The 59,480-nt window shown below is 46.1% G+C and overlaps 2 protein-coding genes across 2 annotated transcripts; one reads left to right on the forward strand and one right to left on the reverse strand.

The window, feature by feature from the left end:
• The first annotated feature begins 10,380 nt into the window (after positions 1-10,380).
• Positions 10,381-20,315, forward strand: Ucma (upper zone of growth plate and cartilage matrix associated). The gene is made up of 5 exons (XM_015993485.3): positions 10,381-10,875; positions 11,251-11,316; positions 11,407-11,505; positions 15,375-15,473; positions 19,794-20,315. The coding sequence occupies exons 1-5, from the start codon at positions 10,818-10,820 to the stop codon at positions 19,889-19,891; spliced, it is 420 nt and encodes a 139-aa protein (XP_015848971.1). The 5' UTR covers positions 10,381-10,817; the 3' UTR covers positions 19,892-20,315.
• Positions 20,316-26,098: 5,783 nt separating this feature from the next.
• Mcm10 (minichromosome maintenance 10 replication initiation factor) lies at positions 26,099-55,014 on the reverse strand. The gene is made up of 20 exons (XM_076572757.1): positions 54,441-55,014; positions 50,897-50,986; positions 48,385-48,711; positions 46,610-46,714; positions 46,364-46,498; positions 45,281-45,515; positions 43,998-44,163; positions 43,061-43,228; positions 40,141-40,257; positions 39,737-39,933; positions 37,695-37,795; positions 36,978-37,085; positions 36,771-36,888; positions 34,744-34,972; positions 32,637-32,781; positions 31,637-31,749; positions 29,847-29,960; positions 28,915-29,060; positions 28,202-28,244; positions 26,099-27,812 (listed from the first exon to the last, which is right to left on the reverse strand). Exons 2-20 carry the CDS (start codon positions 50,901-50,903, stop codon positions 27,729-27,731), a joined length of 2,658 nt encoding a protein of 885 aa, XP_076428872.1. The 5' UTR covers positions 50,904-50,986; positions 54,441-55,014; the 3' UTR covers positions 26,099-27,728.
• Positions 55,015-59,480: the final 4,466 nt, after the last annotated feature.

The raw sequence follows: 59,480 nt of genomic DNA on the forward strand, positions 1-59,480 counted from the left end.
ATCTGTTTTGTCTTGGCTTCCTTTCTGTTTTCACTCACGAATAGCAAGGAAGTGGCTGTCCAAGGTCTCAAGATGTCTGAACATCGTGAGACATGGGATCTGATGAATTATCATAATTTGAGAAGTTTTGAAAGCCCTGCAGTTCTTGCCACTTGACCTCTTGGGGAAGACTGGAGAGAAGTGAGTGCTGGCAGGGCAGAGAGGCAGCCGCTGGCGGGCCAGGCTCTGGGCTTGCTGGGGGAAGCTGGGAGAGAAGCAGCAGCAGCAGCAGAGGCGGTTGGGATACAACTGGGAAGTCACAGAGCACACTCTTTCCAAGTAAGACGCCCTTTGACCTCTAATAGGAGAAAAGAATCAGAAGGCATCAGGGGTCAGGGCCACCATTTTCCATTCTCCTTGGTTCTCTAGGTCCACTATGACCTCACCACACGGAGCCTCTACACAAGGCTGGCCTTCAAAGCCATGCCCAGGAGGAGAAGAGTGGGTTCTGTGTTTCTTTTCCCTTGGCATGGCTCAGCCAGGCCCAGGCTTCCTCCTTGCTAGATCTAGCCGAAGCACAGCCTAAGCTCAGAGCATAAGCCACACATTCACGGATTCCTGGAAGGCTAGGGGCCAGGCAGGAGGCCGATGTTTCTTACCCACAGACCTGATTTATGGGCTCCCCTGGGGCTCTGGCAACAGTCCTTTTCTGTCTGGTCCCCATGAATTCCATCATGAGATCAGAAAGCCTGTGTCTGAGGGAGGGATAGAGAGATGGAGGAAGGAAGGGAGAGAGGGGGAACATTTCTCAGAAATGCATGTTCTGCTCTCAAGTGGGTACAGCACAGCGTGGCCATGTGGCGCCGTATTTTGATTCCAGTTTTCCATTTTCATGGCTAAAGGTGCTCTCAACTTGCTTGTGTGTGAGTCTTCATAAAGAGATGAGATGTTGATGGGGCTGGGAGTAGAATTTCAGGATGAGAATCAAGAAGAGATAGGAAACACATAGGTCAAGTTCAGGAGACTTGGGAGCAATAAGACACTCTGAATTCAGAGGAAAATTAAAAATACTTCCCGGGCCTAGGACAAAATTTACCATCTAGAATCAAGCCCCTCTGTGGGCACAAGCAGTTTTCTGGAGGGCTGGACCAAGTATCAGCCTTCGGGTCCTGGACTATGGTGATGTGAGGCCTGAGAAACTGTGCTTGAGGGCACTGTGGCAGGACTCAGGCAAGCAGCTTTTGCTCAGCTGGTAAGGACTAAGGGTGAATAGGGCCTTCTGCGTGCTAATAGATACTCAACTGCAGGGCTATGTCCTCAGCCCTTCTAAATTATTTTGAGACAGAGTCTTGTTAAGTTGCCCAGCTGGCCCTGATTTAGGAGCCTCCTTCCCTGACCTCCCATGAGTAGCCAGAGTGACAGGAACTACCGTGACAGCATGCCAAAGTGTCTTGATGTCTGAATAACTGTGTAGCCATAATAGTGCTGACGTCCTGGGATGGTTAGTTTGATTGTCTACTTGACACAACCTAGAGACACCTGGAAGACAGTCTCAGTGAGGGACTGTCTGGATCAGGTTATCCTGTGGGCATGTTTGTTTGTAGGGGGGTTTGAGACAGGGTTTCTCTGTGTAGTCATGGCTATCCTGGAACTCACTCTAGACCATGCCGTCCCTGAACTCACAGAGATTCTCCTGCCTCTGCCTTCCGAGTGCTGGGATCAAAGGTGTGCACCGTCACCACCTAGCATGTGGGTAATTACCTTGGTCAGGTCGTCCTGTGGGCATCTTTGTGGGTGATTATCTTGATTGCCTTAACTGGTGCAGAAAGACCTCATCTGAACATAAGCAGCGCCATTAGCAGGTTTGGGGCCCAGGACTGTGTAAGAGTAGAGGGAACAAGCTGAGCGATAGCGTGCGTCTTTGTTTCTCTCTGCTCTTGACTGTTGAGGTGACCGGCTGTTTCAGGCTCTTGCCACTGTGACTTCCCTAAAATAATGGATTATAAACTGGAACTATAAGCTAAGATAAACCTTTCTCCCCTAAATTGCTTTCTGTCAGGATATTTTATCACAATAATAGAAATGAAAGGAGGACCTTCTGTGAGGAAAGGTGCTAAATAGATGCTCCGTGATGCTGTGGGCCAGCACTTAGGGAAATGGATGGCTTTTACAGAAAAAGGCACGAGGTAGGATTTAGAAATGTCCCGACTCACGGAGCTCTTATGTTCCACATCCACCTGTGTCAACACAGTCAGCTCCAGGAGGGCTTCAAATAAATTGATTTAAAAAATTACAACCTGTCTTTACTACAATTTGAGTCTAATAAGCAGGTGTTCACATTTGTATTAAGATGCTTCCTTTCTGTAACTCCTACAGCTGGAGAATGGAGGAAATATGGTCATCTCTTCCCAGACAGGGCTCAATTCTAGAAACTCCTTGGTTCCAAGTATCACAAATTCCTCTTGTGATACAACCCTTACTTCACCTCTTTAAATGGAGGTTATAATTAGTCCATTAAGAATGAAGGAAAATGAGGCTGGGTGTCGTGGCGCACACCTTTAATCCCAGCATTGATGGAGGTAGAGGCAGGTGGATTGCTGTGAGTCCAAGGCCAGCCTGGTCTACAGAGTGAGTTCCAGGACAGCCAGGGCTATATAGTGAGGCCCTGTCTAAAGAAAAAGAATAAAGGAAATGAAAGTACACCATGAATTGTTGACATTAAAAACAGACAAGACTTTGTATGTTTATACTAGGTGACATTATAGGTGGGCCAGGACATGTAGGCATCTATTTTGCATGGACACACTCCCCTAAGGTCATTTCTACATGACATATGAGCTATGCCCAATGTCCTCGGAGGGTCAGATGAAATACTGAGTCAATGCTATTGTCAAAGCTAAAATGAATCCAACCATTTTAGTCTTTGTTCAAGGCTATGGTAACGTGAGTGGGCCTGAACCAACTGCACCAGAACCATAAGCTAGGCAATACCATTTTACCAAGACTGGGGGACAGGAGTGTTGGGTCTTTCCAAGTCTATGTTGCAGAAAGATGGATCTCAGAGACCTCTAGAAGTCACACATATAGTTAGCCTTCTGAATCCAGAGTGTTACATTTATAATTTCTTCAAAAATATTTTTTCTTTCAAAAATTTTTATTTTATGTGCATTAGTGTTTTTCCTGCATGCATGTTTATATACCACCATATTTGTGCTTGGCTCCTGAGGAATCCAGAAGAGGTCATCAAATTCCCTGCAACTGGAGTTACAGACATTTGTGAACCACTATATAGGTCCATACGAGGTGCTAGGAATCAAACTCAGGTCCTGTGGATGAGCAGTAAGTACTCTTAATCACTGAGCTATCACTCCAGCCTTGCAAAAATATATTTTAAAAAAATTGCAGGTGAACTGAGTGTGATGGTGCATTCCACCAATCCCAGCACGTGTGAGGCAGGGGCAGGCAGAGCTCTATGAGTTCAAGACTAGCCTGGTCTACATAGTGAGTTCCAAGCCAGCCAGAACTACATGAGACCCTGTCTCAGGAGAGAGAGAGAGAGAGAGAGAGAGAGAGAGAGAGAGAGAGAGAGAGAGAGAGAGAGAGAGAGGCGTGTGCATGCATGGTAGAGGGCTGGAGAGATGGCTCCCAGTTAAGATTGCTCTTTCAGAGGACCTTGGTTCAATTTCTAGCATCTGCATATTTGCTCACAATTGTCAGTGACTCCAGTCCCAGGGAATCTGATACCTTTTTCTGGCCTCTGTGAGCACTATACACATAGGATGTACAGACCTACCTGCAGGCAAAACACCCGTGCACATAAAATAATAACAAATTGCAGGAAACTGAGCAACTATTCCCTTGCCAATATAATATAACAATTGCTTACATGCCATTTACATTGTACTGGAGATTATAAGTAATCTAGAGATGACCAGAAGTATATGGGAGCCCGGCATCATGATGCAGGTCCATAATCCCAGCATTTGGGAAGCTAAGACTATGGGATTATGAGTTCAAGGCCAGCCTGGACTACTGAGTGAGTTCAAGGTCAGTTTGATCTATGTAGCAAGACAATGTTTCAAAAACCAAGCAAAATGAAGTGCATAGAAAATGTGCATTGGTAGTATGCATGTATGATGCCACTGTCATATAAGGGCCCTGAGCCCTTTTGCTATCCACAGGGAAGCCTGGAACTCACTCCCCTCAGTCAGGGAGGATTTATCTTCTAAAGTGAATGCTCCATGAAAAGGTAAGCTGGGGGCCTCAAAGCAGAAAAAGATTTATTTAAAGTTTGGCTAAACTGAAGGAATGTTAAGGGCATCTTGATGGCTTTCTGTGCAGTCCTTCCTAAGTACATCCCAAATTCACCCTTGCTGTTTGAGAAGGACATTAGCCACAGGAACATATGGATGTGGAATGTTCAGGTCCCTGAATGAGTTCCTTCTCATGAACAGGCCATTGAGATGAACACATGAATGTTCCCTTTCAATGCTCTTAGGCAAGGGTATTTTCACTGAGTGATTCAATAAACATTTACGAGGCAGCTAGGCTGTGCCAGGTGTTATGGTAGGCATGAGCCAGGTGGAAATTCCCCTCAAAGGGACCTCAAAGCACCAAAGGAGACAGATGAATAAGGCAGATGAATAAATGAAAACTTTAGATATGAGAGTCCTTCAAAATATTAAACATAAACTTGTCCTGGGATCCAGACATCCATTCCCAAGAGAAATGAAAGCATATGCCTGCACAAACACCCATACACAAAAGTTCACTGTAGCACTATTCAGAGTGAGCAAATGGTAGAAATAACGTATTGATCTAATGGACAAACATACCCTACCCTATTCAGTATTAGTCATCTAAGAAGTGAAGTTCTAATTCATACCACACCATGAGTAAACCTGGAAAACATTTTGCTAAGTGAAAAAAGCCAGGCACAGAAGACCACGTGTTGTATGATTCTATTCAGTGGAAATGTCTGGTGTCTAAACTGGGCAAATCCATAGTCATAGAGCATGAATAAGAAGTTGCTTTGGGGTTGAGGAAAATGGGGAAATGGTCACTAATGACATAGGAGTTCCTTTTAAAGGACTGAAGTTAAGTTGATGATGGTGAAGGTCGCCCCATTTTGTGAATAGGCTGAAAGCTGTTGCGCTGTGCACTTTAAATGGGTGAATTATATGGCCCACAAATTCCATCTCGAAAACCTTGTCACAATGGGGGCTGCAGAGAGGGCTCAGTGGTTAAGAACACTTGCTGCTTAACCATGAGGACTGGAGTTCAGATGCCAGCACCAACACTGGGCAGCTCACAAATGCCTGCAACCTACAGGCGTGGTGGCTCACACCTTTAATTCCAGCACTAAGGAGTCAGAGGCAGGTGGATCTCTTATGAGTTTGAGGCCAGGTTGGTCTACATAGCGAGTTCCAGGTCAGCCAAGGCTACATAGTGAGACATTGTTTCAATAAAACTAAAAAGCAAACAGAAATTCTACATGTCTGTAACTCCAGCTCTTAGGAATCTCATGGCCTATTCGAACTCTGCAGGCACCACACGTACCTGTGCATACACTCACACAGACATGTTCACATCCACACAAAATCCTCCCATGTGGAGTCCTAGAGCCGGGTGTGGTATGAGGGACTCAAAGGGACGGGGCGGCTGAGAAGGTGAAGCTTGAAGCTTGAATGTCAAGGTTTCACAGCTCTTGAGAACAAAGGACACATGTTAGAAATGAGCTCATGGATGTTTTCTTTTCTTTTTTTTTTTTTTTTTCAAGACAAGGTTTCTCTGTTCAACAGCTGTGGCTGCAGACAGGTAGGTCACAGAAACCCAGATGGATGTTTTATTTTCATATTCTCGTGCAAAAATATTTTCCTTGATTGACTTAATAAACATTCATTTTTATTTATTTATTTGTTTGTTTGTTTGTTTTTATTTTTTTGGTTTTTTGAGACAGGGTTTCTCTGTGTAGCTTTGGAGACTGTCCTGGAACTCACTCTGTAGCCCAGGCCGGCCTTGAACTCACAGAGCTCTGCCTGCCTCTGCTTCCCAAGTGCTGGGATTAAAGGCGTGTGCCACCAGTGCCTGGCTATTAATAAACATTTATGAAGCAACTACTTTGAGCTAGTTATTATGTTAGGGATGAATGGGGTGTACATCTTCTGTAGCTAGAGTTATCTCTCCGGGTCCTGCCAAGCCCTGGCAGTCCAACAGCCCACTTATAAAATAAACACACAGATGCTTATATTATTTGAACTGTTTGGCCTAATGGTGCTGTGGGATGGTCTGTATGTCAAATCTGTTGCTCTGATTGGTCAATAAATAAAACACTGATTGGCCAGTGGCCAGGTAGGAAGTAGGTGGGACAAGGAGAGAGGAGAATTCTGGGAAGCAGAAGGCTGAGGCAGAGAGACACTGCCAGCTGCCGCCATGACCAGCAACATGTGAAGATGCCGGTAAGCCACCAGCCACGTGGCAAGGTATAGATTTATGGAAATGGATTAATTTAAGCTATAAGAACAGTTAGTAAGAAGCCTGCCACAGCCATACAGTTTGTGTGCAATATAAGTCTCTGTATTTACTTGGTTGGGTCTGAGCGGCTGTGGGACTGGCGGGTGACAAAGATTTGTCCTGACTGTGGGCAAGGCAGGAAAACTCTAGCTACATAATGGCTCAGGCTTCTTGCTAGCTGTTCTTGTATCTTAAATTAACCCATTTCTATTAGTCTATAAGTTGCCACGTGACTTGTGGCTTACTGGTACCTTATATCTCGCTTGTCATGGTGGGGGCTGGCAGCGATTTTCTGCTCAGCCTTCCTGTTCCCACAATTCTCTTTTCTCCTAGTCCCACCTATACTTCCTGCCTGGCTACTGGCCAATCAGTGTTTTATTTATTAACCAACCAGAGCAACACATTTAACATACAGAACATCCCACAGCAATCTTCCTTCAGAAAGACCGCGTGGCTCTAACAGAGATACATGCAGCCCTATCAGAATGGGAAGCATTGCCACAGATCCAGAAACAGTTACTCCTGAGGACATGCAGGTGCTCCAGTGGTCCCAGAATATAGGAGTTTGTGAAGATAGACAGTGCTTGGGCATGGAGAGAAGTTTGATTTATATGCGCACACACACACACACACACACACACACACACAGGAGAGGCTGACAATTAGGCACACAAACCTCAGGGCCAGGCTGCTTGGGCTCAATTCCATCTCTGGCTTTACTGAGCTTTATGGCCTGAGCAAGTCACTTTACCTCCTTATCCTCCAGTGCCCTCCTCTGTGATACAGACTGACAAGGGAATTGGCACTGAGGTCCTTGCAATGAGGCCTGGCAGGCTCTGAGCATCGGTCACATGCATTGACATCGTATGATAATGAATCACTGACAAGTGACCAGAGGGCAACTCAAGGTCACCCTCCCCAGGCTGTGCAGGATGAAGGGATTAGAGTGAAGTGATGAGAGGTGGAGGAAGCTGCTGCAGTCATCCATGGCAGATGATATCCGAGATCAGGAGCAGCAGGGATGGCAGGGAGAGAAGTTTGGATAGACTTCAGAAGAATAAACACTAGAATGTGGTGACTAACAGGCTAAGGGCAGGAGGGGTTGAGGTGTGCCTTTAGGTGGCTTCTGAGTTTCTGATTTGGATAACTGGATGGATGGATGGATGGATGGATGGATGGATGGATGGATGGATGAATGGTGGGATCGTTCATGGAGATGGAGAAAATAGAAAAAAGAGAAATGCAAACATCATGTCACTGGCCAAATCTAGTACATGGTACTTACGGGATCCAAACCAAGCCTTTATCAATTACTATTACCATTTATGTTATTATTATTGTACATTATTTGTGCACAGTAATGTCATGTGAACTTTTCACATATGTATATTCTTGGATCCTATTCACCCCTGCTTTCCTTCTCTTGTCCCTTCCTACCTCCCAATAGTTCCTCCTTACCTCCAATATAAGCTGTGTTACATGAAAGATACACGTTATATAACATTGTCTATACAATCTGTGTTCCACCTATGAGCCTCAGACTCACAGAGATCTGCCTGCCCGATTCCCTAGGGCCAAGATTAAAGGTGTGTGCCACCACTCCTAGCCTGAGTCTGGTTTGTTTTATATAACATGGTGATCTCCAGTTTCATCCATTTTCCTGCAGATGATGTAATTTCATTTTTCCTTATAGCTAAATAAACCCCCATTGTGTGTATCTCCCTTCTTCCCAGTCTCCTTCCCTTTCTTCCCCCTCCCTCCCTCTCCCTCTGTGTGTGAGGTAAGCGTACTTGTTAGTGTATACACATACATGTGCAGAGGCATGAGGTTGACACCAGGTGTATTTCCTTGATTACTCTCTACCTGTAACATGAATCTTAAAAGGTCTCATAATAAAAAACCCAGAGCCAGATATTGGGGTGAAAGCTGAAAGATCAGAGAAGCAGAACAGCCAGCCACTAGTTCTTACCTGTAGGAAACCCTCAGTCTAAAGAGAGTGAGTTCCTGTTTCCTCATGCCTTATGTACCTTTCTGTGTCCTGCCATATTACTTCCTGGGATTAAAGGTGTGTGTCACCACTGCCTGGTTCTGTTTCTCTCTTGTAGCCCAGTGTGGCCTTGAACTCACAGAGATCCAGATGGATCTCTGCCTCCCTAGTAACAGGATTACAGGTGTGTGCCACCACTGCCTGACTTCTATGTCTAATTTAGTGGCTGGCTCTGTCCTCTGATCCCCAGGTAAGTTTTATTGGAGTATACAATATATGACCACATCCACCTTTATTTTTTTGAGACTGTTTCCCTGAGCTCATTGGCTCTGCCAGGCTGGATGGTCCATGAGCTTCTGTGACCTGCCTGTCTCTGCACGCTTCAAGCATTCCTTCCCCTGCCTTTTTATACAGGCTCTGGGGAGCCAGACCCAGGGCCTTGTGCTCGCATGGCAGACATTTTATGAGCTGAACCATCTCCCCAAACCATCTTCTTTATCTATTCAATATCTGTTGACAGGCGACTAGGCTGATTTCATAACTTGGCTGTTGCGACACACTCATAGCGTCACTATGAATGCAGGCATGTGGCTGTCTTTTTTGTACACTGGTGGTGTTGCCGTCAGGAATTTACACAAGTGTCAAACTAAGTCCTCTGCTTTCAGACCCTGAACTTTTCTCATTTGCTCCCCTTCCAGTCGCTAGAGTGGTGGCCCTTTCTTGAGGTGACACGGATTGTTAGACTACAGGGTGAAACATCATGAGTCAGCCAGCTCGGCCGTGCGCCCAGCCTGGTGGGCAGCCCTGGCGTAGAAGGAGGACTGAAGACTATGACAAGCTGTGTGCCAATGGTTTGGGACAGAAAGTTCCGAGGGAACTGGGAGATCATGGGAAGTGGCTAGGGACCATTCCGTGGACCATCTCAGCACGGCTGGTACAAATCTAAGGCCAACAGCATAGAAATGTGAGATTCACACTCAATCCTCACTCGAGGGCTCTAGTGCTCTGCTCAGAGGCTCCGATCTCTGGCCATTTTCTCCCAGCCTGGTCTAAGAGAGCAGCGTGTGTGTGTGTGTGTGTGTGTGTGTGTGTGTGTGTGTGTGTGTGTGTGTGTATTACTCTCTAAGTCCTTCGGCGTAGACAATGGCTATACAAAGCCCCAGAGTGGGAATAAGCGACTTTGGGGAAGCGGTAAAGTTTACCCCAAAGTGACTGGCTGGTGACTAGCAAGGGGCTTGGGAGAAAGTCAGTGCTGAGCAGAAGCCTGCAGTTGAACGGGATGGCTTTCCATGGGCATGGGTAGATAGGGATGTCACGGTGGCCACAGGTGTTTCCCACATCTACCGTTTCACTCGGATTCCTGTCAACGTGGCTCTGCCCCGTGGCCCATTCCTGGGACGACGTGCTAGTACAACCGGTCACCTGGAGATCAGAAGACTGTGCCCACCTCTAGTCCTCGGCAAGTGCAGCAGGCACTCTTAAATGCTGAGCTGTCTCTCCAGCCCAGTTATAAAGAAGTATGACTATTTTGCTATTGTTGTCTTCTGCAACCTTGGTAAGCCTAGAGTTCCATGTTTTAAAACTGTTTATAACTAATTCATTAAATTTGCAGTCCTGGGGATTCAGCTTAGGACCTTACATATGCCAGGAAAACTCCCTACCACTGAACTGTATCCCTAGGCCAAGGGATCCATGCTTCGCTGGACAATAATCACCCCAGGGAACAGTGGATCAAGAGAGGAAGGCCTGTAGGCATCATCAGAAAGGCCCACATGTCTCAGAGAGCATCACCAGACATCAGGGTATAGTGCAGATATTAGGGGCCATCCTTGTCTGACATTTGAATGCAAATGATCTCTCAGTAATTCCCTCTTTCTCTGGCCCCACATGTTACAGCCCTGGTTACCAGGATCCTACCCTCCTTCAAGCAAATGCAAAGAACTCATTCTAACATGCCATTGGCCTCCCCCACCCTGACTCGGGCTGAGGATTCTTCAAAGCACCTCCTTGGGCATGGATGGGTGTTGGAAAGGACACTTCCAATCTGTCCCTGCCAGGGCCCCCACCAACTACAAGCTCTGCTTCTGTGGAGGTTTTGCCAGGCGCCAAAAACATCTCCAGTGCTCTGGCCAGGAGCAGCCAATGGAAAGCACAGCCAGGACCCCTCCCTCTCTCCTCCAGTGGCACCCCAGCTTCCTGCCGCCGGTTTCTCTCTCTTTTGCCTGTCTGCCTGACTCAGAAGTGAGGACTCACGGGGCAGCAGCTTCAGCAGTACTAGGGGCTCCAAGGCACCTCATCTTATCTTCTGCCCCGTGGTCTCTGGAGGGGTGCGACAGAGATGTCCTGGAGACCAGTCATCCTCCTGTCATTGCTCATGGCCATGGTGCTCCTGTGTAGTGAGTATGGGAGGGCGGAAAGGGTGGGCTGCATTAGCTACACAGTAAGACCTTCTTTATATAGGTCAGTTGGCTCAGGTGCCATAGGTAGGAAGGAGTGTGTTTGTTAAGTGTTTATTAAGGTAGCTATTCTTGGTGTGTGTGTGTGTGTGTGTGTGTGTGTGTGTGTGTGTGTGTAAGATAATATAACACAGAGAAAAATAGCAAAGATAACAAATAGGAAACGAGTCAGCTCATATGGTAGATTCTCATAAAGATTGGCTATATGACTGGTATGTTGAGGGGCAGAGGGCCCCACATCTACTGCACCCAGAATTATTGAAGCCCCACTGGGGGCTCTGATGCTGCAGCCTGTCCCTGTACCCTATCCCACAGTGCTACAAGAGGGGACCAGCGCTTCTGTGGGGAGCAGACCAGCAGCCGGAGAAGAGGCACCAGAAGGTGAGTCCAGGGGACATCCCTACACGTGGGACAGGTGGCTCCTGCTCCCCCACTCCATGCTGGTTGTGAAGAGTACTTTTCTGGTTTCAGGTGTGAAAGAGAAGAAGATTTTCATGCAAGAATCTGATGCTTCGAATTTCCTCAAGAGGCGTGGCAAGAGGTCTCCCAAATCCCAAGATGAAGTCAATGGTAAGGAAGCCGGATGGTCTCCCTCCCACAATAGAATGCCAAAGCCCTCGGATATTAGGGTGAACTAGAGCTCTAAATGAGCAGTCATACCATATTTGGGGCCAGTGAGATGGCCCAATGGGCGAAGGTGACCCAAATTCAGTCCCTGGAACCCACATAGTAGAAGGAGACAATTGACTCCTACAAGTTGGCTTCTGACCTCCACATGCACACTGCGGTATACATGTGTTCCTAACACATGAAATAAAAATGTAGACATGGTATCATATTTCACTGGTTGTGGGTCACAGGTTGGATCACTGTGGCATTGAGATAAGGAACAGTAAAAACTATGCCACATCAAGATGTGGCACTGAGATGTATTCAGAAAGTGAAAAAAACTTAGAGGGAATGTCTGCTAGGTCTAAAAGGAATAGGCCACTTCAGTGTGCTTTAAGGAGCAGTGGCATGGTGCACTCAGGACAACAATGTGGCACTCAGGGGACCAGTACTAGGGACCGAAGTGCTCAGAAGTATAGGCAGTCTGTTGCTGAGTGGCTGCAGCCACGTCCTCCCTCTGATTCCAATTTCCTTACCTATAGACCCAGGAAAGAGGCAGGGGGCAATGTATCAAGGGAGGGAGCCGGTGGGTTTTTGTTTTGCTTTTCTTCAGTTTAATTTTCTGTGAATTTTGGAGTCTCCGGGACCTGAAGACTCTGGTTCTTGACCTTCCGACCCAGGAGGCCTTGGACTTTCCTTTCCCTGAACTGATTCTTCCAAGCCTCTGAGCTCGGACTGTCCTGGCTGAGTCTACAGCATGATTCTTTCCTTGTGTGTGGGGATGAATGAACTCTTTGTGTCCCTTACCACAGTCAGCAAGGTGACTTCTTGTTCAGTAAAAACAGCAGGCTTATTTTCAAATGATGGGGAAGAACGGAGATAGACATGCTTGCAGATCATTCTTTTTTTTTTTTTTTAATTGGAGAAATCAAACCAACCGCAGTAGGAAAATTGCCAGACTGCACAAACGTTCAAATCTGAAGCAGGCCAATGCCAAGCAACATTGAAAGTCTGGGTTGGAGGTGCAGTCCCTGATTGCAATCGGAGAAGCAGCCTCTGGCAGACTTTGCGGGAGGAAACAGGTTTGGACAGGGAATTATCTTCTGCCCTGTGAAACTGAGTCGGAATAATGAGAGGTAGGATTAAGCCTGAGGTCTCTCACCTTAGACGGAGGCTCAGGCAGGCAGGCAGTGGGGGGGGGGGCAGCATATCCAAGTGAATCCCCAGGACTTCACAGAAGTACATCAGCAGTCACTGGGACCAGCTGCTGTGGACAGGTAGAGGAGCATCACCTTGGAGTAACCTGAACTTGGAGCTGCTTTAGAATAAGAATAGGATGGATGTGTATTTGTGTGTGTGTGTGTGTGTGTGTGTGTGTGTGTGTGTGTGTGTGTGTGTATACATGCATGTGGAGACCAGAATTTCAGGTGTCGTTTCTAAGTTGCCATCCACTTTTCATTTTGAGGCAGGGTCTCTCAGGGGCCTGGAACTTGTCAGCTAGCCTAATCTGGCTGGCCAGCAAGTCCCTTGGACAGCTATTCCACTTCCATCCCAGCTCTGGGATTACACGTGCATGGCACCATGCCCAGTTACTTTTAAAAGATGTATACAATGTGTATGTGGGCACATCCTATAAAACACTGTTTTGGTAGAGAATGAGATCATTCTTTGTTGTCGTTACATCAGATGTCCGATTTTTGGATGGCTTCTTTTACAAAGCTGCTTCTTCAGGAATGGGGAGTCACTCAGAATGTCCTGCCCAAACCTGAGCGCTCCTGTGGCAGCTCTCTGATATCTGGAGCCACATCAGAGCTGCCAGTGAGTCAGAAGGGAGACACTGCTCTGTAAGTGTCCAGGCTGCTGTGTGGCCTCCACTAGGTCAGCGGACCTCTCTGAGCCTGAATCACCTCCTGAGGAATCTGTAGGATGTGGAGATGGACTGGACTGTGGACCGTTTCTGTCAGGATAAAGTTTTCTGCTACTGTAAATAAAGGCAACTTTAGGAAGAAACAAAGGATTTCCTTCAGAAATCTGTACTATGGCAAATACACAGATAGCCTGGATTTAATGAGTTAATTAGTATTCACATGTTTACTTATCAGTATAAGCTTCTTGCTTCCAGGAGGGATTTGAGGTTTTCTTCCCTTTATCCCCCTTATTTCTTTTTCCTTCTTTCCTCCCCCAACAAAACACAACAAACAAAAATCCCATTCATTGATTCACCCTGGGTTGTGTGAATGAGCGCATGTGCATACCACAGTGTGTGTAGAGGTCAGAGGACAGTTTATGGGCACTGATTCTCCTCTTCCACCATGTAGATTCTGGGGTTCACATTCAGGTTGTCAGGCTTGGTGGTAAGTACCCTGTTGCTGAGCCGTCTTCCTGCCTCCCTCTTCTCCCCACCCCACCCCCCAGTACTAGGTATTGACTTCAAGGCCTTGTGTGTGGTAGGCAAGTCCAACACTCTGTGCCGTGGAGCTGATGAGCACTGCCCTTGTCTTAGCTCGTCTGCTTCTCTTTCTCCTCTTGCATGTCAGTGTCGGGGGGCAACAAGCTCTATAGTCCAGTCTGTGATGTGAGGGGACCCTTGAGAATGGGAGGCAATCTGAGGGGCCCACTCTTCCTGAAGTGCCCATGACCCCTAGGCCTTCAGTGTGCTTTCCGGTTGAAGGACACATTATAAGAACCTTTAAAGAGCTTTACATATCATCTTCCAGAGCATCACAGCTCTCGGACCTTCATTCTAGAAGCCACCATGCTTGGTGAAAACTTGCTTGAATATTACTGTTATTTTGCAATGTTGGGAATTGAACCTTAGGACTTGCACACTCTCAGCAAGTGCTCTACCATGGAGTCACACTCCCTAGCTTGCTGACACGTGATTTCACACCCTTCTTAACGGCACAATGGGGTTGTCCCTCCTAAGAAGTAGCAGAATGGCGTCTTTTCTGCTTTTACTTTTTAAGTGACGTGTATGCATTTACTTTGGGTGTGTCTGTGCCTTTTGTATGTGGCAAGTGCATACCTGCTAAGTGCACAAGCAGATGTCAGAGAACAACCAGTGGGAGTCAGTTCTCTCCTACCATACGGGTCCTAGCGATTGGATCATGTCATCAGGCTTGGTGACATGCACTTTCACCCACTGCGGCATCTGGCCAGCCCCTCTTATCTACCCTTTTAATCTCAGTGCTAACCCCGCATCCTTGCTGAGACAGAAGGTATTCACCCATGTGAGATGAACTTTTAAAACTTTTATTTTTACCTGATGTATATGTGTTTTGCCAGCATGTATATATTATGTACACAGCATGCATTCCAGTGCCCATGGAGGCCAGAATAAGGGCACTGGATTCCCTGATTGTGAGCTGCCGTGTGGGTGCTCAAAATCAAACCCAGGTTCCCTGGAAGAGCAGCCAGTGCTCTTAACTGAGGAGCCATCTCTCCAGCCCCGAAGTTAACTTTCAATCCAATTAACCTTTAGAGAGTTCATTTCCCATCATGGGAGTTCAAATTTCTAAGTGGCCTGGTACTTGGATCACACCACTAACTTTGTGACCAGAGCCAAAGCACTTTCCCCTTATCGGCCTCCGTCTTCTTCTCTGCAAAATGGAGTGACTGGATAGGGTGGTCTCTCAGGCCCTTCGTGTTTTAAAGTCCAGGTGAGGCACAAACCACTTCAGCAAAGTCCTTGATCATCCTCTTCACATCAGCAGATCCAGTTTCTTGGGTACAGTGTGGTGTTTGCCATCACTCACGCACGGGCACAGTGTGGTGCCGCTCACACACGTGCCCTGCTTGCTCCTTTCTCAAGAGTAACTCTGTTTTCACAGCGGAAAACAGACAGAAGCTGCGGGATGATGAGCTGCGGAGAGAGTATTATGAGGAACAAAGGAACGAGTTTGAGAACTTCGTGGAGGAACAAAGAGATGGTAAGAGCTCTCCAGCAGCATCCTTGGGGGAGGAGAGCATAGTGAGGAAAGCCAGCCCGGGCTTGCCCTCCCCCCCCCATGTTTCCCTGCTGTTGACTGGAGGAGGGAGGTAAGGCAGGGGATCCAGTTTCAGTACCTATCCATGGTAGATGTGAAGAGAACAAGTCAAAAAAAAAATGGCTATGCAGGCTTGGAAAGTTGTGGAAGAGGACAAAGGACATGTAGGGTTGGGGACACGCTGGCTTGGGGACAGAGGAGGCCAGGGAGTTATTGGCTGACTGTATGGAAATAAAACTACCCCCATGAGCACCCCAAACTGTGACTTGGCTCCTACAGGGTTGATGGGTGGATGTCAAAGTCATGATCATGAGTTCCTTAGAAATCAATGAACCAATTCCAGGTGCTACTTTATCCAGTAAAATCAAGACCACTTACTTACCTGTTCACTACAATCAGTGTTCTCTTTTTCTTTCTTTTTTACATTTTCACGTGTGTGTGCTCATGCATGCATATATGGAGGTCTGTGGTTGATGTTAGGGATCATTCTCAATCGCTCTTCCACCCCATTCACTGAAGCAGGGCCTCTCAATCAAACCCAGAGCTTGCCAATATGGCTAGTCTCATTATCCAGCTCTCTTTGGAGATGCTGTCTCCACCTTCTGAGGCTGGGGCCACTGTGCCCACTCAGCATTCTACATGGATTTTGATTCTCTGGTCTTCACACTTGTAGGTGGCAAGATCATTATCCACTAAGTGATCTCCCCAGCCCATAACAACATTCTGGTTCAGAGAACAGACGACAGAGAAAAGCGCTGGTTCTTTTTACCCTGCCTTGTACCCGACTTCTAATATCTTTATTCCGTCTTGGCTTCTCAATCACCCAATAGCAACATGGATTCTGGAAGACTCCCCTCCCCCCAATGGGTTTCTGTGCCTTCACTCATCTGTCGGAGGTGGTCTTTTTACTAAGTTTTTGCTCTTGTCAATAGAGGAGAAAAGATGCAGAGAGCCCAGAGTCTCTGACAAGGCAATGGGCACACCCTTTTCCTACACACGGGGCTCCTATCTGCCATCAGGACATGCTCACACCAGGCCTCAGTGGAGGAGGTGTGGGTGGGGATAGGATCTCCGGAAGGTTCTGTCAGAACCACAGCTGGCTAGTGGTCTCAAGTGTCACCCATAACAAACATCCATAGGAACACTTAAGTGAGAGAAGGCTGGGAGATGGGAGAAAGGGAGACGGGGGAGAATGAGGATATGGACATTTCTCTTTGGGTCTTTTCCAGTTTCAAGCCTGACACGCTCCCACACAGTCTCTCGGAACCTCCTGGTGCACAAGCTTGGGTACAAAGCCTTCACTCAGGTTTTGTCAGCTTTCTGTTCTCCTGGCTTCTGGGCTCTGATGGCTGAGGCGGTCCTTCCTCTAAGGGCGTAGTGAAAAGATTATGCTGCTGGGGACCGAGGGCTGAAGCTGTGCCCGCTCCCCTGCAGGTGGCACCTAGCGAAGCCCTGCAAGCGGGTGCTGGGCTCAAATCCTAGGAAATCAAACTCTCTTGGGAACATAGTGTAAAGAACTCAGATTGTCACCGCAGGAGCAAATGCTTCTGTTAGAGATTTGTTGATCTTGGTGAGCAGCTGAGGAGAGCCGTCTTGTTTTTAAAATCCGAGGGTTTGGAATCCAAATTTCCTTCAGTGTAATTTTTACTCACACTGTTCCTAATAACACTCGACACAGTGCCATTTTAAATGTTTCAGGCCTTTGCTAGGCCTGGTGATGCTGCTATGGAATCCCAGCACTTGGTGGATTGAAGCAGCTTTGAAGCCAGCCTGGGCTACATAGAGAAACGGTCTCCAAAAACAAAAACAAACAAACAAAAACATAAATCAAGCAAAATGTATCATTTTCAGATTTCTAGCATATGGATGGAATAACACTACTTTTTCTCTCTGGTGATGAGATGGGATGTGGGGCTTCGGAGGATGCTAGGACTGTGGTCCTTGAGTCCCACCTGAACAGAGAGGACCAGCAGGGCAGAGGGTGTTGGGGACTGTCACTACAGCAGCTGCTGGCATTGAGCATTTGTATGACAATCCCTGCAACATTCCTCTGAAGACAGGACTTACCATTTTCATTTTACAGTTGGAAAGAGTGAGACTTGGAAAAGGCGCACAGCCACACCACGGTGATGTGCTAGGAGACGCCCTAGGAAGGGAGGTCAGGTTTGCCAGCCAGCAGCATCTGCTCTTCTCCATCACAGTCATGGAGGCCTTGGGGGATCTTCCCGCTGGCCCACAACGATGAAGACATGAGCAGGGAGAAAGAGAGACCTAAATGGTCTCTCCAGAGCTTAGTAAAGAAAGGGGAAAGAGAGTCAGCCTAGCTCACCACAGAATCAATTTTTTTTTTTTTTTTTTTTTTTTTTTTTGCTTTTCGAGACAGGGTTTCTCTGTGTAGCTTTGCACCTTTCCTGGATCTCGCTCTGTAGACCAGGCTGGCCTTGAACTTACAAAGATCTGCCTGCCTCTGCCTCCCAAATGCTGGTATTAAAGGCATGGGCCACCACCGCCCGGCTGCTATATATGTGATTTTTAAGGACTCCAGGTAGTGAAAAATAACAAATATTGAAAGCTATAAACTAGATGTAACAATTGGCAGGCAATACGATACCCTTTTTAAAATTATTAATTAAATTTATTCATTTTTTTTCTATCCCAACTGCGGTTTCTCCTCCCTTTCCCCCAGCCCCCTCACCCGCCAATCCACTCCTCCTGTTTCTATTCAGAAAGGGGCAGGGCCTCCCAAGGGTGTCAGCAAAGCATGGCATATCAAGCTGAGGTAGGACTGAGCTCCTCCCCTTGTATTAAGGCTGGACAAGCGACCCCATACGAGGAATAGGTTCCTGGAAGCCAGCCAAAGCGTTAGGGCCAGGCTCTGTTCCCACTGCTAGGAGTCCCACGAGTAGACCAAGCTACACAACTGTTCCACATATGTAGAGGGCCTGGGTCAGCCCCATGTCACCTGCAGCTTTTTTCCTGCGCCCCATGCCGATCTGCTTCCCGTTAGCAGTTTTGTTTATTTGTTTGTTTGTTTTTCGAGACAGGGTTTCTCCGTGTAGCTTTGGAGCCTGCCCTGGAACTCACTTTGTAGACCAGGCTGGCCTCGAACTCACAGAGATCCACCTGACTCTGCCTCCTGTGTGCTGGGATTAAAGGCGTGCGCCACCACTGCCTGGCTCAGTTAGCAGTTTTATGTTAAGCCACTGTAAGTTTGAGCTCTCCCAAGTGAGCTGCTTCCTAAAACGGACACCTGGTCAACAAAGAGATGCTTAATCAGCATCCATGTCAAAGTCATACCTGGAAGAGGAATTGCTCCACTGAGCTTGAAAAATGTCTGGAAGGCTAAAACCCCCCACCAGGGCTGGGCTCTGTATGTACCTGGTCATTCCAGGTACCAAATACAAAAGGGGATTTCAGGGCGAAGGGGAACATCTTGTAGGCCCACACAGAAATGAGACATCCTCAGTAGCCTTGGTTTCTGACACTTGCATCATCTGTCCCTTTTCCAGCTAGTTTTGACAACAAAATGTTAGTTTTGAAGCTTAGAAAATATAGAACATGTCAGGCATGGTGGCACATATCTGTAATTCCAGCACTCAGGAAGTTGATGCCGGAGGATCATGAATTCTAGGTCGGCCTAAGCTGCATAATATGATTTTTATCTCAAAAAAGCAAAAAAACAAACAAACAAGCAAAAACCCACCCAATTTATAGAGAGAAAGTACCATGATCCACCACATTATGCTGTCAATAATTCCCATGTTTGTCTTTATACTGTCATTTCTTTGTGTGCATGTGCAAGTAGAGGTGAGAAAACTATTTGTGGGAGTTGGTTCTCTCCTTTCACGTGGGTTTTAGGGTGGGACTCAGGTTGTTCGGCTTAACAGCAAGCACCACCCCAGACAAACCATCTCACTGGCCCTCATACATGAGTTTTCCAAGGTGTGGTTTGTCCACATGAGGCCGTTTATGTTCCTTGTTAGTTTGGTGTCTAGTCGTCTGTTTAAGTGACTAAGACTCTTTCCCTCATTGGTAGTAAAGGTAAGGCAGCTTGGGTGTCGACCGGCTCCAACCTCGACCTTTACCCTCTTGCCTGTGTACACATGCTCATCGGCCCCTTCCAGCTCTGATCCTGGGAGTCTCCTGGGCACACAGGAACACTTAGCTCAATGTCCCCTCAGCACGTGCTGTGGGCCGATCAACCATTGCAGCTGGGTTGGGTGTCCTCTAGACCGCACAATGACCTTTGTCCTTCTTCCTCAGAGCAGGAAGAGAGGACCAGGGAGGCGGTGGAGCAGTGGCGACAGTGGCATTATGACGGCCTGTACCCTCCCTACCTCTACAACCGCCATCCCATCTGACCTCCCATCGGACCTGGACCTGAAGCAACTGGGGAAAGGGGGCATGAGACACGCCCCCACCTCCCCGCCTGACCTGCCCCCCACCTTCCCGCCCGCCCCGCCTCCCGCCCACTGCCTCTCTCCTACAGACAGGCCCACAGGGTGACCCTGGGGCTGCTCAGGCCAGCAGCTCCTGGGAACACACGTCCTTTATTCCGATGTCTCACAATGCCCGGCTTTTGCGTCTTTGTGGATGATTTTTTTTTTTTTTTGAGGTGAGCAACCACCTGTATTTTTTTCCCATGATCAAATCTACATGTTGTCTCCTTGCTTAGCCACCGGCCACACAATCAGAATGCCCATCTGATAGGACAGCTAAAGGATTGCAGCAGAAAGACTCTAAGTCTGCTTACGGCCTATTAATAAAAGTGCTGAATCAACCTTGCGTATCACCCTCACCAGACTCCAAGGGGGGCGTGTGATTGTCACGCTAAGCACATGCTCTACCACTGAGCTACATCCCTCCCACCTGCCCTAACTTTGAGTGCTGAGACCCTGTGGACAGGCAGAAGGGAGGAACCACCCTCTTTTCTAGTACCTGGTGTTTTCCTTTCAAAACGAGGCGAGTCCAGCTTGGAATACAAGTCCCTTCACAGCAAAAGCTAAACTCACGTCCAGCTCACAGTGGCATGACACTCTTCTGTCCTACCCTGGGTATTCATCTCTTTCCTCAGTTCTCTTTCCTATGGGGTATTTGTGAGGGCCTCTTTTGTGGAAGCTTCAATACAGTGGTCATGGTGCAGGTTGGTCCAGTTTCCACACGAGGAAGTTTCTCTGTGGGGTAACAGGTACTTAGAGAACTTTCTGTGCTTTTAAGTTTTTCCTCCATAACTGTTTTATATTGAAACCAATGGCGTTCTTGGGGTGTGTGGCTAGCGTCGGTGTCCCTATTCCTTATTCAGAAAAGGGGTGAAATGTGGGCCTGGTGATACCAGCAATTTGAAAACATTCACAGGTAAGTCTCAGGGAAAGGGGCCTTAAATATACACTGTTGCTGGAGCCATCTTACCCTCACCCATCAGACCTCACCAGGTTATCAGTGCACACCCACCTGATTTGCGTATTCCTACCCACAAAGCTTCTGGGTGAGGCCCAGCCCCAACAGAAAAGGCTGTTCAGGAACCTGTTGGCCATAGTTTGACTCTGGACTATCCACAAAAGCCTGGTGTTAAATGGTTGGCATTCCATTTTGTGCTACTGGAAGGTGGTGGAAACTTCTACAAGTGGGCCCAGAAGGAGGTGTTCTGGGACAAACACCTTAAGGGGATTGCGTATCGTGATGATTTTCCATTCTCTCTTGCTGCTGACCATGAACTGAGTGCCAGATGTTCCCACCATAATGACAGCCCGCATGCAAAGCTCCAGGGCCAGTCAACCATGGGTTGGAGCTTCCCGACCAAGAAGAACCCAATTCCTTTCTCTTTTATATACTGCGTGTCCCCCAAGTATTTGTTATAGGGATGGAAAGCTAACAGCTTTTGCTCTACATTGTCCTCTGGACATGCCATGTAACTGGGGGAAACTGGTATAAGCCAAAGGCTTGGCAGGTACCTCAATATTTGATAGCTATCTTTACTTATTACCTGAGGATGCTGAGGTTACGTGGGAGGAATGGGCATCAATGTTGAGATAAACATCAACAGAAAGGATTTGGCTGGTTGCCATCCGTCAGCCCAGTCTCATCCAAACTGGAGACTGCGCTCAGGTCTGAGCAGAGCAAAGTTCAGAGATGTTCCTGATAAGATAAGGTAAGATACTTACATAGATTCCACCTGCTTCCCGACCCATCCCAAAGGGACAGAATAAGTGCCCAAACCGTTTTTATTTTTAATTCCTAAGTTTGTTCTCTTGGGGGTGGCTCCTGTACATCCCTGATCCGCTTAGCTTGATCCGCCTCCATTCATACCTTCCGGGGTACCAAACATGAAGGGTGGTGAACCTTTCTAATGGGGCTAACGTGTGGGCTGTGATACAAGCTTAGCCTGGTATGAGTTCAGGTGGCTGGATTACATGTTGTTGGGCTAATGATAGAAGGAGACTGGCCTGGGGTTACTTTTGGTTGGCCAGAACCTAAATAACAACATAGGCCTTTAGGGCAGTACTTTTTTTTTTTTTTTCTTTTTTGGTTTTTGGAGTTCTCCATGTAGTTTTGGTTCCTGTTCTGGATCTCACTCTGTAGACCAGGCTGGCCTTGAACTCAGAGATCCACCAGGCTCTGCCTCCCGAGTGCTGGGATTAAAGATAGGTGGGCACCATGGCCGCCTGCAGTGAGATCCTTACTCTTTGATGGGTAATTAAAAAGATAAGGCGCTTCCCAAATTGATTGACAGTTGTCTCTTGGTGTCTGAGAAGACCAGGTCCCAGACTTACCCATATCTAAAGATGCTCATTTCTCACATAAACTGCGTATGCAGTAGCATTTGCACATACCCACCCACCCCCATCCTCTTGTACGTTCCAGTTCGTCTCTACATTATGTAAAGGTAATACAATGCAAATGGTATTATTCTCAAACTATTATTTTGAGAACAATGACAAAAACATCTGAAGTCAGTGCAGATGCAATCTTTTTCATCTATGGTTGTTGAGCTGGTGAATGCACCCCCCCCCCCCCACACACACACATCTGCATGTAACAGAAGAAAGGCAAAGCATGGCCCGCTCTCCTCTCCAGGGAAACAGGGGTCCTAATCTGATTGACCCTGTCTATTTGACCCACTTTCCTTCACACCTTCTGGTTGGCACCCCCTCCCACAGGCTAGTGGACAGGTTGGTAACAGCTGGCTGCGTTCCTATCCAGGGCCATACCACACAGCAGCGGCATGGAATGCCAGCACCAAGCAGATGTCCAAAAGTCAGATTTGGGAGACCAGCCAGCTAAAAAAAGAAGTAACTAAAACAAACCTCTAAGCAGTCTGCCCTTGCCTCTTCAATGGCTGCACTTGGCATGAGCTCTAGATAAAGAGTTCTGGCAGCAGAGGCTGGGGAGAAATTCTTTTACCTCATTCACCCCTGTCCCCAACAAGGGCTCCATTATGCTTAGGTTTCCACATTCAGCCTAGAGCTCCGTCACTAAAAGCCAAGCACTGTCATTCTTGGTGAGAACGGATGCCAAAGGTAACAGGACCAGGAATCTGAGCGACCGAATTTCACAGACAACTAGCAACAGGGTAATTTGTCCTTTTTTGGCCTTGTCAAGTGTGGCTTCTGGGCCAGGCTTTTCCTCTTTTCTGAACTTTCATCACGATCCCTCATTCTGAAGAGGAGGTTGAGAACAAATGTGTCAAAAATGCCTTACTAATTTCTATTCATTAGCTTCACATTTTATTTACAAATATTGGGAGGTGGGGGCCCAGCTGGGAGGTAGACTGGGAAAGCACATGCTTACCACGTTCACGGTCCTGGACTCAATTCCCAGCACCACCCAAAACAAACTAAGACAGTGACCAAAGACACTGTGTGCCTCAGGGGTGATTTTATTTACTCAGGCTTCCTGGGAAGAGGCTGGCGGTGATTTTCCAACACCCCACAGCGAGTCTTGTATTTTCCGCATAGTGGTCACGTGCTTCCCCAATTGGCCGAGTTACTTGATTTCTAATTAATTTTCCAACAGTGGTGTTCTAATGCTTTGGTAAGATCTTCATAATTTGGGCTGGTGAGATGGCTCAGAGATGGGGGGCAAGACTGATGATGTGTGAGTTCGATCCCCGAGACCCACGTGGCAGAGAGAACCAACTTTTGCCAAGTTGTCCTCTGACCTCATGCACATCAGCTCTGTCTATCACTTGCTATATAATAGTCTTTAACTCTGCTTTTTTACATACTCGATGAATTCACACATTCAAAAAAAAAAATGTGGCTAGTGCAGATCATTCTCTAGACCAGAAATTCTCAACCTGTGGGTTGTGACCCATCTGATAAACCTCTATCTTCAAAACTATTTACATTATGATTCACAACAGCAGCAAAATCAGTTACGAAGTAGCAATGAAATAATTTTATAACTGGGGTCACCACAACACAAGGAACTGTATTAAAGGGTTGCAGCATTAGGAAGGTTGAGAACCACTGATTTAGACCATACACAACAATCTTCAGAGTCCTTCATGATTAAAGCAAACACTTGTATTCGGAATATAGAAAGGATTTTTCTAACTCAGCCCAATGATACACACAAACAGTTGGCTAGTGAACAGCACACTACAAGGTGATGAACAGTACTGGTGATAACGATTAAGACCGCAATGAGATGCCCCTACACACTGATCAGAACAGCTAAACTTACATAAGACTGACAAGGGGCTGAGGAGATGGATCGACAGTTAGGAGCACTTGCTGTTCTTCCAGGAGGTGAGTGAGTTTGGTTGCCAGGACTCATACAGGGCAGCCACAACAGCCCGTAACTCCAGTGCCAGGGGATCTGATGCCCTCTTCTGGCCTCTATGGATACTTGCATATACACAGAACATGTATGTGTATACACACACACACACACACACACACACACACACACACACACACACACACAAATTTAAAAAAGGCTGACATCAGGTGTTGGTAAGGCTGTGGAGCAAATGGAAAATTGAATTCCCGTACATTTACTAGATGGTGTGTATGAAGGTACAACCACTCTAGAGTAAGGCGGGCAGTGTCTTAGAAAGCTACCACACATAAATTTACGACACAACCTAGAGAGTCCATTTCTAGACTTTATCTAAGACTCAGGATGTATACACAGAATAGAGTGGAGATTTGTAGCAGCTTTAGTCACAGACCCAAAGCGGAAATGATTCAACCAAAATGTCCAGCAACAGGTGACTAAAAAAAAACCGACAGACAGGCAGGCACACCCATACAGTGGGCTTCTTAGCAATAACTATGACACATGAAGCAACATGGATGAATCCCACAACCATGCCACATGACATGCCAGCCGTTGCAGTATTCTATGTCATACTATTTGTCTTAAACTCCAGGAAAAGACAGGAAAATGGGTTCTTTCCTCTGGGCAGGGTCTGGGTTGAGCTTTGACTAAAAAGTGGCTTAAGGACAACTTCCTAGTGATTGTACTTTTAATTTTAAAGTTTTCAAGTTTTTCTACAAATTGCTTCCAATTTTAGCCAACTGACCTTTCGTTTCTTTTCCAAATATTGGCAAAGGTAGAATTTCACTTTTTGGACTCCCCACAGTTCTGGAGAGACTCAGCGTTTCTAAGCTCTCTCTACCACAGAGTAAAGCTGGCGTTCGGCTGAGTAGATGTCTTGATGGCTGTCAGTGACATACTCCTTGTTTGGAAACAGGATTTTGTTTTTTAAAAAGTTATTATTTTCTAAACAGAAACAAAGAAAAAACAAAAACAGACTTGTGTGCGTGCTTAAAAAAAAAAGGATTTTATTTATTCTTATTTTACATGTAGGAGTGTTTTCCCTGCATGTAAGTGTACTATTACAGAGGCCAGAAAGTGGGGTAAGGGGGAGTTGGATTTCTTGGAACCGGAGTTACAGTTACTAGTTACCATGTGGGTACTGGATGTGAACCCAGCTCCTCTAGAAGGGCACTGACTGTTCTTAACTGCTGAGCCATGGATCCATCTCCTGTGCCCATTAATAAATACCTTGAGACATTATTTAGCCAACTGCTGCTTACTTTGCTAAATATCAGCGACCCTGAAGCCTCTGGTGTTTCAGCTTTTCTTCATTCAGGGATGTTCATTCAGAAGGTCACTATCTGCTATTCTTCAAGATTGTTATCTAAAAGACTTCAACTTTCCTCTCCTTGTTTGGAAACAGAATTTTATTTTTTAAAAAAGTTACTATTTTCTAAACAGAAACAAAGAAAAAACAAAAACAAAACAAACAACAAAAAAATCATTGTGGTGGTGCACACCTTTAATCACAGCACTTAGGAAGGAGAGACAGGTGGATCTCTCTGAGTTGGAGGCCAGTCTGGTCTACAGAGTAAGTTCCAGGACAGCTACACAGAGAAACCTTGTCTCAAAAAACCAAGAACCAAGCCAAAACAAACCATCATGAAGATACATTCAGATCAGCCAGGTTTTCTATAAAGGATGTAACCAGTTTCTGCTAATTGCTAAGCGTTTACCCTATTCTAACTGCCCAATGATACAGTAAGGCACCGATAACATCAGGAAAAAAGAGAAACACAAAGTGAGTTTGTATGAAAGTATTTAATAGTTGGTAAAAGCACTAAAAAGCAGGATTAAAAGACTAATTCCATTAATGAATATTTTCAAGGCTCATAAGTACCCCTCCTTACCCCTGAATATTCTGGGAAACCACACACACAATGCACACAAATTAAAGCCTTTCAATATTCAGTATAGTGGGAAGTGGTTCCACTGTGTTTCCAATTATCTAAAATTTAAACGTTTCAAAACAAAGGTATGTAGACTCAGGTCCCCATGAAGCTTTGTAAACATGGAAACATTTTAAAGACAGCACGCAGGTGAAGACTCCAGTCATGCCCCGTTCAGATGAGAACACATGTCCCACATAGTAAAGGAGGAGCAATCCACTGTTCAAGTTCTAAGTAGCCATGCCACTGACTTCAGATTCATCTCTGTTCTAAATATCAGTTTTAAGTACCTTTTGGTTTAATGAATAAACACTTTGGTTCAACAAATAAACACTTTATTTTTCTTTGTTAAATTAGAAACCAAAGTCCAAACCCTCCTGTAGTACAGCACTCCTAAGAGGATGGTGGTCAGACCTCCCTCAAGGCCTTCTGCCCAGACAGAGCAGAACACCGCGGTGTGGAATCCGGAGTATGCGACTGAATCTGGCTCTTTAAAGTCTCATCCATCTGTCTCCATACCTACTTTCCATAGGATTATACTCTTGACATGATGTTATCAGACTCCAGGGTAACGATCCTTCTGGCTTATTCTACCGGTAGACAGCATCAGCATTCATCCAGGCCGAAAACTATTTGAAAAATAGGCTGTCAAGCCAGCCTGATCTCAAGAACTATGTTTCCTGGGGTAAACTACAGGCTTTGACCTCTAAGGTTCTTGACATACACAATAAAGTTACCTTCAACCCCCAAAGCCCATGGGGTCTGTCTGGCACAGTTAGTTTCCAGTCATGCTTTACAGCTTCTCGGTTGTATGTCTGCTTTACTTTACATCAACCCACCGTTAGGGATTTCTATCTGCGTCCCCCAGCACTGTCAGCCGAGCACTTCCCTCTGTATCAACGCAGTGACTTGATGTCCAAGACAAAGCTGAGGTAGCTGGAACTCAAGGAAAGAGTGTGGCTCTGATGTCAGCACATCCAGACTCCGCAAGGACAGTTATCACCCAGAACCCGAGTGCTGGGGCATTACATGGACATGCAGCCCACGCTTCATTTTACATACAAGGAAACCAAGCCTAGTAGTCGGGAGACAGCCATCCTAAATTCGTTCTTTCGTCTTTCGTTTTTGAACTTGACTGTGATTCAGGAAAAAAATGTATTCTCTGCCTCCAACAAGGAGACCCAGAAGCTCAGCTCTCTGGTCACCTTTCAGTTTCGGGGCAAAAATCTGTGTGGCTTGCTGTAAGGCAGGCACTGACGTGTGAACGGGAAAGACCACGGTATCCTGATTTCCCACGTGCATGGTGATGTCAACCATGTGTCAAACCAGCACACAGGGAAGGAAGTGAGTAAGCAGTGTGCTCACCAAGCACTTCTTTCTCACAGTGTCAACCAGGAAGAAGGGCCACACACACAGAGCCAATCTCCTGCTTTCTCAGAGCCACCAGGAGGAAGGCCGGGTGTGAGAAACCATCTGCAGAGGGTTATTTAAGGCTGTTCAGAAACTTGGCATGCTCTTCGCCTCTCGGCAACAGGGTTTCTCCCCCTATCTTTGGACCAGTCTTCTCCTGGAAAAGAGAGAGTGCATGAATGAGAAATGGCTTACCTTTATTTCCCCGGGCCACCAACTCAACTATGAACTAGAGTGCAGGTGGTACAGCTACAGGTCTAGAGTGTCCCCGGGCCACTGTCATAGCTAGTGGGACCTAGTGCGATTCTCCGATCACTGGGATGAGGCCCTGAAGGAACAGGACGCGGCGTTCTTTTTAGTTCTGAACGATGAGGTAAAGAAGCCTCCTTTGACATCTTCTCCTCACCACAGGTCCAAAACCAAGGCCGTAGGCTAAGCAGGCAGAAACTGAAGAACTGTGAACCAGACAGAGTAAAGCCTCCCTCTTTTCAAGTTGATTATCCGGGTCGTTTTGTTTCAGCAATGAAACCACATTACCACACATACCTTTAGCATTCCGTCCCGCTCCCACTTGTAAAGGCCACAGTTGCTGAAACAGAAGAAAAAGGCTTTACTCAGTAGTAAGGGATTAAGGGACTCCCAACCCCACACACATCAAGACAATGGGGCGGGGGTGTCACTTCGGGAAAAAGCTGGTCCTTTATTCAAGGGAGCTGGTCAAGGAGGTACTCATGTTCTACACCTCATCTACGGTTATGCTCCGCAGCTACAAAGAATAAGCCTCCCATGACCAGAGAAATGGCCTTCAACTCCTCTGTAGTCTGGAGACTTCAGAAATGAAATTCCAGATGCCAGCAGAACAGGGCAATACACAGCCAGCCCAGTGAGGACCACAAGCTAGGCACTAATTTACGTTTACTGGAGAAGAATGTTCTAGGTCAAGAACGGACAACAGAGAAGCAGGGGTGGGGGTGGGGGTGGGCACCATTCTTAGAAGTGCTGTCTGCTGACTGAAAAGCTCCAGTTCTTCCATCCATGGGCTGTACACACGCTCACCCCAATGAACATCCACCAGCCCACCACTACCATGCACACCCTTCACCTGGGGTAGGCCTTAGCTCTTAGGGGTCCCAGGTAACAATCCCAGCCCAAGGGTTAACAGGAGCTATAGGAAGGCATGGGGGTGACGATCTCATGTTCCAGGGACCATAAAGGAAATACCACACTGACAGAGAACCCCATGCAATTAATTCTCATACCTGCAGTGCTTATTTGGGAGCCTGTCAAGGGAGATGGTCCTGTTTCCACAAGGACATTTGAAAAACCTCTTCACGCCATCGTGCCAATGGAGGTCATGCTGTTCGCTGATGCAGGTCTCCAGAGGCTTGAAGTGGGTGTAGGTACACTGCGCAGACCAACACAAAGCACACGTCCAGTGAGGGCTTTGAAGGAGGGACCCGCAGCTGCTCTCAGGGTCCTCCACACTCGGTCACTGCTGGGACTTGACCAACTAATCTTCAATGATGGTTTTTTTTTGGAGACAGGGTTCTGTGGCCCCGACTGGTCTTAAAGTCATGCTCATGGAGAGCCTATTTCCACCTCCCAAATGCTGGGACTGGAGGCACCGAGTCACCACACCAGGCTCAAGTGGGTTTCTTGATTCTCTCTCTTACACCGCCTTTCCTAATGTCTGCCCCATTCCCAGTGAAGCAGAAGCCTGGACTAGCGCTCACTGACCCTGAGACGGTAGGAAGGCTGAGCTGTGCATGTCTCCATTGCCAGCATTTGGGAGGCCGAGGCGGAAGGGCTACAAAGCTCAAGGACAGCGGGACACAGTCAGTTCCAGGGCAGCCTGGGTTACATAGTGAGACTCAAAAATTTTTTTCTATAAATTTTTTTTTTTTAAAGTTTGGCTAAGTTCCCAGAGACAGCAATCTCTGATGATCAATACATCAATACTTGACGAACAGCAACAGGAACAACTTGGTCCTGGTGGCCACAAAGCAGAATCTCCCTGCAAATGCTCCACTGCACAGCTCTGCACAGCTCCCAGTCAGGCGGGGAGCCTGAACCTTGTCTATCTTGTGCTGTTTACTTTCCCTCCTAAGTAAACGACATTACAAGACATGGCCTCACCCCCAAATTCCCTTATAAAAAGGGGCCCACAGTCCGAGCCCTGCCTTGCACGCACCGTCTTGCATGTCACCACTCGGCATTTCACTTCTCTGATGCTTCTCATTTTTTCTTCCATTTGTTCTTTCTTCACCAGTGGCTCAAAATAGGAGTTCTGTGCCTCGGCCTCGGCCTGAGAAGAAAACCCACAGCAGTAACTGCACCAAGTCCAATGAGCTCAGAAGAGTCCAACAATGGTTCCAGTGATTTAGTTCAATAACCATCAAAACAGAACTGGAGACCGACAAAGTGTCAGAACCCTTCCCAGAGTAAACCAACCGCAAGCCAAAGAACATAATATGTGAAAAAGAGTCCTTCAAACAGGGAACAACAGGATAAAAAGATCTACAGGCATTTGGTTCCCAAGACTAGCACTGTCATTCACAGACTGCTCCAACAGACTCCACCGAGGAAGTGCACATGGCCCCATGAATGAACCTCCACCTGCTGGGTACCAGCCTCTACAAGTGCTCAGGGCACAAGAACAGCCCAGGCCATTAGAACAGGAGGGGTGAGGGTGGGGAGGTGTTTCTGAAGAGTGACGGCGCAGCTGTGGAGTTGGGGTGGCTGCACAGTACCTTTGGGGAGCACACAGGGAGTTCAGCCTGGGTCTTTGGCTTTGCCACCTTTTCTGAGTTCTAGTCCAGTGGAAAGACTTTTACAACTTTGTTGTTAGGTATCAATCAATTAGAAGAACAGATAATTAGGAATAGTGGCACTCCCCGGGGACATTCCTTGTCCTACACAGATACGGCATGCTCTAGGGGACATGTGAGTGGAAACCTGACTATAACATATAGAACAGAACTGTTTTCTACACAACTTGACATACTTGTGCATGGTTGACATACACTTGACTATTCCAAGAACGTGACTAGGCAGCTCCTGTGTGTACTGAAGAAAGACTGTACTTTGTTCGCAGGATAACTCACTCTTGTTCTGCTGAGGCCTTATTTCTAGACTGTCTCATTTACACTTACAGATTCAAGCCTCCGACTACTACATTATTTCTCCTAGGTTAAGCTATAGCCAAGCATTTAAAGGACGAAATATGTATTGTCAGAAATACTTTCCTGTACTCCCTCATATTAGTTCACATATTATAATGATATCTCTGAAACTCTAAGTATAGACAATTTATATTATTCATGAATTTTAATAAGGATGCTTGTTATTACAATACTTGTTATTAAAGGGGATTGGGAGTGATGGGGTTAACTGTTGGCTGGATGCACCTGAGATGTCAATATAAAAATGTCTGAATGGGAAAAAATTCCTCTCATAATGCAGAGAAGAAATTAGCAAGTAGTAAACAACATTATTTCAACATAACATAGTCACACGATATGTAAACATTTGTATGATGTGGCAGTCAGTCTACTTAATAAAATATCAGTTGTTACTCTTCATGGCAAGGACAAAATGTTACTTGAGGGTGCTGGGCAGATAGCTTAGTGGGTAAGAACACCCACTTTGGAAAGCTGACCAGTTGAGTTGGATCCTTGGAAATCACATGAAAAACTGACTGCAGGAGCATGCATCTGTAACCCTAGCACTACTAAGAGACAAGAGAGATGCCCAGAAATTTGTGGACTAGCTAGCATACAGCACAGCAGTTGAGTTGTCCTCTGATGTGTGTGCGCACGCGCGCACACACACACACACACACACACACTCCATCTGAAATATTCCTGCTTCTCAAAGCAAACCACACAGCCATATAGGTACTTCTTTACCTGTGTAGAGAAGCAGAAAGTCCGACCAGCACCTTGCTTTGAAGGACACTGATCTGATCCCTTGGGCGCTTACCTCTTTCAGGATGTCTGTGTGCTTGGACTTTGCTTTTAGAATTCTCTGGAATTCCTCTGACTCTAAGTAGGCAAGTTGCTCTCTCCTTTTCTTCCTGGCAGGCTCTAACTCATCTGCAGAAGAACAGCATTGGCTATTGCTGAGAAAGAAGACTGAGGGCACCAGCGTGCTTCACCCACTAGCTCCCTTCTCCTCTTCCTACGCCTTCCAGGCTCCTCAGCCCCGACATCAGGACCCCACCTGTAACCGGCAGGGGTGACTTCAAGAGTGAACAGAAAGCTGGGCATGAGGGCCTGTAATCCCATTATTGGCCAAGGTAAGGCAGGAGGATTGCCAAGTTTGAAGACAACCTGGGCTACATAATGAGACTTTGCTGAAAAAACAAAAACATTGCCTAGCAAGCGCAAGGCCCTGGGTTTGGTCTTCAGCTCTGGGGGGGGGGGGGGGGGGGGGAAGAAAAAAGAAAAAAAAAAAAAAAAAAAGACAAGCAACAAAAAACTAAGTGGAGGGGTAGAGCCTGGAGCATGAGGTGGAGCAGGCCTGACAGCAAGGACAGAAGCTCCTCACTTCTGATTATGATGATAGAAAAGAGTAAAAATCGGAATGAGAAGTCAATTTTCAATGACATTTAGCATTTATTTTAACAATAAAAACAAAAAATTAAAACAGGAATTCCATTCCTTTCAAAAATCTTTATGCTAATATAAAATACATAAAGATGCAGTGAATAATCCTTTCCCCATGTGCTCAAACTGTCCATAATTCCATTCCAAGCTAATGCGATTATACAAGAATGACCTGCTGAGCCAGGCAGGTGATCTGTGACTGTAAACCCAGGCCTCAGGACATTGGAGCAAGAAGATAGAGTTGGAGTGAGCGCACCTCGAACTATTTAGAGACCAACTCAAAACCAACAGTGTCAGGGCACTAGCAACGCTTAGAACACTTCCTTTACCAACAGGAAGTGTCTTCCCCACTACTGACGGTGAAGCTGCAATACCTTCAGGAGAAACCGTGTTGTTCTTCTCTGCACGCTCCTTCACTTCCAGTACATCTTGGGGGTCCATTTGCTTCCTTACAATACTGTTTGGATCCGCTTTTGCAAGAATCTGGCCTTTTGCCCTTAATTTGGCAATGGCAGCTGACTAGAAGGAAAAGGGTTGAGATGAGACAGGCACCGGTAGCCTCATTGCCTTGTCCTCTAGCAGGAACTTGGCTGGTGATGGCCGGGGGGGGGGGGGGGGGGGGGGGGGGGGGGGGGGGAAGCTTGATGATCTATCTGGGTTGCATCCTGGGAACCCACATGGTGGGCGGAGAGAGTCTCTCCCACAAGTTGTCCTCTGACCACATGATGGCGTGGCACGTACACACACACATACATTAAAAAGACTACACACAATCAAATTTGACAGAATAGAAATAGGTCTATAAATAGCTAGCAGAGAACTAGGTCTATAAATCATGTTTCACAGAAATAAGCACCATGAAATAGCAGAAGCATGTTTAGGGCCCTTTTAGATATTGTTGGAAAGTCTGTCCTAATCTCAAGCCAAAAATTCATTTAGCAACTTTTAAAATTAAATGTTCTAACACAATACATTTTAGAGATGTATTAATTTGATACTTATATGCTGAAGAATGATAGGAGGAAAATATTAAATGTCTTTGTTTGCTATAATTAAACCACTGTGTTTCTGTAAGAGTAGAAGATTGTGCATACAGCAAAACCACTGCACATTATAATATAAAGCAGTATGGAACCTGAGCCAAGGTGTTTTGGACAGTGTTCACTGGTGCTGTGTGCTGTGACGGCATGTAGGGTGGACAAAGTGTGCATGAGGTGGGTTCAGAAGCAAGCCTGTGGAAGTGTCTCCATCAACATGGGCAAGGATTACCAGGAGCAGCCTGGATTCATTACATGTCGGATTCTGAACTAATTTTCTGACATTGTGTGCTCATAACCTTTTATCAGTAATAAAATTTTCACGACTCATAACTTTAGTCACAAGAGCCCCCAAACAGAGCTGCAGCCCCGGGTTAAGACCAGCTAGACCTTGCTGGGCGGTGGTGGCGCACGCCTTTAATCCCAGTACTTGGGAGGCAGAGCCAGGCGGATCTCTGTGAGTTCGAGGCTAGCCTGGGCTACCAAGTGAGTCCCAGGAAAGGCACAAAGCTACACAGAGAAACCCTGTCTCGAAAAACAAAAAAAAAAAAAAACAAAAAAAAAAGCTAGACCTTTCACTGTTATTTTGAAGTCTTATCTCACTAATTACAGGAAGTTTTTGTCTAATGCTGCTGTCTCAAGCTGTAGACAGTGTCTTCCTGAAGGCTGCTTCCTCTAGACTGACAAGAAACTGCATTGAGATAATGGCTCGCACTTTCTTGGATTAGATTAATGGCATTATGTTGACATCATTATCATTGCAAATTACTGGTGATTGGTACACGGCTGCAAAGGGACCATCTTTCCTGGACATTAGCATAGGGCCTGTCACAGAATGCAAACAAAGCCAAGCGATGAAAACAGAAGCCAGGAAAAACTAACAAACAACCAAAAACAGAACAAACCAGCCCTTGGGTGTTTATAGTGTATGTGTGTGCTTGTGTGCACGTGTACGAGCTTGCAGAGGCCAGAAACTGACACCAGTGTTTTTCTTCCTTGATTACTCACCTTATTTATTTAGATTTTAGGTATTTGTGTGTCTGAGCACCTGCTTGTCTGTGTGTGCCCCACGTGTGTACAGGTGCCCTGGAGGCAGAGGAGGGTGTTCGATCCCCTGGACTGCAGTTATAGCTGTGTGAGCTGTCTGATGTAAGTGCTAGGAACCCAACGTGGGTCCTCGACAAGAGCATCCAAGTGCTTTGACCAGTGACCCACCTCTCCAGGCTCACCCTCCTTATCATTCGAGACAAGATCTTTCCCTGGGCCCAGAGCCCCCCACTTGCCAGAACGGCTGGCCAGCCCGGATCCACCTGTGTGCACTTCTCTCCTCCCCAGGTTACGCGCGGCCCCCATGCCCAGCTTTTCACACGAGTGCTGGGGATCCCGCTCAGGTCCTCCGGCACAGCAAGCACTTCACTGGGCTGCCTCCCAGCACCCCACTTACCTTTTTAGCTTCTGCCGCTGCACTCAGTTTTGGTTTGGGTGGTGGAGATTCATCAAAAAAGAGGACATCATCCCCTTCTGAGATGCCTCTACCAAGCTTGGGCATCCGGGGGGCTGTGGTTCTTTCCAACCTTGGGAACTCGGCTCCAATCCGAGGAGACTGGGCAGCAGACTGTCGAGACGAACATGGCACTGCTGGGCTCTGGACTTCACTTGAGCTTTGAAGGAATCTTAAAAGGAACACGAAGTAACTAAATGTGGGGCTGGGTATGTGGCTAGACAAATGATGCTCCAGGCCCTGGGCTCCATCCCACAACCCAAACCCCAAGTAAATAAATGTAAGTAAATATACACCCAGGGCTCAAAAAACTTCAAGTCTAGAACTCTGTCTTATCTAGGTCTGGGATACCCTCAATAAGCAAGTGACGACAACTAGCTGTTGGTAAACAATTTCCTCTCTTTGGTTAAAATTCAAATTAGCAATTAACATCAACAGCAGCTTCGCTCACTCTTGACTAACTGAACACACTGTAGCTGTTCTCTCACTTCCTAACTGATAACTATTTTACCAACTGGCTTTGCAGGAGACGCTGTCTACAGCACACACCTATAACTGCAATGTGGAGGTATCTCTGTGTGTGGTTAGCTCTAAGACCCCCCAGGACCTCACTGAATTTCCCTGCTTTTCAGTTTACCCTACAGGAAGGGAATATCCTTCACAAGGGAGGAGGGATGAGATGGTGTAATGGCACAGGCATGAAATGACTAAAATTCCTAATAGACATGTATGAAACTTACAAAGAATAAAAAAAAAAAAAATTTAACAAAAATAGCACTGCAACACAGTGATTTCTCTGTGTAGCTTTGGAGCCTATCCTGGAACTCACTCTGTAGACCAGGCTGGCTTCGAACTCACAGAGATTTGCCTGCCTCTGCCTCCTGAGTGCTGGACCACCATCATCCGGCTACAGTGATTCTTTTATATAGATTTAACATATTAGGAAAAACATTTAAGCCAGGTGTGGTAGTACAGGGAGGTAGAGCCAGGAGGATTGAGTTCAAAGCCAACTCGGGCTACTACGTAGGGCCTTGAACAGACAATTCTGACCTAGCTTCATCAGTATCAGGATCACAGGTATGCACCACCCTGTCTGACTTAGAATCAACCTTCTAATAATGAACTAGCTATACTTTATTTAAGACAATTTCCATGTGAGAACATTCTACACACACATGAAATATCCACCCAGCCCTGATCAATTATAGCACAGACACAAAATTAAATGTTAAGTTTCAGGAGATGCAAAAAGCACAAGAAACATTCTTTTAGTAAAGTAAAAGAATTTCATATTTCATAGTTGTTTGCAGCACCCACAAGACAGTCCCTTACCTGCTCAAGAAGGTGACTTCCTACAGGGTCACCCTGTTGCTCGAACTTGTAGCCCCCCCTGCCTCTACCCTCAAGGGCTGGAATTATAGGCATGTGCTACAATGCCGACACTTTCATAAAATTGCTTTTCCTTATTTATGTATGTATGTGTGCATGCATGCATGCCCACCATGGTGTACACACAGGAGGTCAGAGGACCACCTGTGGGAGCTGGTTCTATACTCTTACTGTGCTGGCCTGGGGATGGAACGCAGCTTGTATGGCTTGGTGGCAATCATGCTTACCTGTTGAACCACCTTGCCAGCCTGACACCTTTGAAAAAACAAAGTCTGGGGCTTTAACTTCAGAACCACCACACCCAAACTTCATTTTGTAGATAAAATACTGAGGTCAAGGTCTGTGTTCAGAAAGCCTCTTCACACCTTCCTTCTTCCGCCTTCCCAGGGTCATACTAACTGTTCTCCTCAGTACCAGCAGGCTCTGGGAGCAGTAGTGTAAGTTAGCAGCAGACAACTGAATGCCATTTCAGTTATAATGTAGCCAACCCAAATTGGCAGTCACATTAAAAAAACATTAGAATGTTCTGAGGATTCCTGGGATGAGCTATCCAAGCAGGGAGTGGAATCTATTCCTCTTACCGTTTCTGTATTTCTTCTGACTTCCTCTTCCGCATTTCTAGCATCTGTTGCTTCTGCTGCTTCAAGAGGGCTGATGCGGAGATAGACTGGATGGCAGGTTTTGGGCTCCCCATTACGCCTAAAACACAAACCATATACTGGGGGGGGTTATTGGAGAGGTCTGGGAAACATGGGTACACACACTATAATCACATACGCTGACTGTACCTGAAGTCTTGGCTTTGGCTAAGTGCTTTAAGTTTCTGGCTCCAAATGTGGGCAGGGCCATCAATTCCCTGAACTCCTCGGAGCAAGACAAGCTCTTCTGGGGAATTCCTGAAACATGCAAACATTTATTCTAGAGGATTCAAAATTTAAATGGTTTGATATCATGTGGCATCATTTATTAAACTCTATAGTCATAACTTAGTAACTGGTTAGTGAATAAGATGGACTAATAAAAGAAAACGCAGAACTTTTAACTTAAAAGTCAGACTAGTAGGATAGCAAGGGGATCATGAATATCAAATGCTAAGCCCCCAAGGTCGGCGGGGCCCATGGATATACCATTTCTGGAATATGCATGAGTAAGAGGCCATGCAGGTTACTGGTCACTTTAGGACCATAGGTGCAGGTGGACTGGCGGTGTCAGACCTAGGCTTATTTTTAACAGTAACTGATAAGATCAACTTGTCACTAATGCTGGATATTAAAAGCCTGACCAGCTACATTTCACTAAGTATACGAAGCCAAGACAAGGCTAAGATTGAGCTGCAGTTTTCCTTACCACTTCTCACCAAGCTTCTTCCTTTAGCCTACGCCACATTGTCTACTAACCAGGTGATGAGTGGCCATTCGTACTGGAGAGTAAAAGTCAGCCATAACCATTCTCAATCCCAAACATTGCATCCACTGGAGGCAGAAGATGGGTGCAGAAAAAATTACCGAGTTTTTGTTTTGTTTCCTGGATGATGGAGTTTGTGCCCTTCACAACCAGATTAGTCAAAGTGGTTTGAACCTTCTTCTTAGGGGCCATAGCTGCTGCCCTGCAAAGACAAGAGCCACCACAGCAGAAAGAGTTACTGAACTGCAGTGCCTTCAGAAACAAACCACGAGGATTCCCATGTACTTGTTACCAACTGTCCTCAAGCCTCACACAAGCAGGCTTTGCTAGCCATCACTCAGTAGCCCCGTAATTCCGGTTTGTACACCAAAACACAGATGGAGAACAGGCAACCTACAGGTCTGCTTGAGGCCTTGCCAAAGGGCCAGAAACTTCAAAAAATGGCAGTACTGTAATACAGAAGACGAGGAATTTGTCTTAATTAATGATGCTGGGGGGTGGAGGCACACGCCTTTAATCCCAGTGCTCAGGAGGCAGAGGCAGGCGGATCTCTGTGAGTTTGAGGCCAGCCTGGTCTACAGAGTGAGTTCCAGGACAATCAAGGCTACACTGAGAAACCTTGTCTCAAAAAACAAAAAAACAAACAAATAAAAAATTAATGACTGCAAAATTTTAGTATTTTACAATTATAGGTCAGTTTAAAAGTTATTAGAAGCTGGGCAGGGTGGCATATACATATCCCAGCACTAGGGAGATGGAGCAAGAGGATGAGGAATTCAAGGCCAGTCTTGACTGTATATTGAGTTCAAGCCAGCCTGGACTACATAAAATCCTGTCCTGAAAAACAAAAAAACTACATGTTGTTAGAAATACCATTAGCACTCACCCACAGGGAATACTTAAAATAACCATATAAAGGATACTATATAGCTGCTAAAAATAATGACTAAAGAGGCCCAATTCTGTAAGATCAGAAAGAAAATCTTCTTCTGTTTTTAGATCAACCACAGTTCCTTTGTACATGTTCTCACCTGTCACATGCTCAGATGCTTGCTATCTTTATGGTAAGATGACAAGGCCACACACCATCCATCTGCTCTGGGTTCCTTCGACAGTCTAGGATCCCAAGAGAGGGCCATGGACACCTGCCCTACCTCACCATGCCCTGTGTGAACTTCATCACACATGTGTTCATGAAGTTAAAGTGGTTTCTAAGAGGTCTACAACCCCACTATATAACAACAATAATAAAGGGAAGGACTCAGGATGTCTGCACTTCTTTGTTTTGATACTGTAGCTCATATAGACTAAGCTGGCCTGAAATTTTGCCACAGCTGGGCGTGGAGTTCTGATCCTGTTGCCTCCACCTCTTGACTGTTTTCTTCTTTGTTTTTTTTTTTTTTTTTTGTTTGTTTTTTGACACAGGGTTCCTTTGTGTAGCCCTTGCTGTCCTGGAGCAACTAACTCTATAGATCAGGCTGGCCTCGAACTCACAGAGATCCGCCTGCCTCTGCCTCCCAAGTGCTGGGATTAAAGGCATGCGCCAACACCGCCTGGCGATTGTTTTTTCACTTTTAAAAAAAGGTTTTTTATTTTTTAATGTGTATACGCATGTGTCTGAGTGTAGGTTTGTGCGCAGTGAATGCAGTGCCCCGAGAGGTCAAAAAGGAGCCTGAGATCTCCTGAAGCTGGAGTTACAGCGGTTGTGAGTCACCTGACCTGAGGACTGGGACACAAACTCCGGTCCTCTGCCCAACAGTATGCACTCTTAATGGCTGGACCATCTCACCAGCCCGTTTTCTCCATTTGCAGCAGGGCCTCCCTCTATAGCTCAGGCTGGCCATGGACTCATGTTCTTTCTGCCTCAGTCTCCCAAGAGTCGGGACTGCAAGTGTGGACCACCACATCTGGCTAAACCTAAAGCATGGGCTCTACGTCCAGGTCACATGATTCACTCTCCAGCCACTCTGAATGTACTCCTCTCTCCCTAGGAATGAAAGATGTCCTTAACTACTCTGGCTTCAGCGGTGAGAAACGAAGTTCAAGCAAGCACCTAGGACAGTTAAAGGGCAGTCCGACCACCAGCTCCCTCTCAAGAGACAAGCACAATCCTTTCCCAAAAGCAGCCGGGGAAAAGTCTTACATGGACGCTGCGAAGGACTCAGAAGAAACCCCACCGTAGTAGAAACCATCTTGGCACAGGCGCTCTTTGAGGCTGGTGCCTTTTCGGAACTTCTTGGGAATCCGGCCCCCAGAGAAGGTGGACTGCAGATCGGACCGCTTTGCGCTAAGCTTCTTATACTGGGCCTGGATGTGGTACTGGCAGTATTCACAGTCATGCTGCAGGGAAAACACACAGCGAGGACTGGCTGAGCAGCTGGGGGCAGGGCAGAGCCTCTCCCAGCCTCACAATACTATGTGCAAGCTGAGAACCTGTGACTTCCAGAGCTCCTCCCATTTGCTCGTCACCACCCCAGCACCCAAAGTCTATCCCCCATGATTGACTCTTTCACAGGCAAAAACCAGACCAACAGATTTGAGACCCACCAAATTAACAATCTGTGTACACGGCTCGCCATTCTTCTTCTTGGCTTTACAGGTCCCCAGGTCCATAGCTTCTCCCATAATTAAGACTTTTTGCGGATGGTCAATAGATAGGCACACCTGTAAGGGAGAGGTTGTTCAGGTGCTGAAGGCCTTTATCATGAGAATGGGCGGAGGGCTGTCTGCAGCTGGTTCTGGAAGGCACTTCTGAAGCCAGAGCTCTGTCAACTGTAGGCTGGGGATGCAGAAGACGCCCTCAGCTCCCTTCTCTCTAAGCAACTTTTCCTTCCTTCCTCTTGGCTGTTGGAATCCTGACTGTCCAGGCTGGCCAAGTGCTCAGCCTCAGACAACGGATGCAGCCCTGTTTTCCCAGAATTCCTTACAGCCAACAATGGTCATGTGACTAAGGCCTGGCAAATTTGACTGACACAGGAATTGATAGGGAAACTCTTTTTTTTTTTTTTTTTTGGTTTTTCGAGACAGGGTTTCTCTGTGTAGCTTTGCGCCTTTCCTGGAACTCACTTGGTAGCCCAGGCTGGCCTCGAACTCACAGAGATCCACCTGCCTCTGCCTCCCGAGTGCTGGGATTAAAGGCGTGCGCCACCACCGCCCGGCTTGATAGGGAAACTCTTGATTTCCCACTAACAAGTGAGAGGCTGGCTCACCCTCCTTCATCCTGCTGCCAAAGGTGGTACGAGGCCAGAAGGACAGTCTCCGAATGACCTTGGCTGACTCAGCTCTCCCACTCCCTGCTGCCAAGTCTCAGGCAGACCTACCAAGAATACAGGCTGAGATAAGAAGGAATGTCCTCAACTGCCTGGGCTCTGTCCTTGTTTCCAGAACAGGACACCTGTCACTTGAGATCAGAAGGCCCACTGGTTACTAGGTAACAAAATCCAGATCAGAAAGTTTTCAAAACCCCCAGCTAGCCATGGAGCAAACTTGGCCATGGTAAGACTCCTACACTGGACAGTTCTCCTGAGCCTAGAGGAAGGAGCCCCCAAGGAACACAGGCTCCTGTTGGTTCTTGCAGCCTGTCTGTAACGGAATTGTTTTCCCTAACTGGATTCACACTCTGGTAGCAGAGTCTGCGCACAACTTACCGCCAGATATAGGAACTTTAGCAGAAAACACCAACCTGTTCAGAGGCCCCCCAACCCAGGATCAATAAACAGTGAATACTATTCCCCTCCCAGGGTGGGGAGACACAGTATTCTGCTGCAGAGATATTCAATGTAAGGCAGAAACTCACTGTGTTAGAGTAAAAATTGGCCCCATAGGTTCACATATTTGAATGTTAGGTCCCAAGTTGGTTGAACTGTGTTGGAGGAGGTATAGCACTGGCATGGGCTCTGAGGTCTCAACAACCCACACCAGGCCCAGTCTCTCTGCTTCCAATTACAGGCCAGGACGCAAGCTCTCACTCAGCTACTGCTCCAGTGCCATGCCTGCCTGCTGCCATGTCCCCACCATGATGGTCACGGACTCACCCTCTGAAACTGTAAGCAAGGCCCCAATTAAAGACTTCCTTTTATAAGTTGTCTCGGACATGGAATCTCTTCACAGTGATCAAAAAATAAACTAAGATACTCATAGAGACATGACATTACTAAATTACCTATTTCTAGATTTTTTTGTTTTGCTTTTTTGGTTTTTTGAGGGAGGAGAGGGGAGGGTCTTGATGTGTACTGGAGGATGGCCCAAATTCACCACGGAGCCTAGACTGGCCCCAAACGGTGACCTTCCTCATACAATATTAAACTGGACTTATAAGAACAATTGGGCTGGCAAGATGGTTCAGTGGGTAAAGGTGCTTGCTAAAAACTCTGATAACTGGAGTTCAATGTTTGGAATTCTCAGGGTAGGAGGTGAGAGCCAATTCTGCAAGCTGTCCTTTGATTTCCACATGTATGCTCTGACACCCATGCACCCCTCCGGCCCACAATAAACAAGTAAAGGTAGTAAATTAAAAAATAAAATAGAGAAAAACAAGTTTGGCCTAGTAATTTACACCTACACTCTTAGAACTTGGGAGGCAGAGACAAGAAGCCTGCTGCTAGTTCAAGGCCAGCACAGGAGACAGAGAAACACACACACAGACACACAAAGGGAAAAGAAAACCCACTGTTTGGCTTTGCTGTTTTGTTTTTATGTGACTGGATCTTGGACTAAAGGCAATCCGCTGGCCTTGGCCTCTGGACTAATGAGATTACAGGTGTGAACTAACACACCCGTCTAAATCCCACTGTTACTTAAAAGAAATGCCATTCAAGTTTACTGTTACACGTGGCCACATACACTCCCAACCAACAAATGAAGACTTTTCACCATTCTTTACGGGAAATAAAGTCCTTGCTGGGTCAGAGTAGAAAAAGACTACCCATTGCGGTTCACACTGGTTAGCAATTCTCCGGGAAAGCAAAGGTAACAGAGAACTCTAATGAAGCAAACTTCATTCAACACTGATCTCGTGATACAATCATGGGCATCTATACAAGGAATCCAAGGACACCGGAGTGGAGGAGTTCATAAGCTTGGGCTGGCGAGATGGCTCGGCAGGTAACGGTGCTCACTGCTCAATCACCAGAACCCACACAAAGGGAGAAGAGAAGTGACTCCTAGTTATTCTTTCATGTCCACACGTGAGCTGTGTCACACACGTGTGTGTCTCTTTTCTCTTTGTTAATAAGTAAAATGGCAATAATAATGAGAGTTCAGCAAACTCTGGGAACTGTGGCACTAATTCAAAGCGGGTTTTAAGTAAGGAGATGCACAGAATATTGGTAGGCAATGAGCCAACAAATGACGAACTGGAACAATGTGTACAGAACCAGGTAAAGCCCAGAGGTAGATCAGCACAGGTGCTCTGATACACACGAACTATATACACTATCAGCCATGCCGTCCAAGCTGAGATTCTTACCTCCTCGGAGCCTTCTTTGGGCTTCATGGGATTTGCATTGAGCAAGCCTATGACAGTGCCTTGCTCTGTCTTCCAGAGATCTTTGTGGACTTCTCCAAACAAGAACAGGGATACACACCGAGTCAGGTCACGAAGATCGTTCAGTTTCCATATGCTAAATGTTTTCCCCTGGAGTGAACAGCACTATTAATCATTTTTGAACCTTGGCTTACAGTGCCTCCATTTAGGGTTCAAGTGTTTTACTGTGGAAAAATATCTGAATAGAATTCACCCTAAATAATGGCTGTGAAAGTGCTTTCGAACTCTAAGTGAACGCTTTCCTTGGGCTTTAGTATTTATTACCTGCCTCATCTGAGACGAGAGAGAAGCACGCAGGGCGCAAGCAAACTCAGGAGAGGGTCTCGCCGTCCATCTAAGCAGCAGGCGGCTAGCCCCTCCCCCAGTGTACAGGTATGTGATGGTGGGCCACAGCCTCCCACTCCCACCCTAACGAGACAAGCCGCAGCTATGGGAGATCATTTCCAGCCCGATCACAGGACTGGAGACCAGTTATCACCAACTATGCTGTTAACGGCTCAGTACACACCTCGCCGGCACAGGCTCAAGGTCAACACTTCTGGACTGTCATCTTACAACACAGACGATCTCTGGGGTTTGTGGACTCAGCCTCTCTGATTACTTGGCCTTCACCACAGGAGAGATTAGAGCGTCTCATGGAAACCATGACAACTGAAATGCAGTACGAATGTGTGGGCAATAAGAAGCAAACTGGCTCTAAGTCAAGAGTTCTTTGCTAACAGTGCCCTTGAACCCCAAGACTGACTAGCGCTGACTAGAAGTTATTTGAAGAGGAGGACTGACGGGCACCAGATGAAGGCTGGGAGACCCCACTGTTAGCCTGGGCAGGCACAGCTCAGGAATCGGTAAAGTAGCTTACACTGTTAGCACTCTGTGGAGTGACTTTCCTTAGTATAACCCCAAATGTCACCCAGTCCGTCTCTTCCAGGTTCTCAGTTGCCACTTTCTCCTTGATCTGAGACAGCCTGATCAGTTTCCGACCTGTCATTTTCCTGTTCATTTCTGTGGAGGACACTCGAGGTCGCCTGGGTCAAGAAACCGGTAATTAATGTTATTATTCCGGTAGGAGACTATCTGGCACCTTACCAGGTGGTAAGGGGAACATCTGAGACTTTTGTATAATATGGATTTAGCATACATTTATTTTTATTTAGTTAGTTTTGGTTTCTTGGGACAAGATCTCAGAACGTAGCTCAGGCTGGCCTAGAACTCATGATCTTCCTGCCTCAGCCTGGCTAAAGTAAGCTTTTTTTCTTTTTCTTTTTCTTAAAGTAGATTAAAAAATTTCAAAGTGAGGATCACTTTCTTTTCCCTGAACATAGATTTGTCTATTAAGTTTACTTTATAAAGTTTATAATCTTTTGTAATCATATTACAATTATAAGAAGACCCTGCTATTCTGGTTAAACTGTATCTTTTTTTTTTTTTGCTTTGAGACTGTGTTTCATTTTGTAGCTCAGGCTGGCCATATAGTTTTGCAGGCTAGCCTTAAACTCTCAATTCTCTTTCCTTGGATTCCAGAGTGTGGGAATTAAAAGCGTCACACCTGATCGCTTCCTGGCCTTTTGGCTAAGATCAAGTGTAAAAGCGTCACACCCGAATTGTATATATTTATATATTGAAAAAGTCTAGGATCCTAGCATTGCACACAACAGTCTAAACTGTACCCATATAAAGATGGGAAGTTTTACAATAAAATTTTCATCTGTTTTGATTTGACAATTTCTGATTAAATATCTATTATTTGTCCATTCCTTTTAACAGGTAAACAATTTTTTTTTGGAGACTGGGTCTCTTACATAACCTGGCTGCCAAGGAACTCACTATGTAGACCAGGCTTGCCTTGAACTCACAGAGACCCTTCTGCTGAGGATCCTCTGCCTCCCACGTGCTGAGATTAAAGGTACAAACCACCTTCTCCATTGTGCAGAAACCTTCCTTAAACAGCCACACCCACCACACTGATTAAAGACGGCACCGCCCACTGAGGGCTAAGCTGTCACTCCAGAGCTGCTCTGCGGGTCCGCTGCTCACACACTGCCTCTAGAGGACCCTGACATCACATCCCATCTCCTGACAGCACAAAGAGCCGCCACCGAGTGGGACAGGTAAAGGGACTCCAAGGGACGTTACACTACTGACCTGAGTCGTAGGCCCGAGAAGGCTTCCACGGAGACCTGGGGCACCTGTGGGGGCCGTTCCTCAGAATTCCCAGGGGTTCCTGCGCTCTGATTTCTAGTCATCCCACTGGGTTTGTTTCCAGGAACAGTTTGTGGTGAGGGTGCACTTTTTGCCCTTGAAGAGGAGCTTTGGGGCTCCAGAAAATTGGAAATGACCTGTAGTGGTTGTGAAGGTGTACTTGTCCTTGAAGATGACTCTAGAAAATTAGCATAAGAAGTTAAAAAGAGAATGACTGAGAAGCAGAAAACCTACATATGGAATTCTTTTTTTTTTGAGACAGGGTTTCTCTGTGTAGCTTTGCCCCTTTCCTGGATCTCACTCTGTAGACCAGGCTGGCCTTGAACTCACAAAGATCCACCTGCCTCTGCCTCCCGAGTGCTGGGATTAAAGGCGTGTGCCACCACCCAGCCTAGAATTCTTTTTTTTTTTTGGTTTTTTTTTTTTTTTTCCGAGACAGGGTTTCTCTTGTGTAGCTTTGCGCCTTTCCTGGAACTCACTTGGTAGCCCAGGCTGGCCTCAAACTCACAGAGATCCGTCTGCCTCTGCCTCCCGAGTGCTGGGATTAAAGGCGTGTGCCACCACCACCCAGTCTAGAATTCTTTTTGTAATCAACATATGGGATGACTTTTTGTTGCTGTTTTGAGATTGGGTCTCAATATATAGCCCCAGCTGGCCTAGAATAGAGGTTCCTCCAAATGATGGATGTATAAGTATGCACCAACAGGCCTTGGGCAAACAATTTTTTTTGGGGGGCGGGGGGACAATCAAATCTTGACAGAGAAGAGCAAATCTCTGTAGCACTGTCCAATAGAACATTGTGTGAGAATGGTCGAGTAGCCCTCAAATGCTTCAGTTCCAGTTCCAAGGGATCCACCACCTTTGCAGGCATCTGCATGCACACAAGCTCATTCTCCCCAACCCTTTCTCACATAACACACACACACACACACACACACACACACACACACACACACACTCACGAGTAGATGACATATTTTCAACAAGGCTGAGCAGTGAGACCCAGCGAGACCTTGAGTACCATACCTGCAGGAGTCTTCGGCATCCTAGCCACCCGCTTGGCTCTGGGTAAGGCAGGGACATCAAGCTCTGCAGAGAAGCATGCTGACTCCTGAATTCTCCGAACTTTCTTCTCCTTAAGAGGGGGCCGAAGAGATGCCCCTTGATTGAAAATAAAGGGAATTAGGAATGTTACAGTTTTGGCAAGAGCTGGATGGAAACAGTAATGCTATTGTTTCTTTGTAACAAACAGGCGTATTATCATCACATTACCTGGTGATCCATGCAAAACGGCTGCACTTGGAGGCTGTTTAATGGATGCTGCTTTTAGCTGCTCCTGTAAGGATTTCATTTGCTCTTGCAGCTTCTTTAATTCATCTATGAAAGAAAATACACTAAGAATCAGGGAGATAGAGTGCTGTACCCACACAGACACTGGCAATATTTCTGTTGTCCCGCCCCAAACCTCGAGATTTAGTCAGGGTTTCCATTGCTGTGATCAAACACCATGACCCAAGGCATGCTGGGGAGAAAAGAGACTTACTCTTCCACAGCACTGTCCACCATCGAAGGAAGTTAGGACAGAACTCAAACAGTGCAGGAACCTGGAGGCAGGAGCTGATGCAGAGGCCATGGAGTGGTGCTGTTTACTGGCTTGCTCCCTATGGTTTGCTCAGCCTGCTTTCTTACAGAACCCAGAACCACCAGCCCAGGGATGGCACCACCCACTCACTGGGTCCATCCCTGTGATCACTAACTAAAAAAATGCCTTACAGACTGATCTTATGGAGGCATTTTTTCAATTAATGTTCTCTCCTTTCAGATAATTCTGGTTTGTGTCAAGTTGACATAAAACTATCTAAGACAAATGCTCTACTTCAAACTCAGGAATAATTGTACTTCCAAGAGCTTCCGTGCAGAAACAAATGTTTTATCCCTAATAATCAAGCCTGACACTTGGGCTAGCTATGAGCTCATCCTACTAGCTGAGCGTAGTGGTGTATACCTGTAATTCCAGCACTCCGGAGGCTGAGCTGACAGCCAGGGTAAGAAAAACAAAAAAACGAAAACCCAAAACAAAACAAAACAAACCAAAGAGGGGCCAGGCAGTGGTGATGCAAGCCTTTCATCTCAGCACTGGCGAGGCAGGCGGATCTCTGTGAGTTTGAGGCTAGCCTGGTCTACAGAGTGAGATCCAGACAGGCTCCAAAGCTACACAGAGAAACCCTGTCTTGGAAAAACAAAACAAAACAAAAAACCAAAAGAAGAATTTGTATGGACACCTATCACAGAAGTCAAACAATTTATTTCATAAATTGAAATATCATAACTAACACAATAAATGCTGGGTTCTGTATTAGAAGAAAAACAAAAACTTCTAACTTAAAAATACATGAAAAGGTGGCAGGACTAAGAAAGGTACATGTTTCAAAGCAGCAGTTCAGGAATGGTCTCTTGCTCAAACAAACTGTGGTAGCTTTGTAGCTCTGTCCCTGGCTGCCATGAACACAAATCCTAAAGTAATATATTCTGTACGAAGCATGAACAGGGTTAGAGATATTTTTTGGAAGATCAGTTATAGCTGGCTGACAAGGATGTGAGGAGGACCTTGGATGCTAAAAGGCTGACTTTAAATGCCTCACTCATCAACTCGCTCAAGTTTAGTCATGTGCGTGCATGCACACACAGGGCTTTGTTGGTGGTCTTTGACTGTTCCTATTGTTTTGAGGCAGGGTCCCTCAAGGAGCTCACCGATTCTGCTAGGTTGGCTTGACAGTGTGCCCCAGGGTCCCACCTGTTCCCCAACTCCTCACACTGGAGTTACACACCACATCACTCAGCTTTTAAGTGGGCACCGTGGATGTGGACTCAGGTCCTCATTCATGTGTTTTATTGACTGAAGGCATCTTTCTAGCCTTTTACTTATTTATTTTAAATAAAGCCATTGGTCACCACCCTTGTACCTGCAGTTATTTTAATAAAAACTGTCAAACTGGTGGTCACCTACTTTCTCATGAATAACTGGAGAAAGTGAGCAATCAGGGTACCTTGCAACTCCTGATTGGTTTTTCCTTGGCTGGGAGTAGGGACCTTGTTTTCAACTTGCAGTGTAGGAAGTTCATCATCTGTTAAATCCTCCACATCGCCAAAGAGAGTGGCCAAATTTTCCTCCTGGTTTCCTGTCTTCCCCTCTTCTCCATCGTCAGCTTCTTCTGTGTAAGATTCACCATCGCCATCAGCATCAAAAAGCTCATCAAATTCATCAGGTTCACCGTCTTTTAGAGTCAAGGAGTTACTCTCTTCTGAATGACAAGGCAAGGCAGCCTCGTTCTCCTCCAGCAGAGATGTCAGCAGCGACAAGTCATCTTCCTCCACTAGAAGAAACGGGGAAAAAGTAAGTCTACCCCAGGTGAGGTGTCAGTGACAAGCACACCTCAGTCAGTCAGCACTCACGCTACAACAGAGACTGCAGGGGACCAGCCCCCACCTTTTCCAGGGTTCCTACGAGGAGGAGAGAGGAATAAGGAACATGTGGATAGAATGACAGGCCTAGCTGACAAGAGGAAAGACAGAAACATAGGATAGCTTCGGGAGGACCTGGATCCAAATCCACCGGCCCAGAACTTTATTCAAAAGGGCTTTTATAACAATGCCAAGGGGTGAGGCAAAAGACCTCTTCCCTTGCTAGATTCAGCCAAGTACAGACCCTGTCAAACACCTGGTACCCAGGCCCATGGTCCAATCATCCTCTTATGCAGCCCTGCTGGGTAAAGCAAGCTCAGCTCTCACTAGGAAACCTCTGTGGGCTCCCACGAGAAACAAGCCTCCAGATCTGTCACTCTGCTGACTGTTTTGTTGGTCTTTTACCGACTTTCCTGACCCTGAGTGCTTCTTAGAAGACACTGAGCCAAGGGAGAGCAAGGGAGCCAGGCACTGGGCTAGAACTTCTTCTTCTTTTTTTTTTTTTTAAATTTATTTATTTATTTTGGTTTTTTTCGAGACAGGGTTTCTTTATGTAGCTTTGCTCCTTTCCTGGAACTCACTTGGTAGCCCAGGCTGGCCTCGAACTCACAGAGATCCGCCTGCCTCTGCCTCCCAAGTGCTGGGATTAAAGGCGTGCGCCACCACCGCCCGGCTATTTATTTATTTATTTATTAAAATTACACTCATGATATTAATCACATTTGTGGTATTCATAGATTACATTCGCAGTATTCATTCAATTTTATATATATAAAATTGAATGAATATATATTATATTATATATAATAAATATATATATATAATATATATATTTAATTTTAAATGTTGAATGTCATTTCTTGAAGGGGGTAGGAGGTCTTACATACAGGCTTACAGCACAATGGGAGGACCTGGAGGGCAGAAGTTCGCTACTGATGTTTCACAATCTTGCATCTAAGCTGTTAACTGGGCTAGGACTTGTTACCAGCACTACTTTAATAAAGAGCCACCTTCCTGCAACACCAACTTTCATGGAATCTGACCAATAGGAATAACCGGAAAACACTTCAACACAGATGTTGACCAGACCTTACCCACTCTTTAATTCTTACTTTTTTTTTCCTTTGGTTTTTTTGAGACAGGGTTTCTCTGTGTAGTTTTGGAGCCTTTCCTGGAACTCACTCTGTAGCCCAGGCTGGCCTTGATCTCACAGAGATCCACCTGCCTCTGCCTCCCGAGTGTTGGGATTAAAGGTGTGTGCCACCACCGCCTGACTAATTGTTACTTTTAAATGGGGAAAGATATATAGTCATCACCCAGAATTAGCTATCATTAACATTTTTGTCATACTTGCTTTTATTTGACCTGTACAAATAAGTAACACAGTATTCCACTGGTGATTTCATGCAAAAGATAAAATTAACTCAAATTAGAACATAGTTCTTTTTTTCCCCGTTTTTTGAAACAAGATCTAGCCCAGGATAGCCTCAATGTTTGGTTTTACTTTTCTTGAAGAGGGCAAAGTGTAATAAACCTGAGTCAAAAAGAACTGCAGTTTCAGCTGGGCAGCACTTGAAGGCAGGGGCAGGCAGATCTCTGAGTTCGAGGCCAGCCTGGTCTACAGTGAGTACCAGGACTGCCAGGGCTACACAGAGAAACCCTGTTTCGAAAAAGAAAAAAGAAAAAAAGAAATGCAAAAACAGAGAGGCAAACAAAGCCCAAGAAAGCACCCCACAGTGTATTCTGTTTGTTCAGGTCCCATCGGAACCAGCACACACATTCTGAGTTGAGCTTTGCTAAGGAGAGCAATATTTCTTTACTGGGATTTATCTTTGCACAAATCCCTGAAAAACAAGCAAAATTAGAATGAAAGGACTACAGGAATTAAAGCAAAACTAGACTAGAACCATTTCAAAAGATTTTCCACATCCAGAGTAACCCCAGAAGCGAGACCACCCAGCTCAACCCCTTGATCTGACAGTTTCATGTAACAAGTTACTAAGCACCCCTGCCTTCCCCTATTCTGTGGCAGAAGGAAGGACCAACTGGTAGTTCTGCATGAACCAACGAGGAGTCACTAGAACGGGAAGGCCTTACCATCCATGCTGTCAGGACAGTAGTGGAGATGAGCAAGCGTGAAGGTGGATCAGGTAGGTGGCCCAGGAGGTGAGGAATGAAGAAGCTTGGCTGTGTAAAAACCAACATTAGAACGTCACCCTTGAGTCTTCTCATGATGCACCCCCAACAAAACCCAAGCCCCAGGTTCTGTGGACTCTAACGTTGGGATGCAACCGGCACCTGGCATTGCTCATCCCCCTCTCCCATTATAACAGCTTACTAGTGTCATCCTCCTCGTCCATAAGCAGTACTCATCCACTTGGCTTCCAATCTGGCTACGGGGACCCAGCCAGAGTGCAGTGCAGGGTGTGAGATAAGACTACAGAGTCAACAAAGTGCGAACAAAAGCTATTCGGGCTGGGATCAATTTTAGGGCTATTACCCCATTTTATTATTATAGCACATCTAAGGTCTACCTTATCGTTGCAGCTTAGTGTGAGATTCTACATAGTTCTTTCTGAGTTGGGATCTTAAGGCCACTCTAGTTGGCAAAGCAGAGAGGACAAGAACAATTAAGATAGAAGGATCACACTGAAGCCGGGTGTGGTATCAAACACCTTCAATCCTAGTACTGGGGAGGTGGGGGCAGGTTGTCAGAACACAGCCAAAAGAAAGAAGGTGAATGCGGGTGGTGGTGGCGGTGGCGTCGGCGGCGGCACACACCTTTAATCCCAACACTTGGGAGGCAGAGACAGTCGGAGTTTAAGGCCAGCCTGGTCTACAGAGTGAGTTCCAGGACAGGCACCAAAACTACACAGAGAAACCCTGTCTCAAAAAAAAAAAAAAAAAAGAGTATGATGATGAATGGTGCTTTGGGGAATCGTGAGAGAAATTCCAGGTAAAAAGGCAGAGGCCTTTTACTCAATACATTTTGTTCCCTGGTTTGTTCATGGAAGTGATTTTGTGCCTCCTGTGACAAACATTTGCACTCAATTTGTTAGGCATGGGTTCTATAAATGTTGGATGTCAGAACACAGCTACAGAACCCAATCTGGTCAGTGCACCCTGGATCTGGACATGGTCTCCTGCCTTGCTCTCATGTGTAGTACATGGCGGGCAATTGTGTCTAAGTTGGTCTGTTCTGAAAAAGTTCTGAGAATGGGTTAATATTTAGTATGTATTTACTGGCATTTACTTACACATTTTTCTGAACTCAAACAGCCTTCCTTGGATCATTTCTTTCTTTGTTCCATTCATGTCTACAAGTACACTAAGACTGAACTAAAATCGTCTGCAGCATTAGACTGTAGTCCAGTCCATTCTTTAAGGTCCTCAAATCCCAGGTCTCCCAGACAGATCTGCATAGGTCGACAAAGGTCGACAGCAGGTGGATCTCTGAGTTTGAGAGCAGCCTGATCTACAAAGTGAGTTCCAGGACAGCCAGGGCTATAGAGAAACCCGTCCTTAAGAAAACCAAAACAAGCCAGTTGTGGTGGCACATGCTGGTAGGATTTGCTGAAGGAGGCGGCGGTGGCGGCAGGAGGATCATGAGTCTGAGGCCAGTCTGGGCTACACATTTAAGGGGTTGGGGATTTAGCTCAGTGGTAGAGTGCTTGCCTAGCAAGCACAAGGCCCTGGGTTCAATCCTCAGCTCCAAAAAAAAAAAAAAAAAAGAAAAAAAAAGAAAAGAAAAAAAAGAAAGAAAGAAAGAAAGAGAAAGAAAACCAAAACAAAACAGTGGACAGCATTGCACAGCTCTTCCCTGTGCTTTGAGACAAAACTCTCACTGTTTAGACGAGGTCAAGCTTGAACACAGCTCACGGTGGCCTCCAACTCATGAGACTGTTGTGACAGTTAAAATGAAAAATCCCTTCCCTACTCCCCTCTCTGCTTTCCCTTTCCTGTGTGGGACTGAGCCCAGGGCCTTCACAGGCAGATGTTCTCCTTTCCCTGTGTCACACCAGCTGGCCAGAACATGCTAGACAGACCAGGCTGCATTGAATTCATAGTCTGCCTCTGTGTCACCATCCCTGGCTACACTTTCGTGAGGCTTAGAACTGCATCCTACTACTCAGCTTACGCCTGTGCTAGAATATGCAACTTCAGAAGTCCAGGTATTAATTATGGTACTTTCTCTTCACTCACTCAACAAACATTTGCAGGGACCCTATGAAGTGTCACCTACCGGGGTATTCCCAATTGTAAGCTTCTTGAGGGTTAGGAGCAAACTGTCTTGCTCATTCCTACCAGTCTCCTGGCCTGCTTCCCCAAATCAAACCAGGTTACCCTTCTGGTCCTGACAACCAGGGCATCCTAGAAGCCCAATGGCTCCTACCTACAAAACATTGCCTACATTTTCCACTTTTCTCCAATGTCACAGCTAAAACCCTAATTCAAGTCATTATTAATTTTAAGCCTGAACAACTGTATCCCCTTCCTGTCCTGGTTATTTTGTTCCCTACAATTGATTCCTCATACCCCAGAGTTCATTTCTCTCTCTCTCTCTCTCTCTCTCTCTCTCTCTCTCTGAAAGGGTCTCCCACTATGTAGCTCTGGTGGGCTCTCACAGAGCTCAACTTGCCTCTGCCTATCAAGTGCTGCAACCACCCCAGCTAATCATCCCTTTGTCACCTTTGTCAATGCTATTTTAGGGAAATAAATCAGGCCATGAAATTCTTTCAGCTGAAACATTCTGATGATTTCGCATTACCCTTAGAACAAAACTCACAAAGCCCGTGAAGCAATGGGTGCTTTCTCCCTCGTTTCTATTTCCTCATCTTTTCTATGTTTACTCTAACTCCATGCCCACCTTCTAAAGAAGGCGTTTTCCTGCTCGATCCTCGTGCTTTCAGCTTCTTGAACCATACACCGCCTTCAGGTTTCAAGCACTTTGTCTAGAAAGCTCCCCTGGAGTTCTTTCTCATCTCCACTTAGGTCATTTCTGAGCCTTTTTGTTGGCCATACCGTGTAGGTCCCTTTTAGAACCTCCTCTGCCCTAGTCACTGCACATATGTCCGCGATCGTGGGCTTGTCGTCTGGATCCTCTTGAGAGTGCAAGCCTCGGAGGCTAGGGCAGAGACTACGTGTCTGTCTGTGAGAGTCCCCTACAAAGTAGCGTTCAATAGGGGCCAGGAAGAGGGGAGTCAGTGGGCCGGCAAGCCTTTTAAAATGGTGCTCTTTATGTAAGCAACCCTAACGGCATTCGGTGGGTTATTTTAAAAAGACATGAAAGCGGGGCACGTACGGGGCGGTGGTTCAGAGAGACGGGAGGTGGCTAAGAGGGAGCGGGGGCGAATATGACCAAAACTGTCATATTCACATGTGTATACACGAACCTGTCAAAGATAAACTTTAAAAAACACAGAAGTAAAGGGACGCTCTTAAAAAGAAAACAACCCAAAGCAGGCTCCTTAAGCCCCGGCGCCCTGCGTGCTCCAGCCCCGGCCTGCCGAAGGCCGCCTGCTCGCCCGATCCGGATCTCGTCTCCTGTCACCCTCAGAGCTTCGCGCCTCTCTCCCTCAGGCCTCAAGCCCTTCGCGGACACCCAGAGTCCCTCACACGCCCAAAGCCCGCGACTACTCACCCAAGACCCGGTGCTCTTCCCGGTCCACGCAGGAACGCGCCAAAAATTACAACTGGACTCCGCCCCGCCTCTGACGTCACGCGCTCGCCTGGGGAGGACGCTCTGATTGGCTACGCCGGAATTGTACGATGACCTTGATTCTCGGAGGGGGTAAAACACCGCCTCTCAGTAGAGCAACCTGATTGGTGTAGGTCACCAGGCGCCATCTTTGTTATGGGCAAAGAATTTCCGGTTGGTGAATCCTCAGGTTCCTGTGACTAAAATAGAGCGTCTAGCGCCCCCTAGCGCGGAGAAGTTCAAGCGTTGTTACCGTCCCCTGAGCTGCAGGGTTTACCCGTCTCCGTGAAGTTTATGTAAGAACTACAGAAGCCTGGACTTCCACCAAAGGATGCTCACTCCTCTCCTCACAGGTTTCTCTGATGTCAGCAAGGGAACCTATCGAAGTCCGAACCAGCTTTGCTGATCTTGTGTCCGTCCAGTTTAGATATTAGGATTTAGATACAGAGAGACGGAAGTTTCTACTTTTCACTCTGACGTACAGAAACTAGTATCTCTTCAGATTTTGTTTCACCATCTGTAAAATGAGGGAAGGCTAGATGATATTTTTGGACTCAGAAACCAATATTCCTAGAATAGTGCAGATTTGAGGAACTAGGGTTTATGTCAGAGTTGAGAATAATTAGATCATTCTTCAGCAAAATTCAAACTTTATGTATTTACATCCTAGAATGTGTTGATACATAGTACTAAAGAAGTTTCCAAGTGCAGAATATTTAGCCTCCATAATAAGAAATACTTCCATGCACAATTTTGTTGTTTGAGACAGGGTCTCTCCATGTAGCTCTGGCCTGGAACTTTCTATTGTAGATCAGGTGAACCTTGAACTCACGGAGATCCACATGTCTCTGCCTCTCACATGCTGGGATTAGAGTGCTGGGATTAAAGGCATGAGTCACCTTGCCCTCTTATGACAGTATGTAGCAGGGCCTGGCGTGTCTCAGGATTCCTCCTCCTCTTTTTCTTTTTGTGCTGATAATTGAATTTAGGAGCTCATGTATGCTAAGCAACACCACTCTACCACTGAGTTGTATTCAAAGCCCTGGCCTAGAATTCTTGAAACCATTGGCCTCGGCTTCGAGAGTGCTGGGATTACAGGCTTCAGTCACCACACCCAGTGCCAAGTGACACTATTCAGAGATTAAATTCCTCCAGTTGGTTTTAGATAACACAGTATCAGTATATCTATCCCTTGTGGTCATGTTCGGTTTTTTTTTTTGCATAATTAAAACTAGCTTCAAGATGACTAGAAAACAAAAAATCCTGCCATGTACATGGGTTTTGTTGTTGTTGTTGTTCCATGGATACTAATGTTCCATTTATGAACTCTGTTTCACCATTATTAGAGCCTGAGTAATATCAGTGTGAAGAATTCACAGTCATGGAAAGACTGCAATAATTAGATCAACTAATTCTTTTTTGGGGGATGGGTTGAGACAGGGTTTCTCTGTGAGGCCTTTCCTAGAACTCACTCTGTAGACCAGGCTGGCCTCGAACTCGAAGATCTGCCTGTCTCTGCCTTCTGAGTGCTGGAGGTAAAGGTGTGGGACACCACTACCTGTCTAGATAGACTTAATTCTTGTTGGTATTCTGAAGTTCCTTTCTTCTCCTTAACTTTACAGGTAACCTTTGCTTCCCATGCAATATGAGGATAATTCTAACCCCTCAAGCACAGATGGATGTGGACAACCAAGCAGTCTGTATGGAAATTGGTTTAGTGGCAATTCTAAAGAAAGAGGAGCTAGTGATTTAAAAAAGAAAAATGAAGTAGATTCAGAATCCATTGAATGTGGGATATCAGGGAGAGAGAAAGGAGGTAGAGGAAATTTAGACAGAAGCTGGCTGATAGATTTCTGACTTATGCAATCGGGTGTTTCTTGAGGTAATGCACTTTAGTGGGGAACATGAGAAGTACATATTTAATGGAGTCTGTTTTTGGTTTCAGAATGACATGTGTGTATGTTAGGCAGACTTTTCACTTCTGTGACAAAATACCTAAGACAACGCAGGAACGATTTTGGTTCTGTTGTTTCTAGACTTTGGTCGGGTACAAGGGTATGGCTGATGAGGCAGAGCATGGCAGAAGGGTGTGTTGATGAGGCAGAGCATGGCCGAAAGGTATGGTTGATGAGGTAGAGCATGGCAGGAAGGCCGAGCATGGCGGAAGAGTGTGGTGGATGAGGCAGAGCATGGAGGAAGGGTATGGCTGATGAGGCAGAGCATGGCCGAAGAGGTGCGGTGTGGTTGAGCAGAGCTGCTCACCTCAATGCAGCCAGGAAGCAAGATGAGAAGAAGGCCAAGAACGAAGTTTATCATTCCTGCACTCAGTGACCTACTTTCTCCAACTAGGCTCTGCCTTCCAAAGTTCCACCACATCCCATCAGTCTATTAAAACCTGGAATCCACCAATGGATTAATCCCCATGATCTCAAAGATACTCTTCTGAACATTGTTTCTACTGGGGGCCAGAACTTCAGTACAGGAATCTTTTGGGGAGGACACTTCATATCTAAACCCTAACACTAAGAAAGAGAATGATGAAGAAAGGACCTGGAGCAGCTTGCTTCTCTTCAATCCGGGCACTAAAGAGAGGCTTCACTTTCTTTAGAAAAAGAAAACAACAACAAACTGGGGCCCACATAGCTTTAATATATTGCAGGGTTTTTTCCTTTGTGTTTGTTCTTTTAAGATAGGGTCTTGCCGTTTAGCCCAAGCTGGCTTTGAACTCCTGGTAGTCCTCCTGCCTCAGCCTCCCCAGTGGTAGTATTACAAACAGGGATGCCCCATGTAGTGGTTCTTAATTTTTTGGGGGGCAGTGGTGGGGGTACTCACAAGACCTCTTTGAGAAAATAAAAAAAAAACTAGTAACTTTTTCTTTCTTTCTAGAAAAATACATACTGTCAAGAGTTTGCATGCTTTCAGTGGCTCACACAGTTTCTGGAATCTAGTTCAGATTCCTCTAAGATTAGGGGCCTTAGATGCCTGGCAGTGGTGGTTCGCACCTTTAATCCCAGCACCCAGGAGGCAGAGGCAGGCAGATCTCTGTGAGTTTGAGGCCAACTTGGTCTACAAAATGAGTTCCAGGAGCCTCTGGTGCAGAAGTCCAGAAACTGGGAAGTAGAGGAACCAATGACCAGAGCAGCCAGAATGGATAGAACAGCCTTCATCCTGATGTCCCCTCCCTTCATGTGGCCCTGCTCTCATCCTCAACTATTAGTTGATTTCATTTGTATGAGTTTGATTCTTTCTGGGTACTCCATTCTTTATCATCTGTTTGTTTCATTGCCAATACTCTAGTCTTGATTATAGTTTTTCAGTGTATTGAGGTTGTTTGAAAACCATATATATATATACATACATACATACATATATATGTATACACACACACAAAGTAGTTAATGTCCCAAAATAAATAATGAACACATCTTAATAGCAAAACAGTAGCAACAACCAGAAATTTAACAAAGCTTTTGACTTCATTATTCAAAACTGTGTTGGCTACTTCAGATCCTTTAATTTTCCAGAGCTGAGGACTGAACCCAGGGCCTTGTGCTTGCTAGGCAAGTGCTCTACCACTGAGCTAAATCCCCAACCCCCAGATCTTTTATAATACCCTCCCATTTAAAATTTAGATGTCACTTTGTTGATGCCCACAACATAGCTTGCTAGGATTTTGACTGGAATTACATTAAATTTATAGATTAAGTTAGAAAAACTGACATTTTGAAATTTTTATATGTATACATTTTTTGAAAATTTCATACATGAATACAATGTGTTTTGATCCGATAATCCTCCCTGATTTTCTGATCTCTGTCCTTTCCTGCTGCCTACTTCCCAGCTAATCCTCCTGCTATGGGCATGTCTTAATGAAACCATTGAGTTCTTTAGGGTAGCTTACATGAGCACAGAGGGGAGTTATTTACTAATGTGTGGGCAACTTACCAGTGAGGACATGACTAAGGAGAATGAGTCCCCTTCCTCTGGTAGCCCATTAACTGTCAACAGCTCTTCAAGGACGGGTAGGGCATTGTGAGCGCTTTCTTCATCCGTGAAGGATGTTCACGGGAGTCCCACCTTGTGTAGGTATTGTGCAGGTGTCCACACAAGCTGTGAGTTCAGGCAATGGCCAGAGTATCATAGCACCCCTCCCATCTTCTGGTTCCCCTCTGTGATATTCGCTGGGCTTTGGATTGTGTAATACGGATTCTCTGCTTCTGCTTAGTTAGTCTTCGTGCTCAACAGTCATTCACTATTAGTCATTTATTCAAAGCAGAAGAAAAACTGAAAATAAGTGTAATTCAACTACATCAGAATAAAAGAAGTCTGGGCAAAGGAATAATCAGAGTTGAAAGGACCAACTATTGAATGATAGGAAATGTTTGCTAAGCAAACTGTGGGTGGGTGGGTGGCAGGTGTACAAAGTGGTTAATATCCAAAACATGTTGCTCTAGAAACGGAACAAAACCCAATAATGCAATTTAAAGATGGGCAAAGGACTGACTGGAGTAGACAGACATGTCTCCAAAGACTCACCAACAGGTATATAGAAGGCTTAAAATAACTGACCACTGGGAAAACGCAAAGCCAAACGACAGTGATATATATCTCATCTGTTAAGAAAGCCATTATCAGAAAGAGAAAGAACGAAAACAACAAATGTTAACAAGGATGTGGGACTGGTGAGATGGCTAAGTTGGTAATGTGCTCACTGTGCAAGCCTGGCAACCTGAGGGGTTTGCTAAGAGTAATTTTGATTGTCGGCTTGAATGGATTGCTGAGAACCCTGGAGATTAGTAGCTCTCCCGAGTTTCCAGAGAGGGACAGAGTGGCACTAAACATAAGCAGCATACCCGGCAGGTGGGGAGCCCGTGGGATCAGGCATCTCTCTCTGCTCCCTGGCCTCCTATGGTGTGAGATGCCCAGGTCCACCACGCCTGCCCTGGCTGAAACACTGAGCCAAATGCAAGCTTTCTTCCTTTC

Source organism: Peromyscus maniculatus, chromosome 5 (genome assembly GCF_049852395.1).
Source record: "Peromyscus maniculatus bairdii isolate BWxNUB_F1_BW_parent chromosome 5, HU_Pman_BW_mat_3.1, whole genome shotgun sequence".
In the NCBI taxonomy this organism is placed as follows: domain Eukaryota; kingdom Metazoa; phylum Chordata; class Mammalia; order Rodentia; family Cricetidae; genus Peromyscus; species Peromyscus maniculatus.

Bases quoted from the DNA above. Each gene is read 5' to 3' on its own strand.
- Mcm10 (XM_076572757.1), bottom strand. The intron at 43,229-43,997 runs GTAAGCTACTTT...TGTTCACTCCAG, and splicing joins CTCCACAGAGTGCTAACAGT to GGGAAAACATTTAGCATATG. The intron at 31,750-32,636 runs GTATTGCAGCTT...GTTCTTCTGCAG, and splicing joins CAACACGGTTTCTCCTGAAG to ATGAGTTAGAGCCTGCCAGG.
- Ucma (XM_015993485.3), top strand. From the start codon at position 10,818: ATGTCCTGGAGACCAGTCATCCTCCTGTCATTGCTCATGGCCATGGTG. The intron at 10,876-11,250 runs GTGAGTATGGGA...CCTATCCCACAG, and splicing joins GGCCATGGTGCTCCTGTGTA to TGCTACAAGAGGGGACCAGC. The intron at 15,474-19,793 runs GTAAGAGCTCTC...CTTCTTCCTCAG, and splicing joins CGTGGAGGAACAAAGAGATG to AGCAGGAAGAGAGGACCAGG.